The sequence below is a fragment of the Phragmites australis genome, chromosome 17 (assembly GCF_958298935.1).
Source record: "Phragmites australis chromosome 17, lpPhrAust1.1, whole genome shotgun sequence".
NCBI lineage: Eukaryota > Viridiplantae > Streptophyta > Magnoliopsida > Poales > Poaceae > Phragmites > Phragmites australis.
Genome location: NC_084937.1, coordinates 9,048,880 through 9,120,968, shown reverse-complemented (window position 1 = coordinate 9,120,968; position 72,089 = coordinate 9,048,880). Strand labels below are relative to the sequence as shown.

Genomic DNA, 72,089 nt, shown 5'->3' with positions numbered 1-72,089 from the left:
AAGGGCCGAGGGGGTCAAGGACCACCTCTCCCATCTAGCCTTCAGCTTCGCCTCCGACACGCCATCGCCTGGCTCTGGACGAATTACCTCCAGAGCCAGGTAGTGGTTAAGGGCCGAGGGGGTCGAGGACCACCTCTCCAGTCTAGCCTTCGGCTTCGCTTCTGACATGTTGTCGCCAGGCTTTGGATGGGTTGCCTCCGGAACCGGGCAGCGGCTAAGAACTCGAAGGGTCGTGGACCACCTCCGGAGCTTGTCCCTAAAGGTTCGAGATGGACTTCGTTGGGTCGTAAATCTGGAACAAATTTGGAAGAAGGCCCTACCAATGCCGAACCCGAGGAGTAAGCGATAACCAGGAACGACAAGGTCACCATTGCTTCGCCCATCCCTCCTTAGTTACCCTACGTGTCTACCGCTACCTGATTCCTGAGGCCACCTCTCCCCAAGAAGTAATGAAGCCGACTATGACCTATGCAAAGTCTCGGTACTTCGGTCATCCGAAAAACCAGCCATTGCCTACGAAGGGGACAAAGAAGCACAGCACGAAGACACAAAGGCACACAGACATGCGGTCACCTGTTCGAAAGATCCCCTTACACTTCGGCTCAAAAAGAGATACAAACGTCCCCTAAGGTCCAAATCATATTATTAACAACTCGTGCATCCGAAGGATGCGTGCAAAGAAGCAACAAGTATAAAGGTCGCTATGAAGGAGACAGACCTCGAAAGAGCAAACCAAGGGGAGAAAGAGTACAAGGTGGCAAAAGGCAACTATGGCCTGTAGTAGGGCCATAGTCGAACGGCAAGACAGGGATGTCCATAGCTTCACCAGAAGCTCCCTCGAAGGCTGCCTTCATCTCATACGGATCCCGGCAGAGGCCGCGCATGGAGCGACGTACGCACCTCATCTGTGGCCTGCCACTGCGGAAGCTGATGCAATAGCTGGTCCCCGAGCTGTCAAAAGACGAAGAAGAAACCGAAGAAGCCACCGTGGGGGCCTCCTCCCCCTTCTTCTCGGCCTCCTCCCTCGCCGCTGAAGTCACCGGCTTCTCCGCAGATGCCTGCTCCTCCTCATCGCTCTCCCTCCACAGGCGATCCCAGTTGATCTCCTCATCATCATCGAAAATATCGATGATCTCGACAGGTATGGTCTCCTGAACCGGGGGTTGAGCAAGAGTGGCAGGCAGCTATCCACCTAGTAGGGACGGAAGCAGGACGGCCACCGGTGCCACCACCGGCAGCTGAGACGGTCCTACCCTAGTAGAAGCAATCGAGATCATCAACATTTTTGAAGAGGATGAGGAGGAAGATGATGCCATATTCAAAGTAAAGGTTGAGTGCTCCCTCCTGGGGCAGTGGTAAATCCAGCCGGATTACTCTAGCTTTATATCCGGGCCAAGCAGCCACATATGCCCGGGAGATGAAGCGAAACCAGGCGTCCCTCATTAATCTTTGGGGGCCCATAGCCATATCCCGGTCATTCCATCGACACATGGAAACATCCCACGACAACTCCTTATTTTCTCGCATGAACGTTTTGTCACATTAATGACCTAGACTCCTTTTGGCGCATGCCAAGGGTATGGGCACAAGACCCTAAACGATCCCACACATTATCCAGTCAAAGTGTGCCAGTGACACATCCCATCTTGTCGTCCTCAAACAGGCAAACGTGGGAAGTCCCCCGATCCCACACATAATCTCCACTCTGACAAACTCAAATGGCAAGAAGACCCATTACCAAAAAAGTTCGAAGAATCTAAATCGGCATCGGCACGGACCCCGAAGTACATCACCTCCACGACACCCCTCTGGACCTAGGTCCCGATACCGCATATACCCACTCCTACAGGCTCTGGAGCATGCCTCCTCTGCCAATACATCTTTGGTCTTCGACTTCAACGCCGGCCGCACCTCCGACCTCACATAAACCACGGGGCGTGTCGCCACCACCAATGCACCATCAGCCTTGAGCTTCGCCATCGACGCCCAAGGTTCCCACCGAAAAACTTCTCAGGGACAGGGAATGGTCTTCGGGCATTCTTGTTACTATACTAGGTTGTAGTTAGTTTTCCTCCACATTCTCTCTCCCCTCCGATCGTCAGGGCCAGAGAATGAGGGGGTACTGTTGGGAGAAAATAGACCAACCTGACGATAATGGTTGAAGATTGCTATCAAAGGTCCCTCCAAAGCCTTCAGTCTCCGAGCCCTCAACAGGAGGCCCGACATTCCGAGGCTACGGGCCCCTTCGGGCCACGTCTCCGGTACTTACGTGGCCTTCCCAAAACTCGGAGCTACAGCAAGCCTCTCTGGAGCCTTCAGCCTCCGGACTCTCAGCAGGAGGCCTGGTCCACGGAGGCTGCAGACCCCTTCAGGCCACCTCTCCAGTGCCCGTGCGGCCTTCTAAAGCCTAAAGATGCAGCAGGTCTCCGGAGATAATATCAGGGAAGAAAGGACACCCCCTACAACTGACCTCACGCGAGGTGACGGACGATTAATGCCGGTGCAAGTGGTGCTTATCCAGACACCCCAGTGCGATGAAAGTCGTCCTGACACCACCAGCAAAGCAGCACCAGGCTGCAATTGGCGACCGGCTCACCCCTCAGGTGGTATGCACCACAATAGTTACCACGGTAAATATTTATCTTCTATGTAGGGTAAAAAGTAGTTATCCAGGATAAGGCCCAGTAATTCAGCTAGGTTCTAGATATTTATATATTATGATAACTTATACACTAAGCTACGTACCACCCTATAAATAGGGGGTCGTGGTCATCTGGGCAGGGATGGATCACAAGGAGAATGCTCAATACAACACAAAAGGCAACACACAGGACATAGAGGTGCACAAACACAAAATCGTGCTATGATACTCCCCCTAGACCGATCTATTTTTCTACTATCAATACATTTGTGGTGTTTCTTCCTCTCAAACTTCGTCTCCAAGCTTGAGCCTCCTCCTTAGAAGAAACTCTTGTCATACTTGCTGGGGCAAGACGGTCTCTTGCGCCAACATACAACATGGTTCAACATAGGTTATCGTAGTAAAAGCAAATAGTGTCAAGTTATCCATAAACTTGACCTAGAAACAAGACTAGAAACTATATTACATCAGTTTCGTTCTAGTATACAACGTTCGTCTAAATACGCAATGAAAAAATATGTACAACAAAATAGCAAAAGAAGCCGATGATGCTTTTGCCCTCAAGCATCACCGGGCTTATTCTCGTGTTGCTTGGCTTTATTCTTGCCCATCACCGGCATCGATGGGGTAAAAGTAAGCAAACACCGGCTCGTTCTCACCTGCAACAAAAACTCAACAATAGCACCATGAGTATGAAGATACTTGTAAGACTTACACATATTGGTATATATATTCTCAACTTCAAGGAAGCATTTGGTTGTGGCACAAAAACTAAGTCATAAGTTAACACATTTTCTTAAATACAATTTTCATCATCCTAATGTGAACACATCTAAGTATGAAGACATAGGTGACTCAACTGTCATGACCCTTTTTTTCCAAATCCTACCCATAGCTTAATGAACAGCCTTAACCAAGTGATCACTTGAATGAGTCACATCAACCTTTCCCTATCATGTTCATCCCCGACGAACATAACCATCATCTTAAGATCATCCCGTGACTCTACGACGAAATGTTAGGACACCAAGCATACTCATGACCAAGAGTGCAATAATTTGAATTGATCTTACACCCTGCAAGGGGGTATATTTTTACCCACACGACACGAGACCATCCTCTCGGTCCTTGTGACAACCTTTCTCATATGTGCTGCTGAGGATACCTAGTTTCCGCTAGGGCTCTTCCCCATTGGAGACCCCTAAGGTCCTCGCCGACCCAATATAAACTTCTCCATATCATCATTTTTCTCGACACACCGCAGGGCCACAGTTAGTTAATGCACATACATACGATATTCAGCTCATCAGTCCCATGCACGAATATGTGGTAAGTATGGTAAGTGTTGGGCATAGGCAAACATCGGTACAATCCTAAATGAACTCAAGTGGGGCTACGAAATCCAAGACTCCTTTCACATCTGTCCCTACCACCCGCTCAAGTCTCGTAACCAACATTGACTTAACCTTCATTGTAGAGTTTGTATTACATATCCTACAACTCATGAACAATGGTGACATCTACCGCTCGACTTCTACCGATACGCTAAGCATCTATCAATCACTAGACTTGATTCTATTCGCTACCCATGGTTACAAGGTTATGGTAACATCAATCACAAGGAAGGTAATGCAACAATATAGGATCTACCCATTTGACCTTCGTGACTCAAACTTAGTTAATGCAACTAACCCATACAGTAGTAGCAAGTTAATTCACACGACCATTGTAAAATAAGAGTGCAATATGATACATGCTTGCCTTGGTTTTCTGGTGCTTCGTTCATGTACACCTTCGGTTCGATGTCTGTCTCGACTTCTTGAACCGTTGACACATCTCTCTTTAATCCACGGAATAACACATCGAATAAATAAAAGAACAAGCTAAGAGATATGTTTGATGATGCATGATCATGAACAATATGCAGTGTGACATGTTATGAAAGCATTTGCAAAAGAACGCTTAAACGATTGGGATAGAAAATGTTTACACATTGCATGAGATGACCTAAACTCAGTGGGTTCTGAGTGGCTGGCATTCAGACCAGGGTGGGTGGCGGCAAGACCATGAGGGTCGAACAAAGAAGAAAATGGTACTGAGTAAAGCTAGTGGTCAGATCAGACATTGTGGCAGACCGACTCCTGACTATGGAGTCTAAACTTGATTCTAACCGGCCAAGTCACATCATCGATCAAACCGACCTAGGTGGTGGTCAGACCGCTGTGCCTAGCCCATAGCACCTCGGTGAGGTTGCCAGCGATAGCTCTGGTGATGCCTTCAGCCAAGAGTGGTACCAAAACACTCTACAAGGTTAGGAGAGTTTATTTTGGGTGGTTTGGGTGACGTGCATGGAGCTGAACTCAAGGACCTCATGGATGGCATCTATGGCTAGGGTGAAGCTCAGATCTAAGCTAATGGGGACCGGTTGGAGCTCGGGGGATGATGAGCTAATGGTTGGTGAAGTCTCACTTTGGTGTTGGAAAGCTTCCTAGTGGGTTGGCCAACTCTGGGGAGGCTTTGATTTGGAGATCGGGCTCTAGATGGGGTTTGGTCTTGAGGTGGAAGAAGACCACATGGAAAGCTTCTCCAGCAAGGTAGATGGAGGGGAGGAGCTTGGGAAGGCTTTGGGAAGCTTGGGGAAGTCTTCCTCTGTCGATCTCCGGCCGTCGTGGTGGTCTAGGTAGTGTTCTCCTCTCTCTCTCGGTTTTGGGTGGAAGAAGGAAATGAGGGAGAGAGAGAAAGAAAGGTGGTCGATGGAGGCTTTATATGGGCACCTCTGAGTCCTGGTAGTTGGACTACGGGTAACCCCGGTCAGACCACGGTCTAGGTGATAGGCCTAGAGTGCCTGATCTTTCGGCGAGAGGATAAATATCGATTGGGTGGTGGCGACCCTCGCGATCCGACTACGAACAAACAGGTCGTGGGCACCTTAGCAATCGCAGAACCAACTCCAAATGGTTATTGACCTTGCGGGAATAGCGAGATCAACCTGAACACGAGGTTCAATTCCTGCAAGCAATCAAAGAACAAGCAAGAACAAGATGTAGGCAAACTGAAATCACTCGAATATGGGGTTCTCAATTGCTGTCTAACAGATGGTCGCTGGACACAACTGAAGATCAATGTTTGCACAATGGCTAAATTTAAACAAAAGAAAACCCACCTCATAAGGGAGGCTCAACCTGGACTAAATAGGAGGAGGGGGAGGAGATTTTGGCCAGCAGCAAAGGCAGGGTGAAATCTCCTTCTAACATTTCCTAAACTGCCTAAAACATGACTTTATTACTAGGGCCCAGCACCCCTTTATTTGTTGCCATCTTCTGGACCTTCATTCCTTAGGAGAATCACGTAGTTCAGTTCACGTACATGAGCTCGAGTCATCAGTCCTTGTATCATTTCTGGAGTTGTGGAAACAGAGGTGATGTGGCTGGAACTAAAGAGGTGATGTCCTCATCACTAGGCCCACGTGTAGAAAGTCCTCTTTCTTTTCCCTGTTTCTACCAATTCTTTTCTTTATCCTTCCTAAATGGTTTTGGGTTATCTAAACTACCTTCAAACAATTCCCACTCATATATATTTGGTGGAAATACGAGTCGTTTATCGACATAATTTTTCAAAAAGTTTTGAAATGCTTAACGCGAAACCATAAGCATTAAGTGTGATGTAATGATGCAAGTGCGTGCTCGGTGACTTGATTAGGGTTTTTGGGGTGTGACATAGTCTTCTATAAAGAACAAATGACACAGTTGCTACTAATATTTTAGACTGTATTCTTGAGGAAATAGGGATTTGATAATCACTACCAAAACATAGGCTCTGTGTTATAAATCTTGGTTATATGCGTTGAAGATAGTCATCATGTTGATATGTAGCATGATTTAGACCTCACAGTAGTGGGCGAAAAACTCGTTGCTACGAGCATGAACTCTGTCCTATAAGGACGGGCAACACTACAATCACAACCAATTCTATAGTCTCCACTGCATTGTGTTTTACCAATGTTATAGAAGATGTGCATCAAAATATTTTGCATTGATTTCTAGTATTTGTTTAAGCAAAATGTGAATCAAAATATGCAAAAGTGACATTAGGTGTAGACCTTCTATATAGGACAGGCGAAAAAATCACTGCTAACGTTTCGGATTCCATTTCTGAGGAAGTGGGTGACATATAGTCAGTGCCAAAAATATAGACTCTATACATGTTAAATACTGGGTAAACACTTTAAAGGTAATCACCAATGTGATGCCGTCCAATTAAGGTGGACGACACTACAGTCGCAGCCAATATCATAGGCTCCACTACCTTGTGTTTTTGCCAATATAATTGAAAGTAATCACCAATATACATTTTGTATAAATTTCTATAAATTATTTAAGTTAATGTGAGGCTTAAGTAATTAAGAAATGAAGAAAAAGAAATAAATAATTGCGATAAAGCAATTAAAGAATGTGATATACTGCAAATTGCTTAAATAATATAGTATTATTGAGGTAATACATGTATAATGTAGTATTGCACAGTATTATACAATTCCTAATGATTTGATATCCGGAATATATTTTTACATAATAGCATAACATACTTTGTGGAAAGTCTGAGGACTTAAATATAAATAACATAGGATTGTTACATTAAATTTATTTTCTAGAGATGTAAATTTTGGAAAACCAGAGGGGTTATGTGAGAACCGTCCAAATTGTATCCAAATTAATCAAATCAGCTGACTATTCAATAAGCTAAGAGCTAGCACATGCCCGTCTCTTGACGTGTCACGTGCTAACCCACATCTCAAAGCAACAATCACAGCCACTAAATGATTAAGACAAATCCAATCCCAATATTCCCGGTATGTGTTTTATGCCTAAGATTGGAACACACATCTTTATAACAAGCTTCATCACATCAAGACATAATAAAGAGCGAGTAATTTAAATATATTATAACTTTTTAAGTCATTACAAGTTCAACAATTTAAGAGAACTACATGCTAAAATTTAAAGATGAGAACCAATTAAACATGTTAGGTAAACATCAAGTTTTATATCCTAGCATGTTAATTTCACTACGTAGCAGACTAACATCTAAAAACAACAAAAGAGGTGGTGCCATTTGCCCTAAGCACCACCGAGTCACCACGATTAGCACACCACTACTCTTGCTCGTCACTGACATTGACAGGCATGAAGTAGCCATACAATAATTTATCCTCACAGATACAAACTCAACGATAGTATCATGAGTACGAAGGTACTCTATAGGACCGAGAACATCAACTAGAGGACGGGGTGAATAGACGCCTAAATAAATTTCTTACGGAATTGATTGCCTTCTCGTATTCATTAACCGAACGCACCTCAAGAACACATTCAAAAGCAAGAGAGACAAGAACAGATTTCAAGACTTCCAAAACTAACGCTCGTCTTCGATAGATGAGAACTCTAGGTTCCATTTAAGGCCATATCAAGATTCATAGTGCAAGAAAGCAATCAACTAGAAGAAAAACTTCTAAACACAAGAGAACTAGCCACTAGAAACAAAGATTCTTCTTCAAGTTGATGGATCCAGAGGGTTCAGATGATTCAAGACAAATTCATATGAGAAGATTAAGCCTCTAGTAACAAGAAGAACACCTCTTACACGACCCAAAAGATGTAGCTCTCAAGGAAAACAAAAATCAACAAGAAAAGACAAAAACTTACACCAAAACAAGGAAGCCAAAAGTAGGAGACTAGGACATAAACTAAGGCATATGCAAAAACACTCTCTTTTTTAAGCTCAGAGGAACACCCTCTTTTGGCAGATTACAAAGTGTTTTTTCACAAAAGCTCTCACCTAAACATATCACTCTCTCTCTCCACACAACACAAGTAAAGGCTCTCAAAACTCTCCAAAAACTCTCTAAGGAACCCCCTCAACCACCAGCCATACCCCTCTATTTATAGGCTAAGGGAGCTTCCTTAACTCTTAAGCAATCTTGTATTTAAATTGCTCTTCCCTAACAATGCAGTCCCACCTACCATCGGAGGTAGTTTTGTTTGAATTTTTCTTCATCCATCGGATGGCCGTGGTGGCTTTATGACTTAGCTTAGCCTCGTCACTAGCTTCACGTTGATGCCACATACAATCCATCCTTTCAAGATTTTTAGGCCAAACCGTGAAACCGACTTGCATGCTTCTCAAAGAGTGACTCACTGCTGCTTGCTCTGACACGAAGCAAGCATCTCAATGACGACACGTGTACTCCATCTTGCAATCTTGACCAGCGGCAAGTATTTCCCATTGTCGATCCCTCCGGGCCATCTTGTCACTTACACCAACATCCTTTTCCCTTGACTTTGTCAATAAGCCGTCTTCATCCTTCCTTCCATACTTTGCTTGAGCTCCATGTGCACGGCTAGGATAACTCTTAACCCTACCCGGTCTCCTCAATCGTCTGGCAACAAGCACCCCGCTTGGCCCTGATCATCCTGCTGTCGGCCACCAAGTTGCATCCATCACCTGCACAACACAAGACAAGCAAACATAATAATTGTGAACACTAGATGATCCAGCATCCACATCTCCTGAGCACTGGACCATCCAGCGTGTTCAACTCCCCAGACTGGTGTCACACCCGGTTTTGACAAACAAAACCAAATACGGCTTTTGTGTGCCCAGGATATTTAACACACAAAAGGATGTCACAGGTGAAGTAAAAAGGTAATACTTTTATAGAATAAATATTTAACTCTTACAACAATTGACGTATAATGTCTTCTATGAAGATAGCTACAGTGGAACAGAAGCATTGGCGCCCAACAATACTGCAAGCAATCGACCAGGAGACACATTCATAGAACGTCACTACCTCTTCTTGATAATCTTCAACATCTTCACTCACTTAGCAACACCACGCATGTCACATGGTATAGGGAAAATAGCAAGTGTGAGCAATTGATGCGCTCAGCAAGCATACAGGAGAATAATGATATGCAGGCTTATAACAATGACAGGCTAACATAAGGCTTATGACAATGCAAGCAAAGAAAACAGTAGTCTAACTGAAAAGCATTTAAACAGTTATTAAGTGAATGTATCCCAAATGACCCAACAACTACATACAAGGCTCCCCATCTTGCAAACCATAACCATCTAGTACCACCAGTACTACCATACCATAACCATAACCATTCTACCATCATATCCAAAACCAACTAATCATGTGAGGATCCAAGTCTCTCATGACTGCGAGCACGACTAATATATTAGATTTTACACTCTGCGGAGGTTGTCCAACTTTCCCCGCGAGTCAGTGAATTCCTTGTTGTTGTATTTGCAGGGCACTTAACACACTCTAGTGGTGTGTTGTCTGGAGATCACTGTATGATATTACAACTAACCAGAGCCCACTCCAGTATGCATCTACCCACTAGGTTTCACCGCCAGGGATTATAAAAAGGCCGCAGCATTTCCAAACCAGAAGCCCCCTTTTGTGCTGACTTAACACACATTGGATATAACTCTAACTATTACGCCAAGCCTTACCCATATCGGCCTCATGGTTGATACGTCACTTCTTGGGTTGTCGCTCCACGAATCGGTCCTTATTTAGGTTACTTGAGCAAATACAAACCAACAATATAACCATGATCACCATCCCAAAAAAAACCCACTTTGCTCAAGGCCTAAGATTCCATGTTGCTATACCGTTATCAAATTAACTGTCATCATTGCATATTTTCATTAATGAAGTATAAGGCACTTCCAAACATCCTGACAGCATGGTTAAGCGAATCTACCCACAAAATACACCTAACCATATACCACCTAGGTTCCTAGGGATGATAAGAGAAAATCTAGGTAAATCCTAACATAGTAGACTACCCATCAAATTGACACTGCATGCAATGTAAAACAAAATAGTTTAAAATATAGGAGCAATATGATCAATAAGTACACCTGCCTTTTACCCAATGCTGCTCAGTGTTGTCGAAACCTTGGTCTTGAAATCCTTCGAACAAATCTGAAGCGTTGTCGATTAATAGTGAATTCTATCGACAAACAAAATCAACATCGAATAAGCACCAAATAAACTCCAAATTACAAGAATAATAGGAATAGAATAATGGTTTGGGATCTTTAATTGGGCTGGACAAGGAAATATGATTGACTGGACTTCTTTCAAAGAAAGGGATAGAACTAGGACACAAATGAAATGGTAGAAAGGATTAACTAAAACATTAACATATGTGACCTACAAAATAATATATTATTTTAATATCATAAACTCATGTTTGTGATACAATGACATGTAATTCATGACCTATATGTCATTGTGACAACCAAAAATTTACTAATCAAAATAATATCCTCATGTTGTAGGGATCTAGATGTTAATGAGGAAAAACTACTAGAAAGATGTGAGAATTGATACTTGAAATTGGCATGGTTGGATAGATCATGATTTTTTTTAAATTGAGCTTAAGAGTCACTCAAATCAGAGTTAAAACGAATAACATATGAGACTTTGAAGTCTCAGGACCCAATTGTAAAAAAATAGGAATTTCTGAATTAGGGGGATTATTTTTGTATTGAAAATCTAGATTTATTGACTGGACATGATGACTGGGTATACCTTGATGATGTGGCAGACACGCCAACAAATTTGTTGATGTGGCAGATGAGGTGGCAGGCTGATATAGCACATGATCTAATGTGGCCAAAGGCTCAGATCTGGGCTCTGGCTTTTGGATCTGACGACTGAGGCTTATGGACCAGATTAATGGACTTGTGGATCAGTGGGCGATGTACTCGGCTCATGGAGAGTTTCGTGGACCAAGGGCAACAGAAATCGAGAAGAGACGGCAGCGAAAACTTGGGACGACAGCGGACTCACCGGAGGACAGCTGGAACAAAGCTCCGATGCACGATTTGCAACGGTGAGTGGCAGAAAGCAAGAGAGGGACTCGGCAAACTCACCTAGGGTCTCGGGGACTCAGAGATGTGATGAGACATGCTGGCAGCAAGAGGGGCGGCGTAGACCTTAGGTTCTTCATCTGCGGTGAAGCTCCGGTAGCCGCAAGGCAAAAGTGACGGCTCCTGCACGGTCGTCAGCGAAGCTTAGAGGTGGGTTAGTAACAGCGAAACAACACCTAAGCGGTGGGGCGTTGAGCTCAGTGATGACACAATAATGGCCGCAGCTTTGGCTTCCAAGGTGCTCGGATCTAGGCGAAAACGAGGTACAGGTGCCGACGGGGTGCAGATTTATAGGGGCGGAGAGCAGGAGTACGGGAATTGGAGACCGAGGCATCAGCGTTCTCGTTTCTTTTTCGGACTCGATTTCCTTCGTTTAACCGCGATTTGGCTGGAGATAGCGAGCAGCACGATCACGAGGCTTGGGGTTTTTTCTCTCAGGTCAACTTCTAGAAGATCCACCCCTTGAGTCCATTCGGATTTGGGCGAATTTGCGTGACGGCCGACTCATTTTGGTGGTGGACGTGTCAGCTGGAGGTGAGGGATGGCGCTGAAGGTGGGTCCGAGCAGTCAGCAGCTGAGAGAGGGAGGAAGAGTTGCTGGCGAGGAAATGGCCTGGCTCGGTATTCGGCCCACATGCGCACGTGAGCGAGGAAGCACGCCGAAGGGATCGGTCCAGAGAATGAAAGAGGGAGGCGGGCCACTCTGGGCTGGCTCGGCCTAGATGGGGAAGAGAGGGAGAGATGGCTGGCTCAGGCTTGGCCCTGGGAGAGAAAGGGGAAATGGGCTGGCCACGCCAGGCGAGGGAGAGGGGCCAGATTTAGATTAGGTTTTCTCTTTTCTTTTCTTTTTGAAAATTCAAACTAAATCAAAACAATCCAAATTAAGACCAAAGAGACCAAAAAAACTCTAGCAAGCTTTTGAGAACATTTATAAGCCAACAAAAATGTTTTGTACTCATGAAAACATTTTGGTATTTTAGAAAATAAATTATAACTCAAATGAAACCAAATAAAAACCAAATGAGCTCAAATAAAAATCCAACAAAATCTACATAACTCGAAATAAAATAAAACCCTAATGTCTACTATTGAGCATCAATGCATTCAACCAAATAATAACCTTATTCAAATTTGAATTGGTTTTAGAAAATAAGATTTGTCCTATTCTAATTATTTAACCTATAACCTAATCTTGGTAAATTTTAGAAATTTGTGAAATTTGAAATCAGGGTGTGACAACCGGCCATCTGCAACTTCGGTTAGTCATGATCATAATTGTAGTACATATACATGCTCATGCAATCCTAAAATCATGAAACCAAATCATCACACTCGTCGATCACTCATCACATATAAACCAAGTCATATTTTAACTTGGTTTCTCAATCTCCCCCTACTGACAACTCTTAAAGTACAAAGATTTTAGTTTGAAATTTTCCAACAAGAAAAGCTTATCCAAGTGACCAAAAACTCAAGCAAAAAAAAAAGTCACTTGGCATCAGAAGGATGGACATGCCAAATATGAAAAAGCTCCCCCTTGATGAATGAACATTTTTCCTATTTTCTCCTATCATCATGAAAGAATCTTCTTTGTGGCTTAGTGTATATGTTTCTCCCCCTTTGGCAATGCAAACATCAAGGACCAAAAATGCCATGAAGTGCATGAATAAGCAAACCTAAAGAACTTTCACAAGTAGGCTACAAAGCATTGGCACATGATAGAAATATCAAAGGGCTATGAAAAATAGAATGAGAAGCTCCCAATTGCACAAATGCTTGAAAAGATACAATTGCACAAGAACATGAATCTACACAAGCTAAACTAAAGAATTGTTGGCTCATTTCTGTTCACATAGCCGAATCATGTTGCATGAGATCACCACATAAGTATCCCCTCGTGTGGAAGTAATAGAAGCATTAAGAACTAGCTAAATTCAATATCAAACTAGGCAAACACACATTCAAGACAGAAGGCTTTGCAAACGCTCACATATGAAACCAAGACTTAGTTAGATCAAGTGATTAAAACAAAATTGATCATTTTTGGTATTTTTTCTTTTTCTTTTTATTTTTATCTTTAAGTTTCATCTTATCCAAGCGAATTACATTTGAGCACAAGAAACTTGATTCTACAAGATTTTTCAATTTTCACAAGTTATCAAATTTTCATAAAATCAAGTAGTGTCTTTGCAACAAATGGAACAAATGTTCCCCTAAGGTTCTATCATGAGCTAAATATTTGACAAAGAAAGAAAACATTGTGCAATATTTTTCAATCCACTGTCTTGAACCAAGAAGCCTATACATAGCAAGATATTCATCAAACTAGTCTTAACACAAGTATTGACTAAGTCAAAGCAATTTACGAACATGGTGATCAAGAATGTAACATTTCATAGTCTACATAATTCATAAAATTGCCAAATTTCAATCTTTAAGAAAGCTAGCTTGCTTGAAATGTTTCATGTTGAAGTATCAAGAGAACCCTAAGATTAAAAGTTTGCTCCACAGAACTACTCAACTTAGTCTAAATTCAAGTCTAGCAATTGAAAATGCTAAAGACATACAAGTCAAAGCTAAACTACTATGATTACCTTACAAAATGAGATGCCATGTAAATGCAACAAAAGTAAGATAGAGTATGAACTTCCCCTCACACTATGCCATAGGGATGACAAACTCCATGCTCTCCCCTCAAATAGTCAAATCTTCTTCCATCTAGAGGCTTGGTAAAGATATCGACAAGCTAGTGTTGGATATCTATGCATCTCAAGTCAATATGTCCCTTCTCATTGTGGTCTCGTAAGAAGTGGAATCTTACATCTATGTGTTTAGTTCTAGAGTGTTGGACTAGGTTATTGGCTAAGCTGATGGCACTAGTGTTGTCACATAAAAGTGGCACAACAACTAGCGGCAGCAACATATTCAACATTAGTTGTTGACTACGTAACACTAGACTGTTTGCGAGAAGACCAACACATAAGAGAAATACCTAAGAAATGATAGGTACCAGAGGTACCCTTCCTGTTAATTCTACAAGCAGAAAAATCTGCATCTAAAGAACCACAAAGAGAGAGAAGATGCAGAAAACCAAAGACCATACTCAAGGGTGTGCTTGAGGTACCTTAGTATACATTTTATCGCTTGGTGGTGAGACGTCCTTGGTGACGCTTGGAAGCGAGCACACAAGTAGACGGCAAAGTGGATGTCGGGTCTTGTCACCATTTGATATAAGAGGGAGCCAATCATGCTTCTGTACTCACGCTAGTCTACCTCCTCGCCATCTTCATTGAGATCAAGCACGGTCGAGGTAGCCATCAGTGTCACCAGGGGCTTCGTGTCGCTCATGTTGAACTTCTTTAGCAAATCATTGGTGTACTTCGTCTAATGGATAAATGTACCTTGCTTGCACTGCTTGATTTGCAGTCCAAGAAAGAAGCTGAGCTCGCCCATCATCGACATGTCAAATTCCTTGCTCATAGGTTCTGCAAACTTGGCCACAAGAGCATGAGAAGAGCCAAAAAAAATGATATCATCCACGTATATCTGAACAAGTAGGAAATTATTACCATGTCTAAAGGTAAACAAAGTTTTATCCATCGACCCCATCACACCCATGCTCTAACAAGAAGGATTTGAGCCTATTATACCAAACCCTAGGTGCCTGTTTCAGCCCATACAAAGCTTTATAAAACTTGTATCTATGTGGGCATTTGGGGTGCTCAAAGCTAGGGGGTTGCTTGACATAGACCTCTTTCTCTATGAATCTTTTTAGGAATGCACTTTTGACATGCATTAGGTACAACTTGAATCCTTGGGATGCTGAAAATACAAAAAGGATCCTAATGGCTTATAATTTAGCTACCGGTGCAAAGGTCTGTCCAAAGTTTATCCCCTCTATTTGAGTGAAATCTTGAGCCACAAGTCTAGCATTGTTTCTCACTATAGACCCATCTTCCTCATGTTTGTTTTTGAAAACCCATTTGATGCCTATGGTGTGAACATTTGGGGATGACTGTACAAGGACCCAAACTTGATTTCTCTTAAAGATTTTTAGTTCTTCATGCATGGCATTGACCCAATTTGAATCAGAAAGAGTTTGTCCAACATCATGCGGCCCAAAATAAGCAAATGCAGAATCAGTGTAATGAGAATGATGAGCATATTTGTATCTTGTTACTCTTTCACCAAGGTTGTCGATCATCTATTGAGGGGGATGTATTAGCTGAATTTGCCAAGGGGTCTCATGTTGTGAGACCACCTCCCCCTCAAATGTAGCTGGTGCAGGATCGAAAGCAGCTGAAGTGGAAGTAGAGGCTGCAGGACCTCTGTTGGTGTAGAAGAAGCAGGAGCTAGCTCGGAAGCAGGTGTGATGGAAGGAAGTAGTGGATCATTCTCATCATCACTGAGAGCTGGAAGGTCGCCATCTACAAAGATACTTTTGCCATTCTCTTTGTCACCTGCACATTCGAAGGCAGAACTAAAACACACGCCTGATTCATCAAAAGTCACATCATAAGGTTCCATGATGGTGTTAGTGTCAAGATTATAAGCCCTGTAAGAATGACCATGAAGAGAATACCCTAAGAAAATCCCATCGGAAGTGACTCAAACTTATCAAGATTATCACGCTTTAGGATGAAGCACAGTCAGCGAAAAGCTCTCAAGTGAGAAACCTTTGGCTTCCTCCCAAAGTGCAACTCATAAGAAGTCAAATTCAAAATCGAGCACAAGAAAATCTGATTTGAGATATAGCAAGTTGTGCTAATAGCCTCTGCCCAAAACATTTTAGGAGGCCTATGCTCATCAAGCATCATCCTAACCATCTCCATTATAGTGCAATTCTTCCTCTCAACCATATCATTCTGTTGAGGAACGTGTGTGGGGCAGAAAATTGATGCTCAATGCCATATTCAAGGCAGAAAGTATAAAAGAGGTAGTTCTTGAACATGGTGTCATTATCATTGTGACTTACTTTTAATTCACCAAGGAGTTCCTTGAACGATCTCAAACCAAGCTCCGAAAGTGTAAGAACACTTCATCCTTGCTCACAAGAAAGAACACCCAAGAGTAGCGAGAGTAATCATCAACAATAACAAGTACATACCCTTCTCACCCGTCGAACGAACCCGAGAAGGACCAACACGGTCCATATGGAGAAGTTATTCTATTCGTTCAGTTATCACCAGATTGACTGGTGGATGCGAAGCGAAAACCATCTTACCATGCAGACAAGGAGCACAAACTAGGTTCTTCTCAAACTTAAGCTTAGGTAATCCTCGGATCAAGCCTAGGGCACTCAAAAGAGAAAACAAATCAAAACTCATATGCCCTATTCTGCTATGCCACATCCAAAGCTTAGAAGAGGGTTGAACAATTAAGCATCGAGAAGAACCAAAATACTTAGAAAAATCAACTCCAAAGACTCTCCCTACTCAAGAAATTCGACAAATAAAAGCATCCGAGAAATCAAGAACTCTAGAAGTATCACGCTTGAAGGGCACTTCCAAGTCCTCCTCATACAACAACTGAGATACAGAAAGCAAGTTGTATCCCAGATGCTCCACCAAAGCCATATTTTTGAGAGTGAAACTCTCATTCACCTTTATCATACATTTGGCTTTCACCCTTCCTTTCGCATCATTCTCGAAAGTAATGTACTCATGTCGTTTCATCGGGGTGAGGCTGGAGAACCATGATGCATCTCCGGTCATATGGCACGAACAACCAAAGTCGATGAGTCACTTGTTCTCCAGGCCTCCGTCTGCTACCTACATATGAGAAGAATAATAGATGGATGGATCAGTACTGGGGTCAGACAAAAACCTCTTAGGTATCCAGTACTGGGCCATCCGCCTTGAAGTAGTAAAGGTAGGTGCATGCAAATCAACACTAATGCGCTAAGGGCGAGTTCCACGATAGGGAAAACATGATCCACTATAGCACTACACCTCAAAGCCCCTCACACATGAACCAAAATCATTTGAATCCTGGTAAGATCCACACCGGGCACCACCTTTAGGAGGAAACTGAGAAGCACCAAAACCTTGTAAGGGCGAGAAGTAGGCTCATGTACACCAAAAGAGAGGCAATACATGTCCCAAGTACTCCACTCCCACTCATATTGTTCATCCCTCTTACGGTGAAAGAGAAACCAAATAAGGTGACATCTCTCGACTAGCTCTGAGCAGGTGGTCGTGCTTCTCGACTAGCTCCGAGTAGGTGGTCGTGCTTCTTGACTAGCTCCGAGTAGGTGGTCGTGCTTCTTGACCAGCTCCTCGACCAGTTCCTTGAGCAGGTTTGTCGCATCCTAGACCAGTTATTTGAGCAGGTTTGTCGCATCCTCGACCAGCTTCGAGTGGTTGCGTCACGCTCCATGACCAGGTGAGCAGGTCTGTCGACCAGACGGACAGAAGCGTCACAATCTTCAAGACAAGGAGATCAGTGCTGCAATAGAAGTAGCGCCTCTACTTCAACACGTACTGGGTAGAATCACCGAGTGCCGATGTGCTAGAACCACGCATGCGGCTAGGGTTTTGGGAGATTGTGTAGAGGGTTGTGGCTAGGGTTTCAGAGTGGCTAATCTCTCCACGCTCACTCACTTCTCTCCTTATATAGAGCTCACTAATTGGCTCCCACGTTGGAAGCCCTTTATGACTCTAACACCTCATGGATCACAATCTAATCAAGCCCATATATGAACCAATTCATATGTTTTGTTCTAACCCCATTAAGTGTGACCTGTTAGGTTTATGTACAAATGGTGACTTGGAAAATCTTTCCAAATCGAAATCAATAGCGGTCCCTAGTAAGACATGTTGACTCCCGAGTATACACAAAGATGATATTGGATGGACCGAGATATGTGCCATCCTTGTGATAGCTTGACCATTCACTCGATCAGGTAGTGGATTCAACATGATTACTCTTTAATCATATTGGCATGGCCACACACTTTCTCAATCCAACTACCTCGAAGGGACCAGAGATATCTCTCCCGTTATCAAAGACGGGCAAATTCCATCTTGATCGCTCAAACCCCACTACATGTTTCATGACAAACCCAAAAGCTACCTTTATGTCTACCCAATTACGGAATAGCATTTGGCAGCCCCAAAGTATGTCACTACACATTCTGGGAATCAATGATGATCTCAGGTCTAAGGATTCTGTAGATACACCATCTGAGATAACAACTGATGGCACATCATAAATAACAATTCTAGCAGTATCTCAAGGTGAATATATCTAACATCATGTTCTCCAACATAAATGTTCACATTATTAACCTGGTGTCTCTATGCCTATGATCTGTAAAATATGATCATCAATCAATACATATGCTAGTCTTATAAATCATCACAATGATACGTGACCAGAGATCAATTTAAAATAACATCATGATACAAACAAAGAGTTCCACGAATAAGTCACACATTTTCCAATCAATGTAAATGATGGTCATTCTTGGAATAACAAATTATTCAAAGTATATAAACATAGACGTGACACAATCATCTCTATGATTGCCTCTAGGGCATATCACGTTCAGTTTCTTGATGGGTTGTTGTGTGGCATTGATTTTGGACTTCTCGGCTTTTAGGGTAGTAGGTGAGGTGAAAACTGTCTTACTAACTCCATTGTAAGCCACCCTCTCAAAACCCAACCCCAAGACTAAACCCGCCTTATCTACGCACAATTTGGTATTGGCCAAAATCAAGTTCATTTTGCTCTTGCCTTCTGAGCATTTCTCCACAGGAGAAAGAAGATACTCATTCTTGACTATGAGCTTCTCAACTTTCCCTCTAACCCAGCTGAGGTTGTCCTTAAGAATGACGTAGGTAGAACAGTTTGGCTGCACATCCTTAGAACTCTCAGCACTCCCAATCTAGACTCTAGCTCTTTTATACGCTTGGCTTTCACATCAACATCATTTGAGAGCAAAGGACAATTCTTGCAAGTGCCTAAGAGAGTAGTTCTAGACTCCTCCACAAGGAGCTTCTTCTCGGCAATCTCAAGCCGACTAGTGACTTGAGCATGCAAAGTCTGAAACTCGGTAAACTCACTCATGACCACAATGCAAGTTGTATCACACTCCTCATCACTAGCCCTAGACTTAAGCAACTTAAGCTCAGAAGATGAACACTCTAGCCTAGACTTGAGTTCCTTAACCTCTCTAATTGCCTTCTTGAGCAACCTATCCTAACTAACAAGCACATCATTCAAGGTATCGACCTGAATAGAATGCTGGTCGTAGGAAGGTAATACCTCAAAAGAGTCAAGCTCAGGGTCGTTGTCGTTGTCATCTGCCATGAAGCAATGACTGGTGAAGTCTTTCGCCTTCTTCTTGTTCTTCGTGGGATGCTCGTCCTCCTCCGAGCTCTGCTCAAACTTGAGGAAGTGTCGATGTTGCTGAGCGCCACCACAAATACCCTTGAAGCCACCTTGGTCGCCTTCTTGGCCATCCTGTCGCAGTTCTTGAAGAAGGGCTTCTTGGACTTCTTATGCGTTTTGTGGTCATGGTTGCTGTCTTCCCTCTCCTTGAGCTTAGGGCAGTTCGCCTTGAAGTGGGTGGTGTCACCACACTCAAACACAAGCCCAGGAACCACTCCTCCTCCAGTCTCGGTGGTTTTTGTAGAAACGAGTGAACTCCTTCACAACGAGTGCTACGGTCAAAAGCATAGAGAAGTTTGATTGCCCTCTCATGATTAGAGTAGGGCAAAACACTAGTGGATCTAAGGTTGCTAATAATTCCATCAAATTTAGAAAACATAGCATCCAAAGATTCTCCAGATCCTTGCATGAACATATGATATTCTTGGTTGCATGTGCTCTAGCACCGAGCCTCGATTTGGTTAGTGCCCTCATAAAAGATACTAAGAGTAGTCCAAATCTCTCACGAAGTCTGGAGGTGCTGGACTCTGTCAAAGTCATTATGACTCAGGCTTGTGAACATATTTCGAGCCATGTTGGCTTCATATTGTTTGATTTGGACCTGAGTAGTTACAAGGAGCAGGGATCTCATAGTTGGAGTTTACAACCTCCCATATTGCACTTCCTTGGATTAGAAGATAAGCCTCCATGCACACCGGTTTCAAAGAGCAGAATCTTTCCGTGTCTTTCCATTGTCGCCTATGGACCACAAAACCGGTTAGAGTCAACAAGTGATCAAACCTAGCTCTGATACCAATTTTAGGAACGAAAATGATGACTAGAGGGTGGTGAATGGACATATAAACAAATTTTGTATGAAATTAATGGTCTTCTCCAATTCTTTAACCCAACGCACCTCAAAAACACATGCGGAAGCAAGAGAGATATGAATAGATTGCAAGACTTCCAAAACTAACTCTGCTCTTCGATAGATGAGAACTCTAGGTTCCATTTAAGGCCATATCAAGATTCATAGCGCAAGAAAGCAATCAACTAGAAGAAAAACTTATAAACACAAGAGAACTAGCCACCAGAAAAAGAGATTCTTCAAGTTGATGGATCCAGAGGATTGAGATGGTTCAAGCCCAATTCATATGAGAAGATTAACCCTCTAGCAATAGGAATAACACCGCTTACATGACCCAAAAGGTACATCTCTCAAGGAAAATGAAAATCATCAAGAAAACATCAAAAACTTACACCAAAACCTAAAGCAGGGGAATAGAAGGAGATGAACTTAAGCAGATTACAAAGTGTTTTTCCCACAAAAGCTCTCACCTAAATATAGGCAAAGCACTCCTCTCTCCCTCTCAACATACTACAAGTGGAAGGCTCTCAAAACTCTCTAAAAACTCTCCAAGGCACCCCCTCAACCACCAGCTATACCCCTCTATTTTTAGGCCAAGGGGGCTTGCTTAACTCTTAAGCAATCCTGGCCCTAAACTGCCCTTCCCTAAAAATGCATTCCCCACCTACCACCGGAGGTAGTTTTGTTCAAATTTTTCTATGTCCATCAGATGACCGTGGTGCCTTCATGACTTAGCTTAGCCTCAATGCTAGCTTTTGCGATGATGCCACGTGCACTCCACCTTCCACAATTTTGAGGCCAAACTGCAAAACTTCACGCTTCTCAAAGTGACTCACTTACGCTTGCTCTGACCCCAAGCGAGCATCCCAATGTCGATATGTGTACTCCATCCGTTTTGCGATCTTGACTGCTGGCAAGTCTCACTCACTCCCGATCCCTTTGAGCCGCCTTGTCACATGCACCGGCGTCACTTTTGCTTGACTTTGTCAACACGTCATCTTCACCTTTCCTTCCATGCTTGCTTGACCTCCATATGCTGGTCTCATCAATCATATGGCACCAAGCACCCCCTTTAGCCCCGATCATCCCGCCGTCGGTCGCCAAGTTGCATCCTTCATCTGCATAACACAAGACAAGCAAACCATCTATAGTTAGTCTCGAATTGAAATTCTTAGCTTAAGACATATCCTAGAAAGAATTGTGAATGCCGGATCATCTGGCGTCCACACCTCCTAACTGTCAGACCATTCGGCATATTCAACTTCCCAAATCGACCGTCTGGAATCCTCTCTGTAGAAATAGTGCACTGTATACAATTTCTCGTCGCCGAACCATCCGATGTGTTCATTTCCACCGAACAACCATTTTGCAATCTCTCTGTAACAAATGGTCCGGTGTATTCTCCGGCGTTCACATCTTCCATCATCGATCCGATTTGCAACCTCTTTGCAAGAAATGCTCTGGTGTTCACAGAGCTCATCGCCGGACTATCCGGCGTGTACTTCAACTTTTTCTTCTAAATTGAAAAGCTCCGGCATGCACACCATTTGAATGCTGCACCATCTTGCGTGTTCATTTTTCTCAGCGTCAGATCATTCGCCATGTACATTTTTCTGGACTCAGAAACAAATACGCCAACTCCATTTCCTCTGCAATTTTGGTTAGTCATGATCATAAATGCAGTACATATACATGCTCATGCAATCCAAAAAATCATCAAACCAATTCAACATACTTGTCAATCACTCATCACAAATAAACCATAGCATATTTCAACTTGGTTTCTCATATACCCAAGACTTACTCATATGAGTACATACAAAAACCTAACTCCAAGGATTATCCAATTGGAATGAGTAGCAAGGAGTCGGCCACAAGGTTAAGTTGTTTTAAGCGAAACACAAATGACAAGAAAATATGTGAGCATCTACATAACTAAAAAACTTATGCTATCCTATCATGAGATCATAAGCATAAACAAAACTAACACAAGACATGCTCTTCTCGACATAGAACATACATGAGCCAACTCCCAATATACCACATATAGCCATAATCATCTAAATATCGAAAACTCTTTGATTGATGTGGATGGTCATTAAGCATTCTCATAACCAAGAGTGTGGAAATTCGAATTAATCTTACACCCTACATGTTGGGGAACGGGTTGGCTACGCTAGCCTAAAACAAAACTTTTCTACCGCATTCACCTAAGAAACCAGGCGAGTAGGAGATCATAGATCATTACCCCTTGATGCACAGTGCAACAGAAGAAGAGTTGGAGTAGACTGATCCAATATCGTGCGCATCAAACTCCTCATGCAGTTTCTCGATCAGATCTGTGACTAGCTCCGCGCTGGTGGTCATGCTCCTCGGCCAACTCCGAGTAGGTGGTCATGCTTCTCGACCAGTTCCTCGAGCAGGTCTGTCATGTCCTCGATCACCTTCGAGTGGCTGCGTCGTGCTCCATGACCAGGCGAGCAGGTATGTTTACCAGCCAGGTAGGTCCTTGACCAGCCGGACAGAATTGTCGCAATCTTCATGCCGAGGAGATTAGCGCCAAAATAGCAGCAACACCTCTATGGTATCCACACGTATTGGGTAGGATCGTTGAGTGCCGATGTGCTAGCACCGCACGTGCGGCCAGGGTTTTAGGAGATCGTGCTGAAGGTTGCGGCTAGGGTTTCAGAGTGGCTCACCTCTCCACACCCCACCTCATGCCTCTCCTTGTATAGAGCTTGCTAATGGATAACAATCCAATCAAACCCATATACAAATCCAATTTGTAAGTTTTGCTCCAACCCATTAAGTGTGTGACCCATTAGGTTCATGTACAAATGTCTACGACTCGGAAACCCTTTCCAAACCGAAAACAATAACGATCCCTAACAGAACATGTTGACACCCTTCGTCTCACGATCATTTTGGCTGAACCTTGATATACATATACACTGATCCCTTCGTCTCACGATACCAGTCAAGTTCAAGGCGAGATACGTGCTATCCTTGTGATAGCTCGACCATTCACTCGATCAAGTAGTGGATTCATCATGATTAACTCTTTAATCATATTGGCATGGTCATGCACTTTCTCAATCCAACTACCTCGAGAGGCCCTAAGATATCTCTCCCGTTATCAAGGAGGGGCAAATTTCATCTTCATTGCTCACACCCCACGACATGTTTCATGACCCACGAAAACTACTTTATGACTACTCAGTTACGGAACAGCGTTTGGCAGCCCCAAAGTATGTCAGAACATATTTTGGGAATCAATGACGATCTTAGGTCTAAGGATCCTGCATGTACACCATCTGTGATAACAACTGTTGGCACATTATAAATAATAATCCTAGCAGTATCTCAAGGTAGGTCTATCTAACATCATATTCTCCAACATAAATGTCCATATTATTGACCTAGTATCTCTATACATATGATCTATGAAACGTGATCATCAATCAATACATGTGCTGGTCTTATGAATCATCACAATGATACGTGACCAAGGATCAATTTAGAATAACATCATGATACAAGAAAGAGTTCCACGGACAAGTCATATACTTGCTAATCAATGCAAATAATAGTCATTCTTGGAATAACACATTATTCAAAACTATATAAATATAGATATGATACAATCATCTCTATGATTGCCTCTTGGGTATATCACCTTTACTGCAGTGGGTACTCCTTTACCCACACAACATGAGACCATGCGACTAGAGCAACAGATCAAATTGCAAGAGGGGTACCCGTGACAACATTTCCCAGTTAACCCCGACCTTTTGAACATGCCATTTCGGTCTACTCCCAGAGCAACCTCATGTGTTTCTATGTAACACCCTAACTTTCAAATTTTCTCAATAGTTAAAAATTGTACTGAATTAAATAGGAGTTTTAGATTTCTGATTAAATTTAGAAGAAATTAATTTCTAAATTTAATTTTCTATAGGTTATATTCATGCTTGATGCATTCATGCTACAGTAGTTGCATTAGGTTTTATGTATGGAAAATATTTGCAAAAGTTCACGACAAGGTGTTCGTTTAAAAGCTCTTTGCGATAGTGGTTCAAATTTTTAAAGAAAAACATTTCCAAATTCTAAAATCCTAACTGGGTCGTTTTCCCTCTCAAATCCGGCCCAGAACCTCCCTTCTCCTCTCCTCTTAGCCTGGGCCAAGTCTCTTTCCCTCCCCTCTGATGGATGCGCTGATCCCGAACTTTTGATGAGAGGGATATATGTCGATTTAGGTGGAATAGACGTTGACGATCCAACTACACCGAACAAGAACGCTGTGCCTTAACGATCGATACATAAACTCCAGAAGTTGTTTGTGATCTTTCAGAGCACGATCAACCTAACCACGAGGGCATTTGTTCCTACAAGCAATCGAAGAACAAGCAAGAACAAGATGAACAAGCAACTTAATTGTGAATATAGATGAAGAGCACAATCTGAAAACAAAAGTGGAGCGGTTCCGAAAACAAGTAATCGGACGGTCTAGCCGACACGCGCGTTTACAAGGCGAAGTAGCAAAAGCTATATCTATTCTATCAAAACCCAAACCTTAGAAGAGGGTGCGGCTATCTATTTATAAGATAGAAGAGGAGAAGTTTTGGCCAAAACACAGGAAGCCGAATTGGACTCTAATACAAGGCCCAAGTTTGATTCGGACTGGAAAACAGAAGCGACTCTCTTTAACGATTCCGGATAGCTCAGGAGGAATTTCGAGATGAGGCTGGATCCATCTGAAAGTAGTTGAAATTATCTTTCAATCAAGTACTCATGGGCCCCGAGAATCCTTCGGAATCAACAGTTATGGCCTTTATCATTTGCTGCTATCAGGAGGGTCGAATCCGAATTAAACTCGCCTCCACTTATATATTTGGGCTTGTGTGGTTCTTCTCCCTGGTTCCTAAGGACAATAAAATCATCACAATAGTTAAATAGTAATCCATTTTTGTAAACATTTGTGGGCAGCCCTAGGAACAAGTTCACCTGATGATTAAGTTGGCGTGCTCGTGCTTGCGTTATTGGTCCTTCTATCACCTGTTCAGCGTGTTGTGTGGTGGGAGGAATGTGTGTATCCGTGGAAACTATGTCCTCATCATCCTCCCCTTCTTGCATTTGAGTCATCCTCGACTCAAGCTCATCCTCTTCTCCCAAGTATGGCTTCAAATCTGCATTGTTAAAGGTGGGACTAACTCTAAAATCTGCAGGCAACTTCAGCTTATATGCATTATCATTAATCTTTTGTAACACTTTGAAAGGACCATCAGCTCTAGGCATCAACTTTGACTTCTCAATGCAGGAAATCCATCGTTTCTCAAATGCAACCAAACCAAATCTCCAGGTTCAAAAGTTAAAAGTTTCCTCCCTTTATTGCCAGTAAGTTTATACTTAGCATTCATGTGCTCTATATTTTGTTTAGTGGTTTCATGAATTTTCAACATAAATTCAGCACGTTGTTCCGCATCAAAATTCAGATTTTCTGAAGATGGAAGAGATAACAAATCAATAGGAGCACGAGGAACAAAGCCATAGACAATTTGAAAAGGGCAAAGCTTTGTAGTAGAATGCATTGAACGATTATAAGCAAATTCAATATGAGGCAAGCATTCTTCCCACATCTTTATATTTTGTGTCAAAATAGCCCTAAGTATGGTAGACAAAGTTCTATTAACAACTTCAGTTTGCCCATCAGTTTGGGGATGATAAGTAGTCAAGAATAAAAGTTTAGTCCCCAATTTTCCCCATAATGTTCTCCAAAAGTGGTTAAGAAACTTAGTGTCACGATCAGAAACAATTGTGTTTGGCACACCATGCAAGCGAACAATTTCACGAAAAAATAAATCATCAATATGGGTAGCATCATTACTCTTATGACATGGTATAAAGTGTGTCATCTTAGACAACCTATCCACAACAACAAAAATGATGTCCCTCCCCTTCTTTGTTCTAGGCAGTCCTAAAACAAAGTCCATAAAAATATCTTCCCAAGGGACATTAGGAACAGATAGGGGCATATACAAACCATGAGGATTAAGTCGTGACTTAGCCTTTTGACATGTACTGTAGCGAATAACGAATTATTCCACATCTCTTCTCATATTTGGCCAAAAGAAATGACCAGCAAGGATGTCCTCTGTTTTCTTCACACCAAAATGTCCCATCAACCCACCTCCGTGCGCTTCCTGTAACAACAACAAACGAACGGAACTAGCTGGAATGCATAGCTTATTAGCTCTAAATACAAAACCATCACTGATGACAAATTTATTCCACGTTTTTCCCTCTTTACAATTCAGCAACACATCCTTAAAATCAGCATCATGCTCATATCGCTCTTTAATCGTTTCTAATCCAAAAATTTTGAAGTCAAGTTGTGAAAGCATAGCATATCGCCTAGATAAAGAATCAGCAATAACATTCTCCTTTCCCTTTTTGTGTTTTATGACATGAGGAAAAGACTCAATGAACTCAACCCACTTTGCATGTCTACGGTTCAATTTTCCTTAACTGCGAATATGCTTTAAATATTCGTGATCAGAGTGTATGACAAATTCTTTAGGCCATAAATAATGTTGCCATGTCTCTAAAGTTCGAACTAGAGCATACAATTCCTTATCATAAGTAGAATAGTTCAAACTAGGCCCACTCAACTTCTCACTAAAATATGCAACAGGTTTTCCTTTTTGTAACAACACGCCACCCAAACCAATTGCACTAGCATCACATTCTAGTTCGAAAGTCTTTGAAAAATCTGGAAGTTGGAGTAGTGGTGCATGTGTTAACTTATCTTTCAACGTGTTGAGGGCGTTATCCTGTGCATAGCTCCAAACAAACGGTACACCCTTTTTAGTGAGCTCATTCAATGTGCAGCGATGGTGCTGAAATCCTTCACGAAGCAGTGATGGAATTCAGCAAGTCCTAAAAAACTTTGCACTTGTGTGACCGTTGTAGGAATCGGCCAATTGTGTATCGCTTCGACCTTGGCTTGATCAACTTCAATTCCCTGTGGAATAATCAACATAGCCAAAAAGAGAGACTCGATCCGTGCAAAAGGTGCACTTCTCAAGGTTACCAAATAAGCGTGCAACACGTGAAGCATAAAAAACAGCACGTAAATGGCCAAGATGTTCTTCTAATGATCTGCTATATATCAGAATGTCATCAAAATATACCACCACGAATTTACCAATGAAAGTGCGCAAAACCTCGTTCATTAATCTCATGAATGTGCTAGGAGCATTAGTTAAACCAAACGGCATTACTAACCACTCATATAGTCCAAACTTAGTTTTAAACGTTGTTTTCCATTCATCTCCTAACTTCATGCGAATCTGGTGGTATCCACTATGGAAATCAATCTTTGAAAACACTATATAACCACTTAATTCATCAAGCATGTTATCTGACCTAGGGATAGGATGACGATATCTGATGGTAATGTTATTAATCGCTCTACAATCCACACACATGCGCCATGTTCCATCTTTCTTAGGCACTAAAAGGACCGAAACTGCACAAGGACTAAGAGACTCACGCACATACCCTTTATCAAGCAGTTCTTGCACTTGGCGTTGTATCTCCTTTGTTTCTTCCGGGTTGGTTCTGTATGGCGCACGATTCGGTAAGGAGGCCCCGGGAATGAGGTCAATTTGATGCTCAATCCCACAGATTGGTGGCAGCCCTAGCGGCACTTCCTTTGGAAAGACGTCAGTGTACTCCTGCAAAAGATTAGCAACATCAAGAGGCAAAGAAGAAGATATATCATCAAGTGAAAACAAAGCTTCTTTGCAAATAACGCATAGCAAATAGAAGTACTAGCATCCAATTCATTCATATCAGACTTGGTAGCAAGAAAACAAGCATCTTTCAATCTAATCTCATTTTTCTTCTCATGAACAGATTTAGGCTTTCCCGTTTTATGTTGCTTAAATTCCTTTGGTACAATCTGACTGTTACTCTTAGCATGCTTTTGATTATTCTCTTTACTAGCTCTAGCAACTTCATCCTTTAAAATAGCACTAGGAGACATAGGATGTAATACAATTTTCTTTTCTTTATGCACGAAAGAATATTGATTAGTTCTATCATGATGCAAAGAATTTTTATCATACTGCCAAAGCCTACCTAACAACATAGAATATGCTTGCATAGGCACAATATCGCAGTCAATAGAATCATGATACGAACCAATAGCAAAGTGTACTCTCACCAACCGTGTTACCTTTACCTTGCCGCTGTTGTTGAACCATTGAATGTAATATAGCTACGGGTGCGGTTTGGTGTTCAATGCAAGCTTTTCAACCATCTCAGAGCTTGCTAAATTGTTGCAGCTTCCTCCATCAATGATGATGCGACATGAACGTTCCTTGATCACACACTTAGTGTGAAACAAAGTATGTCGATGATTCTGTTCCGCCTTCTCCATTTGTGCACTCAACACACACTGCACAATGAGGTTGTCATAGCGGTCCGCATCTTCAGCACCAATGTGCTCTTCGTCTTCATCATGACCATCTCCACTCCCTGCATGGTCACCTGCAAGCATAGCATATGTATCTTCATCCAAATCACTAGCTGAAGAAAACTCACCATCATCCCACACAATCAAGACGCGCTTGCTTGGACATTCCTTCTTCACATGTCCAAAACCCTTGCGTTGATCACATTGAATATCCCTCATTCGCCCTGTAGATGGAACAGAAGAAGCGCTCTTTGCTGGTATTGGTGCAGCACTCTTTGTAGCCTCGATTGCCTGAGAGGTAGAATTGGTTGTAGAAGAGCGTGGCTTGCTATTGGTAGGAGAAGGCGCAGAAGCACAGCTGGTTGGAGCAGCACTTATACGCGGCTGCCATGAACTTGCTCGACCTGCAGAAACATTAGTCCTAGCACTGCTACGATGTCCTTGCACTTCTCTTTCACTTCTCTTTCAGCCTTACAAGCAAGATGAAATAATCGAGTGATAGAATTGTATTCCTTGTAAGCTAAAATATCCTGAATTTCAGGATTCAAACCACCCATAAATCTAGACATAGCAGCCTCGTCTCCCTCCTCTAAACCACAACGCAACATACCTATTTGCAACTCTTGATAGTATTCTTCTGCACTTTTACTACCTTGTCTCAATTGTTGCAATTTATGTAACAGATCACACGCATAATATGAAAGAACAAATCTAGCTCGCACGATTCGTTTGAAAGCATCCCAAATTTGTGGTGTATTATTTGGATTCTTTCGACGATATTCACTGCACCAAACAGAAGCAAAATCAGTAAATTCACTAGTGGTAGCCCTAACCCTTTTACCTTCCGAAAAATCATGACAATCAAATTTTTGATCAACATCTAGTTCCCATGTGAGGTAAGCATCAGGATCATATTTCCCATCAAAAGGTGGCATAGTGAATTTAATCTTTCCTAGTGATTCATCATTGTCACGTACCTCGCGGCGTTGGAGTATAGGACCCATGCTGATGCGATTGAAACGTAATCGACGTCGATCACGTGCATCCACATCATCAAGCTCGGAGTCAGCGGCATAGTTGTCATTGTTTGCTGCTACCTCGCTACGCAAATCACCATTGTTATTGCGAAGGTTGCCATTAGTGGCCGCAATAGTGTCAGCCACTGGAGGGGCACGACCCATCTCTTCTAGGCGCTACAAAATCCCCGCGAGAGAGGTGTTGATCTCTCCAATAGAAGTCTCCAAGGTTGCAAGCTTGCTGTTTGTGTCAATTTGAGCAGCCTCCAACTAACCAAGTCGTTCATTGGTCACTTATACATCCTCATTCAGACCTTCAGTGTGCAGTCTAACTTGGCGTTCAAAGTGTTGTATGATGCCCCTGGTACGAGGAGAATGTGGTGGCGTAGCATTCGTCGGAGATCCTGCCATTGCTAGTGAAAAGCCACAAAAACAGCAAAGCAATAAAATCACAAGAATATGCCCTATGAACTACTCGAATGTGGGTATGTCAATTCTCTCACTCTCAACCTGTTCAACCAAGCTCTTACTTGTTCTTACCAGCTAAACAAGAGGTGATAGCAGCCGAAAAGATAGGAACAACCTCCAGCGAATGGTTGTATTGATGCTGCAGTCGCTAGTTCTTGTGAAGTAGTAGTCGTATTTGTGGAGCTCTAGGTAGGCTGAAAGTGTAGCAAGGAAAAACTAGAACCACGTAAGTCAAAACAAGTTGAATAATCGTACAACGACAGTACCATGCTGGTTCTAGGCTAGATCGTACTAGCGACGCGAGCCTAGGCACAAACGAAGTCACCGATTAGAAGCAAAATAGAAAACACAAGCACAAGCTTCTGAATTGTTTTTTTTCCTTCTTCGTCGTCTTTTATTTTTTTTCACTCTTTGTTTTTCTTTCTTTTTTTGCAGAAGCTCGAAATCCTCCACTAAGGCAAAAAGAACTCCCAAACAAACAACTCACAACACAAAATTTTTTTTTGTGACCAGGGGTATATTTCTGCTCTTTTTTCTTTGTTTTTTTTCAAGGATCTCACACTTGCGAATTACAACTCAGTTTGTGAGTAGATGATGTAAATAAACACGGCGACGGTTCTAGTGGTGGTGGTGGAGAGGATTGCAGCAGCGATGGTTCTGGTGGTGGTGGTTGCGGTGGTGACACAAACATGACTAAAACTCGAAACTCTAAAGGACTAGACGCTAAGACCAGCAACTCAACACGTCGATGCAACCGAAAACTCAACAAGCCTCGACTACGCAAAACTAGTAAAAGGCACAACGTGTTTTGGAACACGGGGAAAAAAACTAATCTACTATTTTTTTTGTTTTTTGTGGACTGTAGGTAAAGTAAAAAAGGAAAAACTAGAAGTCTCTCATCGATCAACCTAAAATCTGATACCACTTGATGGATGCACTGGTCCCGAACTTTTGATGAGAGGAGTAGATGTCGATTTAGGTGGAATAGACGTTGACGATCCGACTACACCGTCCAAGAACGCTGCGCCTTAGCGATCGATACACCAACTCCAGAAGTTGTTCGTGATCTTTCGGAGCACGACCAACCTAACCATGAGGGTATTTGTTCCTGCAAGCAATCGAAGAACGAGTAAGAACAAGATGAACAAGCAACTTAATTGCGAATATAGATGAAGAGCACAATCTGAAAACAGAAGTGGCGAAGTTCCGAAAATAAGTAATCGGGCGGTCTAGCCGACACGTGCGTTCACAAGGCAAAGTACCAAAAGCTAGATCTATTCTATCAAAACCTAATTCCTAGAAGAGGGTGCGGCTATCTATTTATGAGATAGAAGAGGAGAAGTTTTGGCCAAAACACATGAAGCCGAATTGGACTCTAATACAAGGCCCAAGTTTGATTTGGACTGGAAAACAGACGTGACTCTTTTTAACGATTCCGGATAGCTCATGAGGAATTTCGAGATGAGGCCGGATCCATCTGAAAGTAGACGAAATTATCTTTCCATCAAGTACTCATGGGCCCCAAGAATCCTTCGGAATCAACAGTTATGGCCTTTATCATTTGCTGCTGTCAGGAGGGCCGAATCTAAATTGAACTCGCCTCCACTTATATACTTGGGCATGTGCGGTTCTTCTCCCTGGTTTCTAAGGACAATAAAATCATCACAATAGTTAAATAGTAATCCATTCTTGTAAATATTTGTAGGCAGCCAAAGGAGCAAGTTCACCTGATGATTAAGTTGGCGTGCTCGTGCTCGCGTTATTGGTCCTTCTATCACCTGTTCAGCGTGTTGTGTGGTAGGAGGAATGTGTGTATCCGTGGAAAGTTTGTCCTCATCACCCTCTCCCCGCTGGGCCTCGGCCCAGTTGTCTCCCGTGCTCCCACTTGGCTGGCCCGTCAAGTCGAGCCTCTCCTGCTGAGCCACCCTCTCTGTCTCTTTCTGTCACACGGGCCCGAGCCGAGCCGCTGGACTGAGCTGGCTCACCTTCTTCCTTCTCCCACCTGACTCGATCCCCACCACCCCTCGCCGTTCAAATCTGTGCCTCCCCGCACCGATTCTCCTCCCCGAAACAGTCAAATCTGAGGCATTAAGTGCCATCAAGGCACCCTCGCCCGTTTCCCCATCTTTATTCCCACTCTAATGCTCGATTCAATGCGAAACCACAAGCCTTTAAGGCCATGGTCGCCGCCCCATCACCTCCGAATTCTGACCACTTTGCTTGCTCTCTCCCCTATTTAAGCCACCCTCCTCCTTCACATTGAGGTTCCACATCTTTTTCACCCGCTCATGCCTCGTTTTCTCGCTCGTACTGCAGCCGCCGCCATCTTGGTTGCCCGGCCACCTCGATCCCGCTCTAGCCTCGATTTCATTCGGGGTGAGGCATGGCTCTGGGAGATGGAGGCTTCGGGAGGCATGGCTTCAAGCGATGAAGGCTTCGGGAGGCATGGCACTGGGAGATGGAGACTTCGGGAAGTATGGCTCTGGCAAATGGAGGTTTCGGGAGGCATGGCTTCAGGAGATGAAGGCTTTGGGAGGTATGGCTCCCTGGGCATGGGCTAGCTGAGCCATGGGGCCGTCAAGGGTCTTTAACAATGACCCTCAACAGTAGCCCCTTGTGAGGGTAGCCAGCGGAGCGGTCGGGCTCACGGTTCTTTTGGAGCAAGGCCTCCGGCGGTCCCTGGCTGTGCCATTGATGGCTCATGATCCCTAATATCTCTTGGCTTGTCTTGGAGGATTCGATCCACTTGATTTGGACTCTCTATTTGATAACGTTGGTGATAAGGGGCCTTGAATGCGCTCTGTGAAGAAAGACATGATTACATCCTATCAGATGGACATGGGACGCGATTGTGGTAGGAGGGTCGCGGGGGGCAGTTCCGCTCCCCCATGATCATGGCCTGGCAGGCGAACAGACAGGGCATGCGCCCGCTTTTCCACGGGAGGTAATCTCTCCCTTACCTTTATAAGGGGAGGGATTACCCTGAGCAGCCTTTTTGCCTGCGCCTCGTTCTCATCTGCCCTTTGCCTCCAGTTGTTCTTGCCTTGCGTGCATCTTTTGGTTGGTGTTCTTGTTTCTTTCTTGCTGTCCAGCGCCCTTCTCCATCCTCCTGCGATCCGTATAGCTAGCTTGAGTGTCCCGGGCGGAGCTGGAACTTAGGCACCAGTTCCTTCGTTGCCAGGGGTGGAGCTCCGTCGCACCAGCAAAAGTCATCCCTAGCAGACCACCGTGCTGGGGATGTCTACCATCGATGACGAGGAGCTTGACCGAATGGTTAGGGAAGGGAAGATTCTCTCTAGAGCTGTCGCTCGGTGCACACTGGATGAGGAGGTTCCGGAGCCTCTAGCCCACAAGGTCATGGTGTTCGAGGCTTTCTTCGAAGCGGGCCTGGGACTTCCGTCGGTGCCGCTGCTCGAGGAGGTGCTCCGCCACTACTACGTGGAGCTTCCACAGCTCCATGCCAATGCCATTGCCCGCCTGGCCACCTTCGAGTGGGCCATGCGGGTGGAGGGGTGTGAAGGGAGGGCGGGTTTCTTTGCGGCCCTCTACTAGCTGAAGATGATCAAGGGCGATGGGATGAAGAGGCCCCTCAACTTCGGCAGTGTTAACTTCTAGATACGGCCGTAGTGCCACGATACCTTCCGGGTGAAGGCTATTAATGGTCGGTGGTATACCGGCTGGTTGCAGCGATCATTTTACTACGATGTAAGCTTTGCATCCCCCCTTCACTCCACAAACCAGGATATACTGTATGTCTCAGAGCCGAAGACGGGGATCACAGATGACCAGTTTGCTTCGGGATTGGCCCTTCTTCGCATCCCCCCTTCAGATGGGCTGGGACCACGCCTTCGAGCAAGGTGCAGAACAGTGGCCGAAGGTGTACTCTGCCCCCCCCCCCCCCATCAACTCTGATTAGCCCTCTTTGTTTGTCTGGCTTTTAACCTGCGGATGTGAGCCTCTTTTTCTTTCAGAGAGCTACCTTCCGATAGAGCGTGTGATAGAGATCGCGGAGGTGATCCTGGGCCCACCTACTCACGCGGAGTGGGAGCAGCGGGGGGCTCTGAGTGGTACAACCGCATCTGCTTCTATCTTGGAGTGGAGGCTCCAGCGTGGCGGGATCCACTGAAGCCTAAGGCTGCTGGGAAATGAGCGCGCGCCACTCCCGCGATCCGCGCGAGGCCACTCCGGGCCTGGCGGCCTTCTGTTACCGAAGGTTTGCATACCGACTCAACAGCTGAGTTGTCCAAGGTGCCGCTGGTCCGCAGGAAGCGTTAGAGGCGGGTCGAGAGTGCGAGCGGTTTGTCAGGAGGTGAGGGTTAGCTCGGTGGGGGTGACCGGGGGAAGGACCTGGCATCTCCAAATATTACCAGCCACAGCCAGAGCCGGAGAGGAAGCGTGGCCTTCATGGAATACGATTTTGGGTTTGCTGGTTCGGATGTCAAGGATGTTACAGGCCCTTCTATGAGAGGTTTTGAGGGACTTGGTGAGGCATTGTTGTTTCGTTAGCTATATCCTGTTTTGGTCGTGCACTGAGATCTTGATTTTGTGTTTCTTAGTATCTTGCAGCGACCATCGAGGTGGATGTGTTCTCGATTCCTCCCTCGGAGGCTTCAGAGCCTCGGTAGGGGTCGGGAACTCCTCCGGATGTGCTCTTGAAGGCTGCCTCGGGGGACGTGGCCTCATTTCTGCGGAGCCCCAAGCTGGCTAGCCTCGTTTCAAGGGCCTTCATTGCGGCCTCCTCCCTTCTCCGGAGTGGAGAGGTCGAGCGGTTGTTGGCCCAGCGTCCTTTGGGGGAAGTGGAGACGCGTCTGGTAGCGACGGCCCTGTAGGCAGTAGTTTGAGTCATGATTTGCTGATTCTGGTGTCGGGTTCTGAATAGCTCATCTGGTCCTTTTTCTTCTTCTGTTGTGCCTTGTAGCAAGTAATTTTGACGAGGGCAATGGGAGATGGGAGGCACCAGGCCTTGGCCGCGGCTCGTGACGAGGTTGAAGGCCTTCGCTAAGCCTTGGAGGAGGCCCGAAAGCAGGAGTCTTTGGAGGGTCGCCTTCAGGGGGAGGATGGCGCTCGGTGAGCATCAGGAGGGTCTCCAACAGGACGAGGCTTTGAAACGGGAGCGCACGGAGGCTGAGGCGCGGAAGGCTGCTCTTAGCATCGAAGGTGATCCGGGCAACGTCCAACGCAAGAGCAGCAGTTTGCGTCGGACGTTGCCCGGATCACCTTTGATGCTATGAGTGGCCTTGGGGCCAGGTGTCCGCCACTACCTTCTAACACGGAGGCGTCTGTTATGCCGCTCTTCTAGCTTCGACTGTTGCGAAGGTCCAGCTTCGGAGGTGTCTGTAAGGGCCGTGGAGACCTACGCGTGGTCTAGTGCACACGTGGCTGCGGCGCTCCTGCTAACCCTACTGCACCAAGCGAGGGTTGGTCCCATCAAGGTACTAGAGCAGCAGGTGCCGGACTCCATGGTTGAGAGTTTTTGGCTAGAGGCACCTCCGGCGGAGATTTGCGCGGCTCTGGAGAACTTCCACCATAACTTATGGGCGAGGCATGGCCGGAGCATGACACTGCGCTATATGGCAGGTCAGGTGACTCCAGGCGCCCCAGGGGGTCTTCGCTTGGGTTCTTCGTCGGGTGGTCCGGTCCTTCATCCGGAGCCTACAGGTGCACCACGGCCCTTTGAAGGCCTTTTGCTTTGTGCCGTTGCTCTGCGGGAGCGATCTTCACGTGTGGATGCCACGGAGGTGTAGCTCTATTGTAGGCTATCTGTTTTTTGTTTTCTTTTCTTTCTGAAGAGGGTAGTATGTTGACTACCCCATTTTGCTTCATGTACCTGGTCTTTTCCTTATCTAATAGAATCATGTCTGTCTTCTTGTGGTTCGCTTATCTTGTTCCGGAATGTTCATTCGTTTGAGGCTAACTGGAGTCCGATCTGTGTTTATAGGTGCGGTGGCCCGAAAACGAAGGGGCCTTGCTCGTATCTGGGATGGTGCCTCCGGGGAGGGATTGAGTGCATCTAGAGCATCTGGGCTACTCCGTCCAACCGTCGGTGGATTCGTTTTGTTATGCCCCGCGATTCCGAGGGGCGTGTGGATCCGAAGGTGGCCACCAATGTTTTGGTCAAGATCGAGCCAGAGGGCCCCCTTGCGTCTGCTTCGGATGTTTATTTTGTTGCAAAGGACGACTGGTGTGCAGCCCGAGATGTTGCTGGCTCACACTTCTTTTGACACCTTGTCCTCCCTCGGGAATCTGACGGAAGAGTGCCTTCAGAAATCCTTGAGTCTATTCTGGCCGAGGTGAAGGTGGAGGAGGTACAGGCTGCGGAGTCCTCGCCGGAGGAGCAGGAGGAAGAGCTGGATTTCTCAGCCTTCAACTCATATCCCTACCCAGCGGATCCTTCGTCTTCCCAAGGCCGAGGGGGCTTCGTTTTAGGTAGTTGCTCCCTCCGTGGAGGGGGTTCGCGTCGACCCCCTGTGCGCAGTTACCGGGGTCAATTCTCTAGGTCCTCCCGTAGTACTTCAGGGAGGCGTAACAGGCTAGCAAGTTTAATAGGCATAGATTCGATGTACAGCGGTTAGCTGAATGCAAACTCTTTGTATGTCATGTATGAATAAACTTGCGTTTGTGTTAGCTTTGTTTTTCGGCGTTTATAATTTATCGTATCAACGCTTCGTTATCATACCAACGCTTCGCCTCTGCCCTCTATCGTAGCCCCTTCGCATTCTGCGGCTGTTAGCGGCTGGGGGTGCGAGATCTAAGGCGTACTGCGGTGTGTTGGGCATGATTAGGGAAGAACATATTGTTTAATAATATTTCAATGTGTGATGCCTTGTAGTACGGAGTTTAGGCCTTCAAGATACCGGAGGGGTTATATGATTTTGGCACGGAGACTTTTAGTCTTCAAGGTGCCGGAGGATCCTTACTTTATATGAATCCTTTTTGGCACGGAGGTTAGTCCTTCAAGATGCCGAGGAGGTTATCCCTCCGTCACGTAGGTCAGCCAGGCCTTAAAGATGACCTACTTAAAAGCGGTGATGGGACCAAACTCTAAGAGATGGCTTGGAGCCATGATATCCGAGATAGAATCCATGCACGATAATCAAGTTTGAACTTGGTTGATCCACCTGATGGTGTCAAAGTAGTTGAGTGCAAATGGGGTTTTAAAGAGATAGACGTTAATGGAAATGTTCACATCTATAAGGCACGATTGGTGGCAAAAGGTTTGAGGCAGATTCAAAGTGTTGATTATGATGAAATATTTTCGCTCGTCGCAATGCTAAAGTCTATCTAGATCATCCTAGAAATTACCGCATGAAACTCTTTGATTATATCATGATGTTATTCTTAGTCGATCCCTGGTTGCATATCATTGTGATGATACATAAGACCAGCACATGTATTGATTGATGGTCACGTTTCATGGATCATAGGTATAGAGGTATCAAGTCAATAATGTGAACATTTATGTTAGAGAACATGATGTTGAATAGATCCACCTTGAGATACTGTTGGGATTGTTATTTATGATATGCCATCAGTTGTTATCTCAAATGGTGTACTTGCAGGATCTTTAAACCTGAGATCATCATCGATTCCCAAAATATGTAGTGGCATACTTTGAGGCTGCCAAACACTATTTCATAATTGGGTAGTCATAAAGGTAGTTTTCGGTATTGTCTTGAAACATGTCGTAGGGTGTGAGCGATCAAGATGGAATTTGCACCTCCTTGATAACGGGAGAGATATCTCTGGGCCCCTCGAGGTGGTTGGATCGAGAAAGTGCATGGCCATACCAATATGATCAAATAGTTAGTCATGATGAATCCACTACTTGATCGAGTGAATGGTCGAGCTATCACAAGGGTTTGACGCGCACGATATTGGATTGGTCTACTCCAACAATTCTTTTGCTGTACTGCGCGTCAAGCGGTAATGATCTATGATCTCCTACTAGCATGGTTTCCTGGATTAATGCGGTAGAAAATTTTTGTTTTAGGCTAGCGTAGCCTGACCGTTACCTAACACTATGCTGACACATGAAGGTGAAGATGAGGAGGCAAGAGCAAAAGTCAAGCTCAAGCGAAGATGATGAAGATGAAGATGAAGAGAGCAATGAAGATGAGCAAAACACCTTGAACGATAAAGACATAGATACCAAAGTCGGCAAGCTCATCTCAAGTGGAGAAGAACATCAAGAAGATCAATGTCAAGATTGATCACCAAATCTCAATGAAAGATTTGGTCAAAATAATTGATCATATTAAGAAAGAGAAGAAGACCAAGAGCAAGAGGGAGACAAGGGGAAGAATAAAAGTATTTACAAGTATGAGAAGGTGTGTGAGTGAAGATGAAGATTAAAGCTCAAGGGATGAGAGCTTCGCCACCCACTCCTCCAAGGGAAGCTCTTTCTCAAGATCGTCATCATGCAAGTCGTCATCACATAAGTGTTTTATGGCCAAAGGTATGCAAAGTGATATAAGTGATGATGAATCCGATGAGGATTCTCTCTCAACAAGAACTTCTTGATTCGATCAATGAGCAACAAATGGCCTTAAAAAACAAGCTAAAGAACTAGAAAAATTCAATGCCACTTTGTTCTAATTATAAACAATTAGTTAGCAATTTTGAATTGCTAAACAATGAGCATGAAGAATTTAAGGCAAAACTTGAGGGCATTAAATCTCAAACTAAGGTCGTTTTAAAGCAATCTATCACTCTATTTAATTTCAATCCTAAAGTAGATACTTGCACTTTTTGTGATGATTTAATTGGTCTATCTAGCTTACCCCTTTGTAATGAGATATGTGTTAAGAATATTGTTATAGAAACATGTGATGATCTCATTTCACAAGAAAATGATGAGCTCAAGCAAGAAGTGGAGAAACTCAAGAAGGACTTGATAAGATTAAAGGGTAAGAATTATGTCCAACCTCCTCAAGATAACTATGCAACTATGATGAACAAGCTTACGAAGGCGTCCACCATGGCATGCTTAAAGTGCAATCAAGAAGGCCATAAGTCCTTCCAATGCAAACAAATCAAGAAGGAGATTAAGGAGAAGAAGAAGACAATGAACCTCCCCAACAAGACCTCCAACCTCTACACCAAGCCTAATTACAAGATCAAGAACAAGAGTAACCACTAAAAGCTAAAGAAGAAGAACAATGGCTATGTAGTTGCACACAAGCTTGAGACAAGGGATTGGGGGTGGAATCAGTCTATTTGGATGCCTAAAGAAGTCATCACCAATATGAAGGGGTCTCAATTGGTTTTAATTCCAAATAAGACTTGAAGCCCAAGGGTTGGCTCAGGAGATTTGGAGACTTGGCTCATAAGATGAAGTGAAGGTTTAAGCAAAGAAGCCAAGTGTACAAAGTTCGGGCGTATTGATGAAAATCATAATCATCATATACCCAACATACCCCATCTAAAGGTAAAAGAGGTAATGATAGCTAGATTTATGTTCATATATTTTATTTGCATCTAGCACCTTTCTTATCTAGGATTGCATGTGCATATTTCAATTTATCATAATACCTAGTGTATGTTTTCATATGGTAGGTTACTTGTGTTTTTTTTCTAAGCCATAAGTAACATAAATGGTTTATTAGATGTAGTCTCTTTTCATGGCATTTCCTACAAGTGATATTCTTTGTGTGTCATGAATCCAATCTATAGGTAAATTTCCCATTATTGTCAATGACAAGTGTATATCTCTCACAAGTATTTAACACTTGTATACACATATTTAGGGGGAGATATCCTATGAGTTGTGATTTTGATACTAATATGTGTTGCAAATGATATATTTTGTAGTCTTATGGAGTAATCTACAAGTCCCTGGAGGTATGCAATGCTTAAAAACTTCAATTGGTATTATTGTCAAAACTCTTGTTCATTTAAGCTACCTTTATGCATAATATGACTTAAACTTCCTATCTTGACATATTATCTAGTTGTGCATATATTTTCTTTCCATCATATGTATGCACACATATAGAGGGAGTTTAGACTATATTGTACAAGTTTCATAAATTATGATCCATGTGCTTTCATTTCAATTGGTACCATATTCTTGAAATTGTATTCTCACAATTGGTATCCCTTCAATTGGTATCATTTTATTAGATCATAGTTTATGAAGCTCTTTGCCATGTGCTTGAACACTCTTTCTCAAGTTCAACATGTGTTTGTAGCCCTTTTTGAGATTGTTGACAAAGGGCAAGAACTTTGATGACCAAAGCAAGAGGCATGCCTAGTGGAGAACAAGCAAGGAAGCAAGATGCCAAGGTTGCAAAGGCGAACTCATCTACATGTCGTATCAAGTGTATGCCATTAAAAAACTTTTGCATGGGTCGATCAAGCGAGATAGTGGCAATGGAGAAAGGGAGAGCCACAATAAAAGAGGACTAAGTGGTAACAATATACATCCAAACAAACAATGTGGTAAGGATTTGTACTCTTTACAATTGGTATCATTTATTATTTGTCACTTTCTTTGGTTGTGTTGTCATCAATCACCAAAAAGGGAGATTATAGTGAAAATAGCCCTATTAGGCTATGATGATATAAATACACCTCCACTCAGTCATTTGAAGGTGTGACTGTCCAGAGAAACCCAGATACACTTGAGAATACATCCAAGCCACGTAAGTGCTTAAAGTGATCATCCAATGCGATTAAGAAAAAGATTAGAGAGATTAGTGCTTATAGGCCTAGATTCAGTTGTAGCTAGGTGTTGCAGTTTGAAGAAGGGATCAAGGAGTGATCCTAACTTGTACCATGTGGTACGTCGGAGCCTTAGAGTCTTGGTGACTCGCCGACAACTTGAGCCAAAGTTGCTCAAGCTTGTTGACCCCTCCGACTTGGTGTGGAGTGGTGGCAAGACACAAGTATGTGGACACGGAGACCCTTGTCTTGGTGGCTCAAGCTCTGAAGTGATCACGGTAGCAACTGACCAGAAGAGAGGCTTGTGATGAGGCCTTGCCTTGGTGGCTCATTTGGCTTGAGGCCTTGGCTTGGTAGCTTGGTGGCTCATTTGGCTTGAGGCTTTTGTGGCTCAAGAGTCGTGATGAGGTGCCGTTCAGGAGCATATCCTTGTTGGAGCTCCAACGTGGACTAGGGGTGGTATTTATGCCATCGATACTACGAGATAAAAATCTCTTGTGCTGAGTTTGCTCTCTACCTTATTTACATTCCGCATTTATATTCTTGTAATCTAATTTTGCGCATTTATCTTCCTATAGTAATTTGCTATGATCGAGTATAGGTTGCAAAACTCTTTCGAGCGTTAGAGTAGACACACTAGTTAAACCTAGAGCACATTTAGATAGAGTGCATTTATGTTGTGAAGCTTTTGGTGTCAGTTAGATTTTGTAAGTGTCCTAATCCCCCTCTTAGAACGTTATCGATCCCTACACTAATTAAGTAATTAGCATTTTGGATGTGACACTCTTCTAGGGACGAAGATTTTCGGCTATCCTCTAACCGAATTCTAAAGCCCTAGACATGTCTATTTCAGAGATTGACAAAGATAACATCATCATGGCGCCCTACAACAAGTTGCCGGAAGAAGCGCGTCTGGCGATCGAGGCCGACTTAGAGCAACATTGGCAAAAACTACTCTCATTCTATGTAAAGACTCGGCAATGCGTGTTCAAGAAGGAAGATTCTCCATCTCCCACCATCCAAAACCCTAAGGTACCAGCCATTGTAAGTGCTCAGCCCCACCCCTCGCGTGAAGATGTTGCTAATATGATTGATCAATCTATCGATGCGACTATGGCTAATAGTGTCTAAAAGATGGTTGAGAATATGTTGGCTGAGAGGATTCGATCTTTAGTTTTGCAAATACACAAGGAACAAGGTTTGAAACAACTTGTTGTTAGTAATGTTAATGTTTTAATTCCTTTTGATGTCTTTAATACATTACGTAGTGCTTTTATGCTTACTTGATGGCTGAAATGATATAGATAGTGTTGCACATAATCATGTCACTCTCATGCTATTAAAACGGATCTAATATAGAACCTGTATCAAACACCATACGTTAAGCATCATGCTTCAACTTCAGCTCCACCTTATCGAGCCGAAGGTTATCCTAATGTGCAGACACCATATTACTAAACAATAGCATATTGTGCGCCGCCTATACTACCGCAAGTGGCAGGCATCTCTTATTAGCCAAAGAGTGCTTTGCTACGCCACCTCCCAATAGTTCCTAGGCGTTGAATTTATCCACATCACAACTTGAGCCAATAGCTAATCTTGCTCGGCCCGTGGCCGATTATGCTGAAATCATGCAAGAACAATTAGCTACAAGCTAAGGGAACAATTCAGTGTGGAGGTTAGAAGAAAAGCTCGTGGATATCAGAAGCCATATCCCGAGCATTACGATACAATCTCATACTCCCACAGTTTCAAAGTTCCTGATTTCGTGAAATTCATCGGAGAAGATAATAAAACCACTAGGGAGCATGTGGGTCAATTTCTCACGCAATTGGGTGAAGCCAGTTCCAATGATATCCACAAAAATATATTTATTTCCTTTATTATTATCTGGAACTGCTTTTACATGGTTTACATCCCTTGCTCCTAATTCTGTACATGTGTGGTCTCAACTATAAGAGAAGTTTCATGAGTATTTTTATAGTGCTGATACTGAATTGAGACTTTCACACTAAACATTGGTTAAGAAAGAATACAATGAACCAATTGCTGGTTATATAAGAAGATTTAGAGATACAAAAAACCGATCTTTTAACTTGATGCTTTCTGAGAAAGACTTGGCCAAATTGGTTTATTCAGGCTTATTGTCTCATCTTAAAGAAAAGCTAGAAGGTTATGATTTTTAAGATATTAGTCAAGTCTTGCAAAGAGCTCTGGCTCAAGAGAGCTAGGTTAAAGTAGAAATTTTCAGAGATCAAATGACAAAATAAGAGTCGATTGTCCTAATGTTCAGATGCTTGAGTACGAATCTGAAAATTTGCACGATGACGATGCTGATGTGTGTGTGGCTGAATAGACCTAGTCCTCTAAATTCATATCATTTGTTTACTCTGCTCTTAAGCCCATGGCTCCAAAGAATCAGCAAGAAGAGATTATATTTACTTTTGACAAATTCAATTATCTATCAATGAAGGATGATTGAAGCTTGCAGAGATGCAGATAGACAAATTCAATTAATCAATGACAAATTCAATTAATTGTTCCTGGTTAATGTGATCGATTTCCAAGAAAAAAGTGTCCTAATTTGGCCAAATCAAGCCAAATCAACTAAAGGGAAAAATGTAATCGTTGGTGAAGAAAGACATAAACTTTTGGGGGGAAACAAAAGCTTGCTAAGAGAAATGTTACTTTAGAAACTCCCGAAGGCAACGAATCAATCAAGATTATGGTGCACACTTCAGCTACTGGGGAGCATGATGCTAAGCTAAGGATGATCAAACCAAAAAGCTGAAAGTTGGCAAGTGGAAGGGTAATGAAGCAAGGAGACATGACAAGGTTCAAGGACCAAGCCCACCTTCAAGTAGCTTTTGTCTATATATGAGAAAGACAAGGTCGTCCGAGCCCATAAGAGCCAACCAAGCGGGTTTAAGCGACCAAAATCACCTTCAAGGCAAGGAGCGCATGATCATCATCGACAATGAAAAGATTGTACTACTGCCATTTGTCCATCGTTTGAGCAGTCAACGCCACTGCTATGGGCACTCCCTTCTATGTCATTCCCTCTTTGCCTAACGTGGGGTTATGATGTTTGAGAGGAGAAAAACCCATCCCGGGGTCTCCTCGGGGTGTCCTGTCTATCTGCCCCTATGGGTCCTATTTATAGAGAGAAAAAGTGGGGGTCCCCCACCTGCCCACTCTCTCCCCTCCTCACTCTCCCTCACTCCCACCGTGCAGTAGGAGCTGCTGCACCTCCTCTCCCCTTCCCACTCAAGAGCTCTCACTCCCTCTCTCCATTCCTTCTCAAATCCGAGCTCTAGAGAAGGATTTAAGGTATGCGTGTGGTACCATTGCATTCTAGAGCTTATAAGCTACTCATCCATCCAAATTCATTTTCGTTTTCTCGAAAGATTTGAGCCGGATTTGATGTCTTTTGGTGTTCTTGGTTGAAGCACAAGGAACACCGGAGTTCTTCGATTTCCCTCTATTTCCTCCACTCCTCAACGATCACCCAGCTCCAGAAGCATCTTGAGTAAGTCTCTTAGGCTTCTCATGGCAAGAATTCGTGGTTTGGTTGATCGATTTCAAGTTTTAGAAAAGTTCATGAGTTCTTGAGGTTTTAGACCAAAATGAGGATTTAGATGAGTTTTGAGCTAGGGCTCGAGTTACTAGGTTAATGAATGGATTCTAGACTCCATAATCCATCACAAATAAGTTCCTATGTAGTTTGGAAATGATCACATTTCAATTTGGCAAGTTTTTCCCCAAATCAGGAGAGTTCTGGGAAATGCGGAGTATCCGCACAAAAGTGCGGATACTCCGCACATGTGCGGAGGTTCCGCACCAGAGTGCGGAGGGTCCGCACTTTCTGGAAAAATGGTATTTTGAATTGTATTCAATATTTTCCTAGGTTTAAACTGCAAAGTTAGTTTAGAACCTTTGGTATGGTATATGCGCAGGTGTATGTAGCATAGATTCAAGTTTGGAGTTAAATCGATCGACGCATCATCGAAAAACATATTTTCAGCCAAGTCCGGACTGTCCGGACAAAGTCCGGAGGGTCCGCACTTGTCCAGAGTATCCGGAGAAAAATTCGGATAGTCCGGAGTTTGCCTGAGTTGCGCAAATGTTCGGATGTTGCGCACAATTTTGCGGATAGTCCGCATATGTCCGGAGGTTCTGGAGATTTCTCCGGAGGTTCCGCACTTTCAGTAACTTTTCAAATGGGTTTGAGTCCCAATTTTTTTTAATTCGTATGTTTGCACTTTTATCATATTTTACGCATTATATGGCATGCGTTGTTGCATTTTATCCATACTCATGGCATTGCACGCGTTATTCTTTTTATAGAACGCCGACCCGGCGATTCCGACGAACGAGGGCGTTCCGGAGGTACCCCACCTTTCTAATCCAGGGCAGCAAGGCAAGCAACTAACATATTTCACCCATGTCAAATTTGAAAGTCTCAATTGATGAATATACTTATGTATGCATGCATGTGTCGGGTACCCTTGGGTAGAACCTATGCCGATTGCATCATTCTACCTTGGTCAATTATTGAAGTAATTTCCTTGTAGTCTAGAGATGGTGTTATACCTAGGTACAAATACGATATACATGCTTACGATATATATTCTACCTTAGGTCTTCCGGTAGAAATCGAACGACGGTGTTTTTCGTTGTTCGCGAGCATAGGGATTACTAATGATTACAAATACATGCTGATTGTGAGATAGTTGGTGAGTGGTGAGTATGAGATGAGATGTGGGCAGTGTTAGGGGTGTCGTCTGCCTCGGTGGAAAGTCCAGGGGGCAGGTCAGGAGAGGAAACCCGAGCACCATATACCGCTTGCATCATTTAAGGCCGATATCGAGGTTGTTGGCTTTAGCACTTACCTTACTCACCACATGCTGATCTAATGGTAAGGCGAGCCGAATACCTTCGCAGCTGTGGCTTTGTGGGTGTGAACATCGACGGTGTGAGCGGGTGGGCTTGTAAGCGGTCCTAGTTTGCTCCGGAAGTAGTTCTAGTATCGCCGCGCCGAGCGATGCATGCCCCACATGGTTGGGGCTGGTTGGGAAAGGTTGTCACGAGTACTCCCTTGTGTGCACTTTGGCCGGTGGCACAAGCCGAATGGTCCTCGTGTCATGTGGGTCCAGGAGTATCCCCTGCAAGGTGTATAAATAGTTTGAACTGCCGCGCTTTCGGTCATGAGCATGCTATTGTTTCATCTGCACCCGGTCGTAGAGTTTCCATTGTGGATTTGTGGTTTGGCTTTGTGGTGGTGGTATAGACATGGTGGTTATGTGGGAGTGGTCAGAGTTGGTACTTGTTATACTTTGATTCACATGTTGATTACATTTACTTATGTTTGGTTGGTGGTGCAGGGTAGTTTCATATATATTGGTTAAATTAGTTGCACACACATATGTCTAGGTTGTTTACCGCTTTAATGCACTTAGCCATGTTTAACCCTTGCTACTAGCTAATGTATGATCCTTAGAGTCGAGCTATGTATACGTGCTCTATATTATGTAAGACTTGCGAGTACCTTCGTACTCAGGGTGCTACCCTTAAGTTGTTGCAAGTTCATAGGTTGGCGAGCAAGAGGTGGTGTTTGGCTACTTTGTGCCTGCCGATCAGGGTGGCGGGCAGAAGTAGCACACTCTACTCCGAACTCAGTGTTTTAGTATGGAGCCTAAGGGCATGTGGCTCCATATCCTTTTGTTGTATAATTTTCTTCCGCTGCGTAGATCTTTTGGTAGTTGGGAGTTGAGGGGATTTTGTCTCCTAGCTCGCTTTTTGTTATAAATTGTTGGAATTAGTTGCATGCTTAATATTTCTAATATAAATGTTTATTACTTGCTCTTTATTAAGCTATGTTGTGATGTACTATGTTGGGGGCATGTGTTCCGATCCTTGGGCACAAAACAAGTGCCGGGACTACTGGAATGGTATTCGGGTTAATCGTTGAGGTTAGATTATGAATAATGATCCTCCTGATGATTAATTTGAATATTGTTTAGACGGTTCCTCACAAACAAGGGGTTCTCGGGTTGGTCTTTCTCTATTTAATCAGAAGTCCTGACCCAAAAGTCATAACTTTTGATCGAACTGACATGCCTAAGTTTGCATCAGTTCCTTTGCCGATTCAACCCACATGTGAAAACCCATTCTACAGAAGTATGTGATTGCACTAACATGGATTCTACGCTTCACTGACCAAACCAATGAGCAAAACATAAGTGCTTACTCTAAACAATCTCCTTCCTATTAGCTCCTTTGCAACAAAGAACATGGTGGTGCTTTGTGAACACGAGAATGCAACTGAATAATCAAGTTATACCCAATTAATGTGTTCATCACCACCATGAGCTTCTAGGAAACTTACCCCCATGTTCTTGTTGAGGGTGGTGATTGTCGGTTGGGGTAAAGAGAGGGAGGGAGCTCGCGGAAGAGGAGAAGTGCTGTGCTCCTTGTGGCTTCAACGAAGTGAGTGTGTGTTTGTGAGAGAGAGATACTTGGGTGGATGGAGAGGTCGAACACACTATGGAATGCAATAGCATAACATGCATACCTTGCTTTCAGCTTCTTGAGGTGGGATTTCTCTCTCCTTTGGTGTGTTTTTTAGTGAGTGGAAGAGAGTGAGAGTGAGGGAGTGAGAGGGTGGGTTGCTGCTGAAAGAAGGAGGGCCGGGGGGGGGGGAGCTCATGTGGGTCCCATTGAAAAGTGTTCCTTTTCAATTTTCAACAATTATCTCTTACTTTCCTTCTTAAATCAACATATGGTGTTCTAGTGCTCCAAAACTTCTAACATTTTTTGTACAGCAACTATAGTTCAAGACGAACCCATTTGAATTGGATTCACCTTCAAAGCTAGTGCGAAATTTAAACTAAAATTCTCCCAAGTTGGTTACTCGTTTAACTTCTAGCCATTTTTAAGGGCATTACTTAAATTCTCAAAAATTCGGGAAATTTCACTATTATTCCCCTTTAATGATGGACTAATTTCTAGGATTATTCCCAACCTTAGGTGCATGGTGAAATTGCGCGTTCCTTTATCGTGCCCTACCTCACAAGGTCTTCATCACTTCATATGATTTACCCTTTTTAATTTACTTCAACTCGACCTAACCATTAATCAATAATGCTCATAATAAAATATGATGCTCAGTAACATGTATATGCATTCTAGGATGCGACAAACCTCCCCCCTCCCCCAAATAGTGTCATCCAAAGATATGGGTGAGCTTAGGGGAGAGCACACTGAAGTCAAAGGTTGATGAGTCAAGCGATAACGGAATTGGTGGTCAATACTAAAGATGTTGCAAGGAAAAGAATTCAGATAACACTCACATGTTTTAGAAAAACTGGGGAAAGTCAACATGAAGTCGATCTTCATGTTCCCATGTCACTTCCTCTTCAGAGTGGTTACTCCATTGAACCTTGAGAAACTTGATCGAACGACATCGGGTCCTCTACTCAGCTTCATCAAGAATGCTAATTGGATGCTCACAATAAGAAAGATCAGGTTGGAGGTCTTGCTCATCCACTGTTACGACCTCAGTCAGAATGCGGAGGCACTTATTCAATTTTGAAACATGGAAGACATTGTGCACGACAGAGAGGGATGATCAGTATAGCTCTTTTGACAAGATCGAGCCACGAGTAAACATTGGCAATTGGTCTAAATGTGCTCTTCTGCCTCCTTTACCAAGTCTGGACCCAAGAAGGTTCTTTCACTGAAGTTAGACCAATTCAGCAGTGTTCGACACCTTCTCCCATAAAGGTCTTCGAAAGGTGACATCTTGATGCTCGATTGATAGCTATTGTTATATGAGAATTCCGCAAATGGAAAATAAATATCCCATCTCTTTCCATATGTGAGAGCACAAGCTCTCAAGTTGTCTTCAAGAATTTGATTAACTCTCTCGGTTTGGCCTCCGGTTTGGGGATGGTAAGCAGTGCTATGGAAAAGATCGGTGTGTATAGCCTCGTGGAGGCTTCTCCAAAAGTGAGATGTAAACCGAGAGCCCCGATTGGAGATTATCTTCTTAGGCACTACGTGCATATTCCTTTGCACTAAAGCGAGTCTTGATGGGAAGGAAATGCGCGGAAAATGACACAAATAGAATCATAGCCTTGAGAAGTCCTGGGTAAACGAACCACAGAATCCTTGTTGATCCTCTCCCACTTCTATGAAGGAATAGGTAATGGTTGGAGCATACCAGCCGACTTGAGGTGATCCACTTTCACCCTTTGAAAGACATCACAATCGGCTACATATTGAGCAATTTTCCGCTTCATATGAGTCCACCAAAACCTTTGCTTGAGATCTTGATGCATCTTGGTGCTTTCGGGATGAATGGACAATAAAGAATCATGAGCTTCTTCCAATATTTTCTTCCTTAACTCGTGGACCTTAGGGATTACCAGCCATTTCTCAAACCATAAAGTATTCATCCATGGGGAAAAAATCTAGCTTTGCCCTCTTTCATCTTGTCACAAATTTGGTTCATGCCCTTGTCATCCTTTTGAGCATATTTGATTTGATTGAGGAGAGTGGATTTAATCTCAATGTTGGCAAGAAATCCCTCTGAGATCATCTAGAGTCCAAGCCTATGAAAGTCATCACAAAGCATGGTAACTCCGGGCTTGAGCAAGAAACAATTGCATTGAGCCTTTCCGCTCAAGGCATCGGCAAAAATGTTCATCTACTAGGATGATAATGAACTTCCAACTCGTAGTCTTTGATCAATTCAAGCCACCTTCTTTGTCTCATATTGAGATCAGCTTGGGTGAAGATATATTTGAGACTTTTGTGGTTCGTATAGATGTTGTAAAGATTCTCTAGGAGATAATGGCGCAAAATTTTTAGTGTATGCACAATGGCCGTAAGCTCTAGATCATGAGTTGGGTAATTCTCTGCATGGTGCTTTAATTGACGGGAAACATAGGCAACAACTCAGCCCTCTTGCATGAGAACACAACCAAGACCTATACGAGAAGCATTGCAATAGACATCAAAGCTCTTATTCATCTCCGGTTGAGCAAGAACAGGAATGGTAGTGAGCAGATCTTTCAAGGTTTGAAAAGCTCCTTCACATTCGTTGGACCACTTAAATTTGTTAGCCTTCTTTAATATCTCGGTCAAGGGTTTGGCAATTTTGGAGAAGTTTTTGACGAACCAGCGGTAGTATCCCTCTAGTCCAAGAAAACTTCAGATATCGCTGATGCTTTGAGGTTGCACCCAATTGAGCGCATCCTGCACCTTGCCCGAGTCAACCATGACACCACCTTTAGAATGGACATGATCAAGGAAGGTGAATTCTCTGAGCCAAAACTGCATTTGCTAAATTTGGCATAGAGATGATGTTCATGGAGCCATTCAAGAACGATCCTAAGATGTTGGGCATGCTCCTCCTCGGTTTTGGAGTAGACGAGGATATCATCGATGAAGATTACGACAAACTAATCGAGCTCTTCTATAAAAACTATGTTCATCAAGTACATGATGTAGGCCGACATGTTGGTTAGACCAAATGACATAACGATGTACTCATAGAGCCTGTAATGGGTAGAGAAGGCCATTTTAAGAATGTCCTCTGAACGTGCACCAATCAATTGGTCGAACAAGATATCAATACGAGGAAGGGGATACTTATTCTTGATGGTGATTGTGTTAAGAGGGTGATAATTAGTGCACATTCTTAAAATGTCATCCTTCTTTTTGACAAAGAGAACTGGGCATCCCCAAGGTGAGGAGCTCAATCAAATGAATCATTTCACAAGTAACTCCTTCAATTGTTTCTTTAACTCCATTAACTATTTGGGAGGCATTCGATAAGGTCTCTTAGATACTAGGGCCATTCCGGGCATGAGCTCAATGACAAAGTTAGTGACGACAAGGCCTTCACGAGAGAGATAATAGAAAAGGGAATTTTTTGGACAACGAGGAGTGGAAAAAAATCGACATGAATGCGGTTGGGCTCCTTAAGGCCTAAAATGCAAATGTATGCGACTTGAGAGATAGGAAACGAGTATGCTCGCATTCCTATCTACACATTTCTTCTCATTTCAACACTCCCCAACAAACCATGAGACAACCATCATAGGAATAATATAATGATCCACCAATCATCACCCTTCGCGCGAACGGTGCTCTTTCAACTCACCGCACAAGCTACGTTTCATATGTTGGTGTCGACGTATTCACTTCTTTAACCATTTGATACGGGAACACCCATGTCCCCGCTACGTGGGCAAAAACGGCCATGAGGTCTCATCGAATGGTGAATGACTATGCCTTTTGTGCATAGCAAGCAGCCATGACCAACATCGCATGGTAAGATGTTCATACGCTATTTCTAACGTATTCACTTTTATGCCTCAATGTCGCATGGATAGCATACATACACTTCGTCGTATGCTGGCGTCCATGTTCTCCGTGCGATATGGATGACTTGGCACCCCATACCTTAGTGTCGTATGGGCGACACCCCAACACTGCACCACAGGCCAGCGTCCATGCTCTTTAGTGCATCATGGAAGATCAGCACAACTTACCTTCCTTACCTTGGTATCGATTGCGTCGGTACAAGATTCTAAAATAATTGCTTAAGTAATAAACCAACATCAATAAAAATTATTTAGAACAGCCCATAAAGCATTTATAAAACATAAATAAACACCAACACAATCCTTAAAGTCATTACATAATAGGGATAATAGATTAACTTAAACAACCTACGAGTTCATGAAATAACGAGTTCGATACAAAAGATAGCTGACATTCTAATTAGAATTCCATGGAGCTATCATGATACAAGAGCCGATATTACATAATGGCTAGACCAGCCTAAAGGTGTTCACCATGATAGGGTGACTAGCGAAATCCTCGAGAAATTCATCAAAAAGATGGCACCCGGGGGAGCCGGTATTTTCTGGAGTGAAAGAGTGAGTAAGGGGTTGCAACCCACCCAAAAGCGTTTCATGTGTGGCATTCATAGGCACAAAGTGTGGCACCAAGGCTGCGGCTTTGTGGTGCCCTCATGCCTCCGATGGGAGGAAAAAGGGGCCTGCAGCCTCATGTGGTGTCAAGGGGTTGCCCCCATACAACACCTCACGGTTCATCATGCCGCGATGAATGTAGCCTTCCACTTCATTTTGGAGCCAGTTGTAATGGTTCCTTGTTTCCCACAACTCTAACACTACACATTGGTAGGGCCGGTCCAAGGTATGGACCAAGTCCACCGTACAGTGCACAAATAGTGGAGCCTCAGCCGGTGGGTAATCCACGTTGTTGACCAGCTCGTCTTTGTTAGTGGGAAAATACCCAAACGACCACTCTTCAAGGATCGAGAGATCTCCTCGAAGGGAGGTCATTGCCAAGTACACTACAGCTTGGACAACCATCTCTTCGGATGTCCTAAAGGCCTCATAGTGATGAGCATGGGCCCCCAAACATACCACACTCGAATGTCCAAGGTTGCTAGATAGTCAACCAGCCCCAGCACACACTCTAAAGCGAAGACCGAGTACACTGGCGCAAAACTAAAGTTTGCACTTCATAGCATCTCACGGAGGAGAGCGCTAAACCCATACACTTCATTGCTTGGCCCTAACCAACTGATACCCCTCCGTCCTTAATCCATTAAAAGAAAATGAGTTAGAGATCAATATTAATCATATTAAAAAAGTATGAGGCAAGAAGTAGCTCTAAGAAAAAGACAAGGAATAAAAGTAAAGCACATAATTAGAATATGAAATTAAACTTTAGTGAGCTATATTAGTGAGGTTGACAAAATTTATTAACCCATATCCTAAATACATTTGGCTACTTTATTATACCTTGCTCTGATAGCCGTCTTGTGAGAACCATCCAAATTGTATTCAAATTAATCAAATTGGCCAACCGTTCAATAAGCTGAGAGCTAACACATGCCCGTCTCTCAATGTGCCATGTGCTAACCCACATTGTCACATCCCAAATCTTGTAGACATGTCATTAAGCATCATCATGCATCATGTCATCATGGTTATGCATTGGCAACATGCTTATGCAATTATTTTTAAAGTGTTGAAGTTAAGTGGAAGTGATGTTTTGTTAAGAAACTTTAATTCTTGTCATGCAACTTAAGGCTGAAACAAATTCATACATCAAGTACACCAGATAAGATGAATTTAGGTGATTTTCCATAACCATAATTTTTGGAAGTCATATAGAAGCTCTAATAATTCATGCAAATTTTAAAAAGTAGCTATTTCTGAAGATTTCTATATTTAATTATGCCTTCTACATGTAAGTGGAAATAGTTAAAATGGTTTCTTTGTGACTCATAGAATCACTGCAAAAATTGGCATAATTTTTAGAGCCCATTTAGATTTTTTTTATTAACAAGAGGGAAGAAAATATTTAGCAGAAAAAGAAAACTCCCTATGGACCCGCCTATCATTCCCTCACCTCTCTCCCTATACCCTCCATCTAATGTATCGATCCCCTCCCTGCCTCACTCGTTTCCCAACCGAGCCAAGAGAGAAAGGAGAGAGGAGGAGAAGGAGAAGAGAGGAGGAGCAAGGGCCAAGGAGGAGGCCCTGGGTGAGCTCCCCCGCCGCAGCCCATTGGAGGTCGTCTTCCTTGTCGAGCTCAAGCCACTTGGCCACATCTTCTTCCTTCTCAAGCCGGCTACCATCACCCTGACATCATCTCAAACTCTGGCCTTTTCCCAACCTCTACAACCAGGCCACAAGCTTTCTAGGATGTGGCGAACACCCCAACCTCCTCCCATTTCATTCCCATGGCCGAAACTACCGACATTGAGCTCAAAAGAGCTCAACCATGGCCGCCACAACCATTGCTTAGAGGCAACCTAGTTAGGGCGGGTTTTGAATTATGCATGTTATCCTATGTAGTAGAAGAGGTCAAGGTGATGCTCTAGGTCCAAAATCCCCTCCCAAAAGCCACTGAAATCATTACCAGAGAGGTCCCCGGTGAAGATCGGAACTTCTGGTGTCCAAAACTTCTGGGTTGTCACGATGACCAAGATATAGGAGGGTAGTTCTATGTATGAGAAATATTGTCTCGAGGGCCAAGAGGATGGACCCGAGTCGTGTGGGTAAAGATGTACCCCTACAGAGTGTAAGAATAATTGAAATTATCGTGCTCTCAGTCATGAGCATGCTTCTATCCATTTGCATCAATCATCTATCCATTTGCATCAATCGTAGAGTCTCGATGTGGAATGATGTTATGGTTTGTTGGGAAGTAGTTATGATGGTTGATGATGAGTTAAAATGTTTCAAGTTACATATATGTTTATGTTGTTGGTCTCAGGATAGAAGGGTATAAGTGGATAGGTGTAGCTACTCACATACTGGAGCCAAATTTTTCTTTTGTATACAAATTCACTTAACCTTATGGCCGATTCCTTTCTAATTCATCCAAATGTATTACCCTTGGAGTCGGGTTATTATATATACCTATTATAGATTAAGTCTTGCAAGTATCTTCGTACTCACATTGCTTTAATGAGTTTTGCATGTGAGAAAGAGGTAGTTTTCGGTTACTTCACACCCACCAATGTTTGTGACTGATGAGAGTAGTTCCATCTACTTGGGTGATATCGTTTTGGGGTGGTGCCTTTGGGCAAAAGGCTCCACATATCTTTTATTGTACAAGACTTTATATTCCACTGTATAGTATCTCTAAGCGGCTAGAAGGTTAAGTTGTGCTTTTGTCCTCCTGGCATACGATTCTGTAAATGGATGGAAATCTCTAAGCGGCTAGAAGGCAAAAGGCTTCACCTATCTTTTGTTGTACTAGACTTTATATTCCACTGCATAGTATCTCTAAGCGGCTAGAAGGTTATGTTGTGCTTTTGTCCTCCTGGCATATGTTTTTCTAAATGGATGGAAATATATAATAACTTAAGGACATGTAATATAATTCTATTACTCACTCTTTATTATACCTTGATGTGATGAATCATGTTGTAAAGGCTTGTGTTCCGATCTTAGGTATAAAACACTTGCTAGGACTACCGGTATTGGATTCTGGTTAATCATTATGGTCGTGATTATATAAATGAGCGCCCTAATAATTAATTAGAATATAATTTGGACGGTTTTCTACAATATGGTATCAGAGCTTAGTTTAATGAAGTAGCGTTAAATGCTTAAGATGTTGGTTAATAAAACGTGCTAACCCTACTAAAGCAACCCACTAAAGTTTATCTTTGTGATGAGGACATCCCTTCCAACGATACAACTACACCTACTGCATAACAAGGACCAATGACAAGAGCTCGGGCACGACAACTCAATTATCAGGTAAAGTCGTTCCTCGCTCTAAAAATGAGTTCTTCTTTGAATGGGGTACTACTAAAGTCTTGTGATGATTTTCTTATGCTTAGGAACATGGGAGAAGAACCAGATGACTCAAGTGTGGACGTCCACTTCAGACATCAAGATCTTCAAGCTACAGAAGTTTGCACATCAGGTTCGGACATCAAGTTCGGACAGTCAGGCTGGCCCAAATTGCTTGGCTCATATTTTTTGACTCCGAATGTTGTTTGAGGCCCATGAGTACTTGTTGGAAAGATCTTGAAGTCTACTTTCAAATGGATCCAACCTCATTGCAAAACTCCACCGGAGCTGCTCAGAATCGACCAGAAGACGTTTAGACCTCCAGTCTTGGGCTAAGATCCTTGTATCTAGTTCAGCCCACTAGGGGCCCATCTTGTGTTAGGGTTTCTTCACCCCACGCCTCTTGGCTGCCTTCTACCTATACATAGAACCTCCAGCCGCCAGGAGCAAGGTTGGATTTTGTTTAGATGCAAGTTAGCTACTGCTACTTCCTTGTAAACGCGTATGTCGATCAGACCACCCGATTTGCTTGATTCAAGATCAATCCTTTGGATTTCATTCCGTGAGTTATTTGCTTGTTCATCTTGTTCTTGCTTGTTCTCGATTGCTAGCAGGAGCAGCGGTGTTCTTGGCACAGCAAGAACATCACCAACGGAGACGGTGTACCTGTTGCTAAGGCGCAGCCCCTTGTGGTCGTTGTAGTCGGACAGCCAACGTCGAATCCACCCCAAATCGAAGTTATCCCCAACTCTCATCGAAGGATCAGGAACAAACCCTAGTGGGTTCCATTATGTGGTAATCAGAGCAAGGTTTTTCGGTGAGAGATTCTACCCATTCTTCGTTTTACCTACAATCCAAAAATCCCAAAAATAGGATAGAACCGAAATCCCCAAAAACAAGTTTGAGCCTTGCTATTTCTGCTTAGTTCTTTGCTTGTTGAGTTTGTGGTTTACATCGTGGTGTCAAGTGCTGGTTCTTAGGTTCTAATCCTTTAGAGTTTCGATTTCTTATCACGTTTTGGTCACCAAACGAGCCGCTGCTGCCTTTCCCCCAGTTTAGCCACTGCAATCTCCACCAAAACTACTACCACCACCACCATCGAATTTGGCGCTGCTCTCCACCTTTTCGCTGCAACCCTCACCACCATCACCATCATCCACACCTGCACAAAGACTCCCTTATGCATCTCTTCTTTTTGTGAAAATCTGAGTACATTCAGTTTTGAGAACGAGAGAGTGCAATTTGCATATCTGTGCTACTTGCTGCAATCCTTGTGCCTAGTAAAAGAAAGTCTATGCTACTTGCTGCAATCTTGTTATAATTATATTGCAAAAGTTCAGTTTGTGCTACTTGTCAAAAAAAAAGAAAAGACAACAGAAAACAGAAAAGAAAAAGAAAGGAAAAGGAGGAAAGAAAGAAACAAAAAAAAAGAAGGGTTAAGTTAATGCTGTTTACTCTCATCATCTCCATTTTTTGCTGCTGTCCGGTGACAACATTTGTGTCTAGGCTCGCGTCTCTAGCACGGGTTAGCCTAGGGCCAGCACGGTACTATCTTTGAACACCTATTCAACTTGCATTGACTAATGTGGTTCTAGTTGTACCTTGTTCAATACTTTCAGCACTCCTATAGCTCCACAAATCCGACTACAATATCACAGGACTCTGTTTGTTGCCACCATTGTTGTTGTTCTTGCCGTCTCCAACACCATCTGCATAGCATGGTAAGAACATGTAAGAGCTTGTTGACAAGTTTGAGAGATAGATGGATTGATGCCACCTAGTGTTGTTAGTTGAGATAGGCTTCTATTATTGTGAATTTTCTTGCTGCACACTAACCATGCCAGGAGAAGACGAAAGGACCCCGCCACAGTCACCACGATCGAAGGCCTTGCTGCAGCACTTTGAGCGCAAAGTGAGGCTTTATGCTGAACACCTTGATGAGGATGTTCGTGTCACCAATGAACGCCTAGGTCAATTGGAGGCCACGTAGGTCAACACCAACACCAGACTGACAGCATTGGAAGGCACTCTTGGGGCTCTTAACACCTCCCTTGTAGGTATTTTGGAGCGGTTGGATAGGATGGACCGGAAAGGCCATGATGGTTCAGGACGGCGCAACAACAACAACACCGACAGCAGTGTAGCTAGTCATGATGAGGAGGAATATTCAGCGGACACCGAGCACAATGGTGAGGTAAATGATCAACGACGCCACCAGCAGCGTCGCCATCGACATGGTACACGTGCTCGTCAACCACGACGAGAGGTACGTGATAATGATGACCCTTTGGGGAAGATCAAGTTTAGCATGCCCTCCTTTGATGGAAAATATGACCCCAATGCATATCTTACTTGGGAACTAGCGGTTGATCAAAAATTTGCATGTCATGATTTTCCTGAAAACAAACGTGTTAGGGCTGCTACTAGTGAGTTTACTGATTTTGCTTCTATTTGGTGGAGTGAATACATTCGCAGCCACCAAAACAACACTCCACAAACTTGGGAAGCTATGAAAAGAATCATGCGAGCTAGATTTGTTCCCTCTTATCATGCACGAGATCTTCTGCATAAGCTACAGCTTTTGAGACAGGGAAACAAATCTGTAGAAGAATATTATCAAGAGCTGCAAACAGGGATGCTTCGGTGTGGTTTGGTAGAAAATGAGGATGCAGCTATGGCTAGGTTCATGGGCGGGCTGAACCGGGAAATTCAGGATATTTTGGCTTACAAAGAATACAATTCGATCACTCGTTTGTTTCATCTTGCTTGTAAGGCTGAAAAGGAAGTACAGGGACGGAGAGCTAGCACAAGAACTAACATTTCTACAGGTAGTGCTACCTCTCGTACACCATCCAACCCCACTGGTCAACTGAACCGAGCCACTGCACCATCTTCTTCAAGCAGCAAGCCACGCCCTTCGATGACAAATTCCTCACCTTGCCCTCCTGAAACAACAAAGGGGGCAGCTGCTGCACCAACCAAGAGTTCGTCCTCAATTGCATCTTCGGGGCGAACTAGAGACATTCAATGCCTCCGTTGCAAGGGTTACGGCCATATTCGCAAGGACTGCCCAAGCGCACGTGTGCTAGTTGTGCGTCCAGATGGTGGGTACTCCTCTGCTAGTGATTTAGATGAAGAAACATATGCTTTGCTTGCAGCTAACAATGCAGGGGGAGATGGGGGAGCACAACCAAGATGAGGAGCACATTGGAACAGAACATGCTGAGCACTATGAGAGCCTCGTGGTGCAGCGAGTGTTGAGCGCACAAATGGAGAAGGCTGAACAAAATCAGCGCCACACTTTGTTCCAAACCAAGTGTGTGATCAAAGAGCGCTCTTGCCGAGTGATCATTGATGGAGGGAGCTGCAACAACTTGGCAAGTGCTGAAATGGTGGAAAAGCTTGCGTTGAGCACCTGGCCACACCCGTAACCTTACTACATTCAATGGCTGAACAGTAGTGGTAAGGTGAAGGTAACACGGTTGGTGAGAATTAATTTTGCCATTGGTTCTTATCATGATTCTATTGATTGCGATGTTGTGCCCATGCAAGCATGCTCTATGTTGTTAGGTAGACCATGGCAGTTTGACATTGATTCTTTGCACCATGGTAAAGCTAATCAATACTCTTTTATGCACAATGGCAAGAAATTTGTTTTGCATCCAATGTCTCCTGAAGCAATTTTAAAAGATGAACTTACTATAGCTAGTAAATTGAAGAATCAGAAGCATGCTAAGAGTGAAAATCAGATTGTGGCAAATGAACTTGAGAAGCATAAAACAAAAAATGCCAAATCTGTTCATGATACTAAAAATGAGATTAAGCTGAAAGGGTCATGTTTCATTGCTACCAAATCTGATTTGGATGAGATCAATGCTACCACTGCCTGTTTGCTATGCCTTAATTTGCAAACAAACTTTGTTTTCACTTGAGGAGATACCTTCTTCCTTGCCTCCTGCTGTCACTAACCTTTTGCAGGAGTATGCGGACATTTTTCCAAAGGAGGTGACATCGGGGCTGCCACCAATTCGTGGGATTGAGCACCAGATTGACCTCATCCCTGGGACCTCCCTGCCCAACCGTGCGCCATACAGGACCAACCCGGAAGAGACTAAAGAGATTCAGCGCCAAGTGCAAGAATTGCTCGACAAAGGTTATGTGTGTGAGTCTCTTAGCCCCTGCGCTGTTCCTGTGCTTTTGGTTCCTAAGAAAGATGGATCTTGGCGCATGTGTGTAGACTGCCGAGCGATTAATAACATTACCATCAGATATCGTCATCCTATTCCTAGGCTAGATGATATGCTAGATAAATTAAGTGGCTCAATTGTGTTCACAAAAATTGATTTGCGTAGTGGTTACCACCAGATTCGCATGAAGCTAGGAGATGAATGGAAAACAGCGTTTAAAACTAAGTTTGGTCTATATGAGTGGTTGGTCATGCCTTTTGGTCTCACTAATGCACCCAGCACCTTCATGAGATTAATGAACGAAGTTTTACGCGCTTTCATTGGTAGATTTGTGGTGGTATATTTTGATGACATTTTGATATATAGCAAATCACTAGAGGAACATCTCTATCATTTGCGTGCTGTTTTTGATGCTCTACGTGATGCACGTTTGTTTGGTAACCTTGAGAAGTGCACCTTTTGCACGGATCGAGTCTCTTTTCTTGACTATGTTGTGACCCCATAGGGAATTGAAGTTGATCAAGCTAAGGTTGAAGACATACATAGCTGGCCGGTTCCCACGACGGTCACACAAGTGAGAAGTTTTCTCGGACTTACTGGATTCTATCGCCGCTTTGTGAAGGATTTCAGCACCATTGCAGTCCCATTGCACGAACTCACCAAGAGGGGTGTTACATTCACATGGGCTACAGCACACAAGAGCGCCTTCGACACATGCACCTTTGCTCCAACTTCCTGATTTCACTAAAACTTTTGAGCTTGAATGCGATGCAAGTGGAATTGGTTTGGGAGGTGTGTTGTTACAAGAGGGAAAACCTGTAGCATATTTCAGCGAGAAGTTGAGTGGACCTAGTTTGAACTATTCTACTTATGATAAAGAATTGCTTGCTCTAGTTCGGACTTTAGAAACATGGCAGCATTATTTATGGCCCAAAGAGTTTGTTATACATTCTGATCATGAGTCTTTGAAACATATTCGAAGCCAAGCAAAACTGAACCGTAGACATGCTAGGTGGGTTGAATTCATTGAATCTTTCCCTTATGTCATCAAACACAAGAAAGGGAAGGAGAATGTCATTGCTGATTCTTTGTTTAGGCGTTACACCTTGCTTTCATAACTTGATTTCAGAATTTTTGGCTTGGAAACAATAAAAGAGCAATATGCACAAGATGCTAATTTTAAAGATGTGTTGCTAAATTGCAAGGAGGGAAAAACGTGGAACAAATTCGTCCTCAATGATGGGTTTGTATTTAGAGCTAACAAGCTATGCATTCCAGCTAGCTCCGTGCGTTTGTTATTGTTGCAGGAAGCGCTTGGAGGAGGGCTGATGGGACACTTTGGTGTGAAGAAGACAGAGGACATCCTTGCTAGTCATTTCTTTTGGCCCAAGATGAGGAGAGACGTGGAGAGATTCATTGCTCGCTGCACAACATGCCAAAAAGCTAAGTCATGCCTTAATCCTCACAGTTTGTATATGCCTCTACCTGTTCCTAGTGCACCATAGGAGGATATTTCTATGGACTTTATTTTTGGACTACCTAGAACAAAGAAGGGGAGGGATAGTGTCTTTGTAGTTGTGGACAGATTTTCGAAGATGGCACATTTCATACCATGCCATAAGACCGATGATGCTACTCATGTTGCTGATTTGTTCTTTCGTGAGATTGTTCGATTGCATGGAGTGCCAAACACAATTGTTTTCGATCGAGATGCAAAATTTCTTAGTCATTTTTGGAGAACCTTGTGGACTAAATTGGGGACTAAGTTATTATTTTCCACTACTTGTCATCCCCAAACTGATGGACAAACTGAGGTTGTGAATAGAACTTTATCTACCATGCTTAGGGCTGTTTTAAAGAAGAACATAAAATTGTGGGAAGAATGTTTGCCTCACGTTGAGTTTGCTTACAATCATTCACAACATTCTACTACTAAAAAGAGCCCTTTTGAGATTGTTTATGGCTTTGTGCCTCGTGCCCCAATTGATTTGCTGCCTCTTCCAACTTCGGATAGATTGAATTTTGATGCTAAACAACGTGCTGAGCTGATGTTAAAAATGCATGAGACCACAAAAGAGAACATAGAGCACATGAATGCTAAATATAAACTTGCTGGTAGCAAAGGAAAGAAGCATGTTACTTTTGAACCGGGTGATTTAGTTTGGCTGCATTTGAGAAAAGATAGGTTCCCTGATTTGAGAAAGTCTAAGTTGCTTCCTAGAGCTGATGGTCCTTTTAAAGTGCTAGCAAGGATCAATGATAATGCATACAAGCTTGAGTTGCCTGCAGATTTTGGGGTCAGCCCCACATTTAACATTGCAGATTTGAAACCATATTTGGGAGAGGAAGATAACCTCGAGTCGAGGACGACTCAACTGCAAGAAGGGGAGGATGATGAGGACATCCCTTCCAACGATACAACTACACCTACTGCACCATAAGGACCAATGACAAGAGCTGGGCACGACAACTCAATTATTAGGTAAAGTCGTTCCTCGCTCTAAAAATGAGTTCTTCTTTGAATGAGGTACTACTAAAGTCTTGTGATGATTTTCTTATGCTTAGGAACATGGGAGAAGAACCAGATGACTCAAGTGTGGACGTCCACTTCAGACATCAAGATCTTCAAGCTACAGAAGTTTGCACATCAGGTTCGGACATCAAGTTCGGACAGTCAGGCTGGCCCAAATTGCTTAGCTCATATTTTTTGACTCCGAATGTTGTTTGAGGCCCATGAGTACTTGTTGGAAAGATCTTGAAGTCTACTTTCAAATGGATCCAACCTCATTGCAAAACTCCACCGGAGCTGCTCAGAATCGACTATATAGTATCTCTAAGCGGCTAGAAGGTTAAGTTGTGCTTTTGTCCTCCTGGCATACGATTTTGTAAATGGATGGAAATCTCTAAGCGGCTAGAAGGCAAAAGGCTTCACCTATCTTTTGTTGTACTAGACTTTATATTCCACTGCATAGTATCTCTAAGCGGCTAGAAGGTTATGTTGTGCTTTTGTCCTCCTGGCATACTTTTTGTAAATGGATGGAAATATATAATAACTTAAGGACATGTAATATAATTCTATTACTCACTCTTTATTATACCTTGATGTGATGAATCATGTTGTAAAGGCTTGTGTTCCGATCTTAGGTATAAAATACTTGCTAGGACTACCGGTATTGGATTCTGGTTAATCATTATGATCGTGATTATATAAATGATCGCCCTAATAATTAATTAGAATATAATTTGGACGGTTTTCTACAATGTGGTATCAGAGCTTAGTTTAATGAAGTAGCGTAAAATGCTTAAGATGTTGGTTAATAAAACGTGCTAACCCCACTAAAGCAACCCACTAAAGTTTATCTTTGTGATGAGGACATCCCTTCCAACGATACAACTACACCTACTGCACAACAAGGACCAATGACAAGAGCTCGGGCACGACAACTCAATTATCAGGTAAAGTCGTTCCTCGCTCTGAAAATGAGTTCTTCTTTGAATGGGGTACTACTAAAGTCTTGTGATGATTTTCTTATGCTTAGGAACATGAGAGAAGAACCAGATGACTCAAGTGTGGACGTCCACTTCAGACATCAAGATCTTCAAGCTACAGAAGTTTGCACATCAGGTTCGGACATCAAGTTCGGACAGCCAGGCTGGCCCAAATTGCTTGGCTCATATTTCTTGACTCCGATGGTTGTTTGAGGCCCATGAGTACTTGTTGGAAAGATCTTGAAGTCTACTTTCAAATGGATCCAACCTCATTGCAAAACTCTACCGGAGCTGCTCAAAATCAACCAGAAGACGTTTAGACCTCCAGTCTTGGGCTGAGGTCCTTGTATCTAGTTCAGCCCACTAGGGGCCCATCTTGTGTTAGGGTTTCTTCACCCCACGCCTCCTGGCTGCCTTCTACCTATAAATAGAACCTCCAGCCGCCAGGAGCAAGGTTGGGTTTTGTTTAGATGGAAGTTAGCTACTGCTACTTCCTTGTAAACGCGTGTGTCGATCAGACCACCCGATTTGCTTGATTCAAGACCCCAACTTGTGATTCAAATCAATCCTTTGGATTTCATTCCGTGAGTTATTTGCTTGTTCATCTTGTTCTTTCTTGTTCTCGATTGCTAGCAGCAGCAGCGGTGTTCTTGGCACAGCAAGAACATCACCAACGGAGACGGTGTACCTGTTGCTAAGGCGCAGCCCCTTGTGGTCGTTGTAGTCGGACAGCCAACGTCGAATCCACCCCAAATCGAAGTTATCCCCAACTCTCATCGAAGGATCAGGAACAAACCCTAGTGGGTTCCATTACTTTGGATCCTAAGTGTTTGCTCTATTTTATTCCTCACCTTGTCTTAGAGTTATCCTTATCTTGTTGCTTAATGTTAATCGGTTAAAACTTGCTCTCTAACTTGTCTCATTCTTCATGGGTTAAGGATGAGTTGGAAATGGGCATTCATCCTAGTGCTATTTAAGGAATTGTGTCCTCTAATCCTTGGTCTAATGATCCTATTGTACCTCACTCGTCATTGGTCCTCTCTATCCCAGTTCATGCTTTTCTTATAATATATATTTTCTTTCTTTTTTTTCAATCTAATTATTAGATTATAGAATGATTAATATAGATATAATTTTATGAGAATCTTTCTAAATTGATGATGCAATGGTGGAAGAAACCAATAAAGGGAGGGTGCGGTGAAGGTGTAACAAGGAGCATGTCTTCCATGCTAATTAATTCAGCTAAATAAGTGAGTATGAACCAAAGCTAAATTGTTGAAGCTAGTCAAACTAAAGAAACGTGATTTAGGAAGTAGCTAATCGATAGTGAGCTCATAGGTCGATTAAGTCTCTATACTATGCTCTAAGTATGAGAATTGTTTGATGTACGTTTATGTTTGTATGACTATCATGACTACGTTCGTGCGTCTTTCATTTCTAGTGGTTGATACGCGTCTTGTGGTTGTCATCTACGTGTTAGTGGTGCTTATTGTGTTATTCTTTATTATGATTTCATTATGAATTGTGTTGCATCAACACAATCAACAAAAAAGGTAAGAATGTAAGGGACACATCCTGATAACAGTTAATATCGGGGGCTCAACTAGTGCGAGGTAGGAGCCTGGTGTTTCCCGTATGGTGATAGTATGGGAAGTGAATACGTTAGCAATAACGTATGAACATCTACCATGAGATGGTGGTCATGATCATCTACCATACAATGGTGATTATGGTTGTCTACCTATGTGGCGATTACATGGGGTATCCCGTAATGCGATGGTACGGGAAGTGAATACGTTGGCAACTACGTATGAAACATCGCTTGTGCGGTGAGTTGCACAAGCACCGTTCGCGCGAACACTTTTCTTCTCGCGCGAAAGGTGATGATTAGTATGTCAATATATATGAACGCCTGTAATGATTGTGATCTTGATGCTTGTTAGGGAGTGATGAACTCAAGAAAAAACATGTAGATAGGAATGTGAACATATCCTTTTCCTATCTATCATGCTGCACGCATTTGCATTTAGGGGGCTTTAAGGAGACGATCACATTCTTATTGATTTATCCATTCCTTGTCATCCTAAATTTATATTCATTGTGTCCCTTATCAAGATCTGGTCGTCCCTAACTTTGGGATTGACGATAGGATGAGGACCTGTCAAAATATCAGGAATGATCTCCCTTAGGGTTCCCACGAGAATAATCCAATACTGCCTCCACCGCCGAGCATGGAGGATGTGCTAATGCAAATTGAGGAGAACCGCCAGGCTCAAACTGCACTTATCGAAGCTCTCGTGTGCAACACATCCCCTCATGGATGAGGAGGAGCCAGACTCCATGATGACTTCGCGGACTTCCTTCGAACTCAACAGCCTACCTTCACGTGTGCTAAGGATCACCTCGATGCCGATCACTAGCTCCATACCATTGAGCAGAAGTTGGTACTTCTGAGGTGTGAGGACCATGAGCGGGCTTTGTTTGCTGCCCATCAACTTCAGGGTGCTACTGGTGAATGGTGGACCAATTATCTTACCATGCACGCTGCCAACCACCAAGTATCTTGGGCAGAGTTCCACGAAGCCTTCCGTGACTGTCATATCCCGAAGGGGATAATGGATATCAAAAGGCAAGAATTTCTGGACCTCAAGCAAAGAAGCAAATCTGTTATGGAGTACGTTCAAGTGTTCAACTACCTAGCCCAATATGCGTTGGAGGAGATCATTACCGACACGAGGAAGCAAGGTCGCTTTGTGCTCAGTCTATCCTCCAAGATGCAAGACCGTCTGTCGGCTTACGAGTTTGCCTACTTTAACAAGTTAGTGAGCACCTCCCTCACAGTCAAATTCAAGATGAAGAACCACCGGGAGGAGAAAAAGCGCAAGAGAATTCCATTACCTTCTGTGGGCGGGAACTCCTAACATCCGCGTACGGAGAATCACCCTCCCCCTTCACATGTTTCGACTTTGGCTACTCCATGACCAATGTGGGTAGTGCAACTTTCATACCCCTCATCGCAAGGACAGACTCCAAGACCTACCAGATCTCAAGGGAGTGTGACTGGTGGCCCTGGAGGCCCATTCAACAATTGTTGACATGTCAGTCACTTCGCGAGGAAATGGCATTTCCTGAATATTTTTCCAAATGGGTCGAGGCCGAACCGCTCACTGCAATCACATCAAAAAATGTCCAGAAATTCTTCTGGAAGAACATAATCTGCCACTTCGGCGTCCCATGATAGCTCACGGTGGACAATGGCACACAATTCCACTCCAGGCCTTTTAGACAGTTAACCGACAACCTCGGCATCGAATTATGCTTCGCAGCAGTTCGACACCCTCAATCCAATGGAGCCATCGAAAGGGCCAACGGTAACATCCTCTCCGGTCTAAATCGATGCCTCGTCAGCTTAGCTCGAGGCCTGTGGGTCGACGAATTACCCTCCCTCGACACCACTATCACGTGGACCACCGGGTTCACACCCTTTCACCTCCTATACAGAGACGAAGCCACGACCCCCACCGAGGTCAAGGCCTGCTCACTCAGGGTACAACTCCCACAAACTGATGGAGAAAGGGAGCTCTCCCTCGACCTTACCAAAGGCACGCGGCTCCATGTCATTCAGAACCTAGATCACTACATTAAGAAAACTAAGGCTTGGTATGATCCAAGGGTTGCGCCGCGAAACATCAAACCTGGCGAACTCGTGCTTCGACGCGCCCTAGCCACGGGAAAGCTACGCAACAAATGGGAAGGCCCATACCTGATCCTTAAGTCTAACAGACCCAACTCCTACCAACTGGTCGATGTAGAGGGGACCCCCCTTGAACACAGTTGGAACGCAGATACCCTCCGCAAGTTGTATGTATAAAGAACCCCAACCTCAACACCCAAAAAAAAACTCCAGCATCTTGGAGGCATAAGCCTTCGTGCTGGATAGGTATTCCGTCCGCCATCTTTAAGGTCTTGCCAACCTAGGTGGCAAATAGGCAAAGACCGCTCCAGCATCTTGAAGGCATAAGCCTCCGTGCTGGACAGGCATTCCGTCCACCATCTTTAAGGTCTCACTAACCTACGTGACGGATAGGCAAAGACCGCTCCAGCATCTTGAAGGCATAAGCCTCCGTGCTGGACAGGCATTCCATCCGCTATCTTTAAGGTCTCACTAACCTACGTTGCGGATAGGCAAAGACCGCTCCAGCATCTTGAAGGCATAAGCCTCCGTGCTGGATAGGCATTCTGTTCGCTATCTGTAAGGTCTAGCTAACCTATGTGGCGGATAGGCAAAGACCACTCCAGCATCTTGAAGACATAGTCTCCGTGCTAGACAGGCATTCCGTCCATCATCATTTAGGCCTAGCAAACCTAAAATATCAGATAGGCAAAAACCACTCTGGCATCTTGAAGGTAGTGCCTTCATACCGGATAGGCATAATACCCCCCCCCCCCCCCCCGTCATTTCTAAGTCCAGGCCGCCCTAGGCATGGTGAGGGGATAAAAACCCCAACAAAATTGAGTCTATCACCCGACCCTTATGATGCCCCTCGAAGTCTAGCACCCCGTGGCCGCCACACAACCATAGGATGCGAAGGGGCGGGGACAAGGAGCATAGGCAAAACATCGGTGCAATCAATCATCAAAAAGGGAGAGGAAAAAGAACATACAAAAGTCTTTTTATATAGTTAACCGCTATACATCGAAACTATGCCCAGCAAACTATGCCCCCTGTACCACTACGGGAAGACGAGGGTGTCCGACCGCCATGCCTCCTGGACACACCACGGGACCTAGAGAGTCATCCACGACAACTGCGCATGGGAGGCCGACGCGAGCCCCCTCCACCAAAGGGGGTGCTGCTCGGAATAGAGACTCGACCCCGAAAAGACGAAAAATCCGTCGGGAAGGGATACGAGTCGAAGGCCGAGAAGTCTAGCTCTTCCCCCTACCCCGCCGGCAAGTCCTCCGCGGCCTGTGCCTCCTCCACCTTCACCTCGCCCAAGGTAGACTCGAGAATTTCTGAAGGCACCCTTCCGTCAGAACCCTGGGGAAGGACGAAGCGTCGTAAGAAGCGTGAGCCGGCAATCTCTCGGGCCGCACACCAGTCATCTCTCGCGGTAAAGCATACATCCAAAGTGGACACGGAGGATCCTCCAGCTCAACCTTAACCAAAACGTCGGCAGCCACCTATGGGTCAACACGCCCATCGGAATCGCGGGGCATAACAAAGCAACTCCACCGACGAACGAACGGAGTAGCCCCCGACGCACCAGACACACTCGATCCCTCCCAGAGGCACTATCCAAGGTACGGACGAGGCCTCCTCCGGCCTCGGGCCGTCGTACCTATACAAGCAGAGCAGGCTCCGATTAAAACTCAAAGGCTCAAACGTCCCAGAAACAACACAGGTAAAACACAGGAAGACAGGCGCGATTTCCATCAAATAAAGGAAAGATTATATACATAAAGCAGAAGGAGGCGGTCAACATACTAGAACTCAGCCCAGCTCCACGGGAAAGAAAAGAAAACAAAGACAAGCACAATAGAGCTACACCTCTGGGGCATCCACGCTTGGCTCCGGAGGAGCAACAACGCCAGACGAAGCTCCCCTAGAGGGCCGCGAAGTACTCGTAGACTCTGAGTGAAGCACCAGGCCTCCTAATGAAGAACTCGGACGAAGGACCCGCAAGGCACCCGGAACCCCCTAATTGGCCATGAAGAGCAAAATCATGCTCCGGCCATGTTTCGCCCATACGCCGCGATGGAAGCTCTCCATGGCTGCGCCAATCTCCACCGGAGGTGCCTCTAGCTAGAAGGCCTCGACCACGGAGTCCGGCACCTGCTGCTCCAGTGCTTCAAAGGGACCAACCCCACCTCGTGCAGCAGGGTCAGTTGAAGTGCAGCAGCCACACGAGCGCTGGACCTCGCATAGGCCTCCACGACCCTAACCATAACCTTCGCGACAGACCAAAGCCAAAAGAACGGCATGACCGACGCCTCCGAGTCGGAGGGCAGTGGCGGACATCAGGCCCCTAGGCCGCTCAAGGCATCGGAGGTAATCTGGGCCACCTCCGACGCTAACGTTGTTAACTGCTGGCACTCCGAATGTAGTCCTCCCTCCGATGCCCGAACCTCCTCCAGCTCTCGCCGCATATTTACCACCGTCGCCCGAAAGGTGTCAGTGTCACTCTCGGCGGACACATGGGCCGTGTTGGCCGCATCGGCAACCTCCTTTGCCTCCCGGAGGTCTTTGGCAGCCTTCCGCGCCTCAGCCTCCGCACGCTCACGAAGCACCATCTCCTCATGAAGACGACCCTCCGCGGACACCGCCCGTTTTCGGGCCTCTTCCAAAGCCTGGCGTCCACCACCTCCCAGCGCCCTCGTCAAAATTTGCTGCAAAGCACCACAAAAAGATGGAAAAAAATAAGATAAACTACCTAGGACCCAACACCGATCCCAGCGGTCATAACTAACACTACCGACCTGAAGGGTCGTCATCGCTAATCGTGCCTCCAGCTCCTCCAGGGGACGCTAGGCAAACGCTCTCTCAACCTCCCCACTCCGAAGCAGAGAGGAGGCCACAGCGAAAGCCCTTGAAACCTCTGGGCGCAGCACGAAGTCATCCAGGGTCAGGATCCTGAGGCCAGGGCCCCCCTCAACCGCTCTGAAGGGACTCCTGACGGAGGGCACGGTGCCTCGGGCACCAGCCGCCGTGGGCAGGCCACCAGCTGACTCTGGGCCCCACGAGAACGAAGCCACATCGCCCAAGACAGCCCTCGGAGACCCCTCCAGAGGAGTCCGCGATCTCCGTTGGGCCTTTGAGACCCCAAGGGGTGGAATCAAGGTCGCATCCACCTTGAAGGTCGCTACAACAAAAAAGAAATATGAATTAAGATCCCAGCCATGACCAAAAGGGTATGACTAACAAAGCAAACCACACCTGGTTCCCCCAAACCTCTTACAAGAGGACCCGTAGCATCCTCAGCATCCGAGTTGATGAGACCAAAGTCGAAGTCCACGGAGGCCACGCCTCGCCGTTGGCTCTGGCCGTGACCCGCAATATCCGGGGAGGCCTGGTCCTTCCCCTGGTCATCGCTGCCACCCTAGCCCTCGCCTCCAGACTAATTGCTCACACTACCGACCCGCCTCAGGCGCTTCTTGCGAATTAAGGGTGTCTCCGATGACTCGAACATCGAACCAATATGTGAGCCTCTGGATGCTGAGGGCCGTCGGGCCTGGAGCGTCCTTGTACAAACGAGGGGGGCCCTCACGCGCTCGTTTTCCAGCAGCCCTAGGCTCTGGAGGATCTCTCCATGCCGGAGCCCCCACGCCAAGGTAAAAACAAACATGATTGTATCGCTCCCAACTCCATGCTAGGGCCACCCGCCGCTCCCGCTCCGCGATAGTAGGGGACCCAGGATCACCTCCGCGATCTCCACCGCGAACTCAAGCGAGAGGCAGCTCTCACCCTGGCATAGACCTCATTTGTGGAAGAAACGTTTACCCAACACTCTATTTAGTAGTACATGAGAACTTGATGTGGTGAACGAGACTGAACGAGACGAGATAGACAAACACATCTCGCAACAAGTATTTTATTAAAAGCGTAAACAGTCCCGAAAGAATTGTCTCTACTTGCAGGCGTAATTGATTCACATCGGCAGATCAAGAACCCAACTACAAAAGGAACTCACCAGCGCTGACGGGCGGACTGGAATACACTTTCGGCCACTCTTCCACACCTTGCTCAAAAAGGCAATTCCAGCCCGTTTGAAGGGGCTGGACACGCAACATGGTGAACTCCTCCACGAGGTCACGCATGCTTATCGTCTCAGCCACCCTCCAGAGAAGGGCCAGGCGTGAGGCGAACTGGTTGTACGTAATCCCCGTCTCCGGCTCTGGAACATACGCGATATCCCAGTTCATGGAGTGAAGGGGCTATGCAAGGCCGACGCTGTAGTAAAACCACTGCTGCAACCAGTCGGTATACCACCGACCGTTGATAGCCTTCGCCGGAAAGGCATCGCGATATTGCGGCCGTATCTGGAAGTTGATACTCCCAAAACTGAGGGGCCTCTTCGTCCCCTCGACCTTGATCAACTTCGGCTGATAGCTGGCTTAGTGGAGGGCCACAAAGAAATCCGCCCTCCCTTCACACCTTCCGCCTGCATGGCCCGCTCAAAGGTGGCCAGGCAGATAATGGTGTTGGCGTGGAGCTGAGGGAGCTCCACGTAGAAGTGGCGGAGCACCTCTTCAAGCAACGGCACTAAAGGAAAACCCAGGCCCGCCTCGAAGAAGGCTTCAAACACCACGACCTCATGGGCCAGAGGCTTCGGGACCTCCTCGCCCAGCGAAGACTGAGTGACGGCTCAGGAGGGGATCTTCCCCTCCCTAACCATCTGGTCGAGCTCCTCATCACCGACAACAGATAATCCCACAGTGGTGGTTTGCCGGGAGTGGCCTTTGCTAGCGTGCTGGAGCTCCACTCCCAGCGGTAGCCCCATCAGCAACGAGGAAGCTGATGACACCTGAGGGTCCCCCACCGCAGATACTCCAGCCATCTCCCCTGTCGCTCGAGTTTCAGCTTCACTC

At 44.3% G+C, this 72,089-nt stretch overlaps 1 protein-coding gene across 1 annotated transcript; it reads left to right on the top strand.

Moving 5' to 3' along the window:
* Window positions 1-35,859: 35,859 nt before the first annotated feature.
* On the top strand, window positions 35,860-66,421 carry LOC133896846 (uncharacterized). Its single transcript, XM_062337494.1, has 7 exons — window positions 35,860-35,959; window positions 36,119-36,379; window positions 57,882-58,018; window positions 58,983-59,140; window positions 59,282-59,647; window positions 59,694-60,414; window positions 66,002-66,421. Exons 1-7 carry the CDS (start codon window positions 35,860-35,862, stop codon window positions 66,419-66,421), a joined length of 2,163 nt encoding a protein of 720 aa, XP_062193478.1.
* The last annotated feature ends 5,668 nt before the right edge of the window (window positions 66,422-72,089 follow it).

What these genes read in the sequence shown, in the direction of transcription:
- LOC133896846 (XM_062337494.1), top strand. Translation starts at nt 35,860, where the DNA reads ATGGCGCTCGGTGAGCATCAGGAGGGTCTCCAACAGGACGAGGCTTTG. An exon ending in CACACTTTGTTCCAAACCAA is followed by an intron (nt 59,141 to 59,281) that starts GTGTGTGATCAA and finishes ATGGCTGAACAG; the next exon opens with TAGTGGTAAGGTGAAGGTAA. An exon ending in ATCTCTATCATTTGCGTGCT is followed by an intron (nt 60,415 to 66,001) that starts GTTTTTGATGCT and finishes CATCAACTTCAG; the next exon opens with GGTGCTACTGGTGAATGGTG.